The sequence below is a fragment of the Mytilus trossulus genome, chromosome 3 (assembly GCF_036588685.1).
Source record: "Mytilus trossulus isolate FHL-02 chromosome 3, PNRI_Mtr1.1.1.hap1, whole genome shotgun sequence".
NCBI lineage: Eukaryota > Metazoa > Mollusca > Bivalvia > Mytilida > Mytilidae > Mytilus > Mytilus trossulus.
This window is the reverse complement of record NC_086375.1, coordinates 7692628-7744037: the sequence shown is the minus strand read 5'-3', so window position 1 is coordinate 7744037 and position 51410 is coordinate 7692628. Positions and strand designations below refer to the sequence as shown.

At 31.0% G+C, this 51410-nt stretch overlaps 1 protein-coding gene across 2 annotated transcripts; it reads left to right on the top strand.

The window, feature by feature from the left end:
- The first annotated feature begins 16269 nt into the window (after window positions 1–16269).
- Window positions 16270–51109, top strand: LOC134710077 (alpha-mannosidase 2x-like). 2 transcript variants are annotated; one of them, XM_063570254.1, is made up of 2 exons: window positions 16270–16361; window positions 42790–51109. In XM_063570254.1, exon 2 carries the CDS (start codon window positions 42834–42836, stop codon window positions 46044–46046), a length of 3213 nt encoding a protein of 1070 aa, XP_063426324.1. In that variant the 5' UTR covers window positions 16270–16361; window positions 42790–42833; the 3' UTR covers window positions 46047–51109. The 2 variants fall into 2 exon arrangements, with proteins under 2 accessions (XP_063426324.1, XP_063426323.1); XM_063570253.1 differs by lacking the exon at window positions 16270–16361 and adding an exon at window positions 26884–26965.
- Window positions 51110–51410: the final 301 nt, after the last annotated feature.

Sequence of the window (51410 nt, the reverse complement as noted above, 5' to 3'; positions counted from 1 at the left end):
ACAGAAAGAGGGTGGATAACATATTCTTGTTGCATTGAACTCACATGTATTACAAAATCTTTTAAAAAACACTTGTACCAAAATAAAAGAAAATGCCTTCATCATTATCCTTGTGGTCATTAACATTGTAAGACTATAATACACTGGTGGATCTAGAAATTTTCTTAACTGGGGGCCCACTTTAACTGCCTAAGAGGGGGTCTGCTCCACTCATGCTTCAGTGACTTCCTGTATAAGCAACCAAATTTTTTTCCAAAAAGGGCCCTCCACCCTAAATTCGCCTCTGCTATACATAAATGGGTTTATTCATAAATGACTCTGTATTTACATTGTATCACAGATCAAATTTATTTGTTCATTGTGTGTTTATTTGCGTCACTTCGTTTTTTGATTGAGTTTTAAAAGTCATTCCAATTGATATTTTGTAGTGTGTCTTTCTATGGTGTGATGTTATAGTACTGTTTCAGAAAAGGGAGAAGTAAAATTTGTACCATTTGAATCCAACTGCAATTGTTTCCACCTGTCCTATGTCAGGAATCTGATGTTCAGCGGTTGTTGTCTGTTTATGTGTTTCATAAGTGTTTCTCGTTCCTCGTTTTTTTTTTTATAGGTTATGACCATTGGTTTTCCCTTTTGAATGGTTTTACATTAGTAATTTTTGGGGCCCTTTATTATAAGCTTACTGTTCGGTGTGAGCCAAGGCTCCGTTTTTAAGGCTGTACCTTGATCTATAATGGTTTACTTTTATAAATTGTGACTTGGATGGAGAGTAATTTTTCATTAGCATTCATGATACACATCTTCCTATATCTAGGTTATACATGTTGGTGCCTTTTACTGCTGACTATAGGTCTTATGGTTGCCTATTGCTAACATCCACTTTATTTAAACTTTGACGGATATTTATTGACAATCATACCACACTTTTATAAAAGAGCTTATTATGACTATCAGCTTCAAGAAGTTTAAGAACACTATTTATAAGAGACAAGGAAACTTGGAGAATGGCTGCTTCCTTATAAATATTTTTTGATCTGTTTAATTGATTACTTGCCAAACTATGTTAATAAGTTTATAAAAATCCTTACTTTTAATTATATTTATGATTGTTAGGGAATATTAGCTATGATTATAGAAATTAATTTCGTGTAATCAAGGAGGTTATGACCTCCTTGATGACCTCCTTGATGTATTGTATCTACAATTCATGAACTGGTCAGACGCAGTCTTAATTATTTGAAATCTCATTTTCTTTTCAAGGGTCTATTAAAAAGAAGATGTGGTGTATGAATGCCAATGAGACAACTCTCCACAAGAGAGTGTATTGTCTATTGAACTACTACTATAAGTTCATATATATTTTAAGAGGGCTTTACTTATGGCAAACAAAAACAAGTTTCAATAACAACTAGCTCCTAGATCCTCAATGAGACCACCCTCAATGTTGATCTTATAGTCTTCAGGGTACAAAGAAGTAGAGAGTAAAGAGTTTACATTGCAAACAGAATAAATCAAGATATATATATATTATTATATAATTTCTTTCAAGTGATTTTTATCATCCCACTAGGACATTTTTATGTTTTGATCAGTTATCTATCAATATCAATTAACATTAATTATGTTTTACCAAATTTTAATTGCACAAATGCATACAGCTGTTTTGTAATAGAAACTGGTACAGCCGGTTTGGATGAATATATTGAACAACATGAACTCATTGAAATTTATAAGAAACACATGTATACTTTAGAGAACAGCCCGGATTTTCTCTGATATTCTGCATTGAAACCGTGTAATTGATTGTTTATACAAGCAATTAAATGATTAGGTTAAGTGCTTCTCACACAGTTGGTGTCCACTGATTTTATCAAATAAACACAGATGGTCAGTTGGTCAAGATTATTTAATTTCCACATCATTTACACTAAATACATTAGATATTCTTATCTACAAAATATTCTCATCAAGTGTTTTCTTGGGATTTTCACAAATTTTGCAATGTTTTCATCCGAAATTCAATTAAAAATAAATAATTTATTTTTTTGCATATCAATAAAAATAAGATTTCTGAGATAATTTAAAAATGTTATAAATAAAAAATATATACTTGCTCATTTAGTTAATTTGATATGATTTAATAAAACATGTCAATGCAATTTGACCATAGACATAAAAAGCATCAATATTTATCACAAAAAATATAAAAGTTCAATTTCAATTTCTAAAGTTTCTACATTCATTCATTCATTCACTTGACTAGTTTGCTCCATCCTGTTTGTTCTTCATTTTGCTGCAATATAAAAAAAGTAATTCTAATCAGTAAATTTTGAGAAATGAAGAGAAAGCTAACATTATTTCACATATATTATGAAAAACATAATGCAATCATTTATTATTTTTCAAAGAAATAAATACTGCATTGTTTTTACATCCATATTCAGAAAACGTCCCTCAAACTTTTACTTATAATATTATTCAATTGTTTGTGACATTTTAGAACATATAAATACATGTTTTACCTTTGATTGTATTATTAAACTTGTAAGTTTTATTTAAAATACTGTATTCAACATGTTTGGTATATCAATTTGCCATTTTTTAAACAGATGCGAACCTTAAACTTTTGAGGAGATTACCAAAATACAAATATTAAACGTCCAGTGGCAAATATTTCATACTTAATACAGACAATATGTTATTGTTTTTTTTTAATATTTGAATATGCCTGTTTTGATATCGAAAAGCCTACCAAAATGCAAATATTGAATGTCCAGTGGCAAATATTTCATACTTAATACAGACAATACACTATTATTTTTAAATTTGAATAAGCTGTTGGTTTGTGTCCCATCTGAATTGTTACACAGTACCCATTGATATTAAATGTTAGAGTCAAGACTTCATGTTGAAGGCGGTAGTGTAACATATAATTGCTTTTTTTCTTCTGCTTTTATACTTGTATGGAGAATTGTCACAATGGCGATCATACTAAATAATTTTGTATTGAATATGAAAATATTGACAACTGAATAAAAAAAAGGTTTGTACTTACATTGGGGTAGACATCACAGCTTTTCTTTTTCCTTCCTTTTCTTTTGTTGGGGTGTTGTTAGCTGAGCGTTGTCGTTTTTTCTTCTTCCCTTTTTTTGAATACAATATCTTTATATCATCTTCGGGTAATGTTAGTGCGTCCTCTCTAGTTCCAATATGTATATCTGATCCAAAATTATACTGGATATTGCCTTCTGCATCTTTCATTAAGCATCCTGATCCGATAAAATCAGGCAAAGGGGCATCATGCTTCCATGCTGTCAGTAAATACTGTATTTGGCAGTTGATTAATTTAATAAATTGAAGAAGTGCACTTTTTGGCGGCATCCAAGACACAAGTGGTCGAAAAGGTTTGTCTGGGTATTTAATGGATAGTTGGCGGACTTGTTCTAGAGTGGCAGTGTTAGCATTCACTGAAGCTGGACAGTACATTCGTTTAACAGTATCAAGAAATGTCTTCTCATCCAAAATGCCAGTGATGGCATTATCACTTGAAACATCAAAAGTCACTAATTTGTTGATAGAATTTTCATCAAGTATTGCGGTAATCCACTTTTCGTGGGAAAATCCATGAAATTTGGGAATAAAATCATTTCCTCCAATGCAACATGCTATGGCAAGGTTCCTTCCAACTCCTTTCATAAAACGATTTTCTAGAACTTCTATAATTGAAGTTATGTTGAAAATCTCAGACTTTGGTTTCTGAAGCATCACATATACAGAATTTTTGAAATTTCCTGAAGTTGTACGTGGCCAGTGAATTGATAGAGCAAATAGATGAATAACGATACTATCAATATCTGCAGATGTGACAATACTTATAACAGATTCACCTTCCTTCAACTCATCTTTAATATTGCTCAGCCAGTCTACCTGCGACATTTCTGCTTCACCTTTCATTTGTTTGATGTTTTTCAAAAGTGTTGTATTTTGGTACCCCTCGTTTGTAAAAGTAGCTCTGACTGGTGTAGTGTACCTTATATGCGGACAAGAGCCTTCATCAGTAGACGTACAGTCACAATTATTTAAAACCAATTCACTATCCACATCCAGTGTCAGATTTCGTTTGATTTGTAGCTTGCTGATGTTACGTGCAAGATAGTTACTAATCATCCTTTTTCCAAGTTCCGTGTTTAAAACTGCAGACTTTGATAATTTTTCAGATGACATGATTTCATCTCCTATTTTCAAATGGGATATTGAAAATGGCATTGACTTCTGTCGCTTTTGTCTTGTGGCTGCCTTGAAATCATCTGGTGTGAAGCTGTACTTTTCCTCACAGATAACAATGTACTGCAAATTTGGGAACAGTTTGTTATTAAAAAGGCTATTAATAACAACGTTATTGATGTTTTGCATGTATTCATCTCCTGTTGAAGCTTTGGTTTTGAATTTTATTCCTGCAAATTCGACTGTTGCATACTTTATTTTGTGCCTTTCTTCAGTTGGAAAATCCTTGACGTCTCTGTAAATGTATCCATGTTTTTCAATCAGGTCTTCAATTTTAGAGCTGTCTGTAAAGGGAAAGCAGTATGATAGGGTTTTATACAATGCCCGCTTTATTCCTAAGGATTTTTGAATTGATGCCTTTGTTCCATCTGGTTTCACAAGAGCCTGGCACGTATTCATTTCTGAACTGAAGCAGTCTGTTATTTTGTGTTCCCTCTTCACTAGAGTCTTCCTTTTCATCTCTTTCTTTTCTTTGTCTGTTTTTGCCATAGTTGGTTTTACTGTGGATCTTTTCATTGTCACACCCTTTGATGCCTTCAAACGTTGTAGAAGGGGTTTTGAACCTTTTACTGACTCAATTGCAGGTATATCATCAGAATCCAGTTTAAAAAGTTTCTGCTTACAAGCATACTTGTATACTAGGAACCGTCCTATCTGGTATGATTCTTTGTCAAGAATAGACTCAGACAAGATTGATTTGTTGGACTCGTATACATTTCTAGGATATGGATCTTCTTCCAAACTCAATGCACCTACCCTTTGGACCAATTCTGCTACTGGTAATATGAACTTTAGTTCTTTTTCTGTAATGTCAAACTTGGAGTGATCTTCATTCAAATTAGTTGTGTCTTCACATGGTTTTTCCAGATGTGATGTCTCCAGATCTGTGTCCTTCATTAACCTTCTAATATTTTGCACCTCATTCTGTCTGTCCACAGTTGACATTCTAGGCAATACTGAGTCTATTGTTGCTCTTGGTCGGAATCCCTTTTTAGCATCTAAGTGGTCCATTTCCCTTTGAGTGTCTAGTGCGAAGTTTACACTGCTCTGTTTGTGGGGTGTCGAAAACAGAGATTCTTTCATACACTTATGAAATACACCTGCAGTATAATGGCAGTACAACAGATCAACACAAAATGAAGCATACGATGTAGCGCCATTTAGAAAAGCAAATGGTAATGATGTCTTAACACATGCCAACATAAGATTATATCCATCAGGTCCTCCAAGTCTCTCTGCAATAGATATACCAACGATTTCATCACAGTGCTGCATCATATCAAAATGTAATGCAAAGGTACCATTCTGCTTTAGACCTTTGTCAATAAATTCAGTGAATGCTGTATCCCACTTGTGCCTTAGCAGTTTATCATCTTTATGTTGCATATCATTTATATACTGGTGTTTTTCATCCTCAGACAAGGTTTTGAAGAACGCTGTGGTGAATGATAAGTGAAGTGCTATTGCTATTCTTTTCACATTTTTAGCAGCTGTTTCAATATTTGATATCGTTACAAGGTCCATCCAATCTTTGTCTTGTTCCGTGTCTTTCATGTACTTTAGAAGATGCATTAGGCCACATTCCTTGTATGCTGAGAATAAATTTGTTATCTTAGATTTTTTCAAGTGCAGGATAGGAAATTCTGGAAGAAATTGACTGCAAAGATTATCTTTTTGAACAAGAGCTATTAAATTTTTTGAAATCTTATGGTCTGGTGCAAATAAAATTCTGTCTTTATATTTGTTTGTGCCGTTTCGACCAAGTTTAATGAGAATGTCATGTAAAATATCCTTCAAGTTGTTAATGTCATCATCCCTTCCACAAGCTGGTTTTGGGTGTCTACACAAAAGATCTGGCACTTTAAATTTTTGGAGATGAGCTTTCGTGACGGGTGAGATAAGATTATATTCACTTTGACTTCTTTCTATGTCTCCATTTCCATCGTTATGCTGGTAAGTAGATGTATGTAATTTTAAGGGGGTATTTGTATTCTCATTCATATTATCTAATGGAGTGGTAGTTTTAACTGCATTGAATTGGGTAGTTCTATCTTCGGTCATATCATCTACTGATGGGGTAGTTGTTTCTTCGATCATATCATCTACTGATGGGGTAGTTGTTTCTTCGGTCATATCATCTACTGATGGGGTAGTTGTTTCTTCGATCATATCATCTACTGATGGGGTAGTTGTTTCTTCGATCATATCATCTACTGATGGGGTAGTTGTTTCTTCGATCATATCATCTACTGAAAGGTCCAGTCTTTCGATGCCATCCATGAAATCTTCCTCTAGTTCAATGATTTCTAAGTCAAGCGCATCTATATTTTCTTCCAGAGAATCTCCCCCATCACTTTCTATTTGTTCATACTCTGAATCTTCACCTAGGTCATACATAGATAATGACTGGAGAGTGTTGTTTAAATTGTCAATATCATCCAATGCTGACACACCATTGAAATCTAGATCTGTACTTCTAATTGCTTCTGAACTGCTTAGTGCACCTTGCTTTGATAAGATTTTCCAAAAGTGTTCATCACTATTTTTAATGTTATTTAAGTATCCCCAGTACATCTGGTGTTCAAATAAGTATTTAGCCTCTGATTCAGTTTTTGTTAGTTCAAAAAGCAGATTATGGTCTTCTTTTTCAAGACTGATCCTGTCGTAGCATGTACATGTTTCTTCTGAACAATCTATACTGTGCCAAAGGTTTGTGAGATACGAGTCTCTTGGTAAACCTTTGAGAGTCATAGGTAAAGTACATATTTGAGAGGTCCGATTAAGCCCTGGGTCTGGATCAGCATGGACCCTTAGGCGCACTAGATTGTCAAGGTAAAATATTACAATGCAGTCCCTCATGCTTACATGTCTCATAGCTGTATTTTCCTCATTGACAGTTTTGTATTCCAACGGATATTTCTTTAAATATGTCTCATAATACAATTTGTCTGTGTCTGTTTGATGCTGTAACCAATTTTCTGCCCATTTTTGACTTCTTGAAGCACCAGCCTGAGATGTAATTCCGAATACTGAAGAAAGTGAGTGGTAGTTAATAATAAGATCTTCTGTATTTAATAGTTGAATAATGCCACTATGGTTTCTGTTCAGCAAGTTGAGTGCAGAATCTGTCAAAGAATACAACCGTGTTAGTTTTGCTCTAGTCAATGCCTGTGGGTTGTCTGATCTTTTAATACTGTCAGTATTAATGAATAAATTTGCTAGTAATGTTTGCAGTTGAAGTGGCACTTCCAAATGCCATTCTTGTATTAAATTGAAGTTTCTCCAGTCTAATGGCTTAAATTGTAAATTTTCTTGAGATACTGTATGGGCACAGATCTTACAGAAACTTTCATGTCCATAAGTTACAGTCTCAAAAACTGTCTCTGGATCAATGTCATCAAATGTTGTCCTATAAACTAGCACTGTCTTGTCTACTAATTTCTGCAAATGAAAATCATCACGCATGTGGAACTTATGCAAGTTTTGAGGCTCACAATTTTTGCATTGATAGTCTTTAAATAACCCTGGTTTAAAGAATATAACATAAGGAACTCTGATTCCATGTATTCTGGTAACGGTATTACATATCACCAAAGACAAATCACGAAGTTCCTCATCTGTATTTTCAAGTTTTGAAAGTTCAATATAAATATGGACTCCTTTAAATACATGAGCACAGCTTTCAGGACTACATTCCACACACACTAATTCTTCAATATTATTAAAGAATCCTGACACTGCATTTACAATGCAGGATTTTAATGCAGCGTATATATGAAAAGTTTCATTGACGACAAAACTATCATCGTACAAGATGTCCGAAAATTCCCTTCTTTTCTGGCTACGTAAAGTATATTCTTTGGTATATTTTGATAAATGGCTTCCAATTTCATATGCCTTTTTGATTTCAGCAAAAAAGTTAAACTTTCGTGTAAGTGTTTCGGAGTAGTCTGCAAAATCTGGATATTGTTGGTGAAAATGGTATTCAAACTGACAAATAAATTTCCATTCAGTATCGGTAAAGAAGTGTTTGTAATTACTATTTAAAGTGACGATTTGACTTTCATTAAATTCCAAAATTTCAATTGCATTGATGTGCTTGTTGCATGATGAAAAAACAGCTATGTCATCATAAAGTTTCTTGGTGTATAAATCATCTGAGTAATTTTTTTCCGCAATGATCAATTTCAAAATATCTTTATATATATCTTTACATATTGCAATACTTGCTGTTTTTGATATGACATATGAAATAAGAATTTCTAAGGTGATGTACACTTTATCGCCTAGCTTCCGTATTCCTCTTTTTTTGTCAAAATCTCTCTGAATGTTGTCGGTCCTTGATGGAGTGTCATCTGGCTTTCTATTTTCTTTAAGGAATTTAACAAAATCCACTAATGGAAGAAGAATCTCATTATTTTCCTTTATAAAGACTAAATCTTTAAAATGTGGAATGGTCTTCAAAAACATCTACAATAAATTTATATAATTCAATAGATAATTGTTACTGTACAGTGACAAATATTTCAAAAATGAATAAATATAACATTGCATTTTTATCCAATGTTATGGCAGTGTATCGAGTTGTTTAGCACATGGTATGAAAAGTTTCATTATTATGAATTATGAATATGATGCGTTTCAATCGGTTGTTTGAGAAGAATCAGAAAATGAACAATATTTTTTTTAAATTTCCTTGGATTCAAAAAAATATATTTTATTAATGCATTGTGAAAACTATTTAGTTTTGTATTTCACATTTCACATTTCACATTTCGAGGAGTTTATAATTGTATTTAAATGCAGTCAGCATGTTTTAAAATAGTAATTCTGATATAAAAATAATCATATGACTACATACCTTTGCTTATTCATTTTCTTTTCCTCTGTCTGTCCATTACTTCAATTTTCAATACATTAAATCAAGATGTCCTAAAAAAAATGGAATATTTTTATAAGAATATATTTTAATGTATTGAGACCCATTTTGATTTTTTTTAGTATTTAAGGTTAAAATATAACCTACTTCTTTTTACATTCAAGTGAGGAGAGTGGACCCTCCCCCTTTTTCCACTGAATAAAGGCCCCGGCAATATGTTTATAAACAACTTTTATTGTTCAAAAGAGTGATACCAAACACTCAAATAAGAGAAATGAAGTTGAAATGTGAAAGAATGTTTTCAAATTAAAATTTAACACAAAAATAAAAAGGGGGCTCTTATCCCAAAGTGTATGTGCTTTATGAATATTTTATTAAGAATTAATGTCGTTCAAATGTTTAAGAAATTTTCTTTTATTCTTTTTATTATTAAATGATACTTTATCAAAATAAATGTGACAATTACAAAGAATATTCATTTCTAATTAAAATAAAACTTTAAAATTAAAACGAATTATATACTTTTACTTTTAATTAGACAAAAAGAAAATTAATAAAAATAATATACATACCTTTATTTATATTCCAATAACTGTAACTGCACATGATTAAGAAAAAAAACACTGACTAGATTGTAAAATATTCATACATAGATAATATTACATGTAGTTAATATATTTAGTTAAGACAGAAAATGCCAATATGTTGGCTTTCTTATCAGATAATCTATATGTAACATCTGTGGTCAGTTTATTGGGAAGAGTGATCTATACAAATTACATGAATTACAAGGACTTCAAACTGTGAAGCTAATCAGTTGTGAAATTTGAGATTCCCTCAAATCTGAGGGCATTCTTCGGGCTGTACTATAAAGTATGTATGTTTAATGCGCCCTTGCTTGAATGTAAAAAAAAATAGAAATGGTTTTATGATTCCTGATGAGACAAATATCACTTACTTTAACTCTGGTGGATATTTGTAACTGTTACAGCCTTTAACAATGTGAAAACTTGTACTATATATATATGAGAATGAGAAAGAGAGATATAAAAAAGATTTGATATGATTACCAATTAGACAACTCCCTCCCAGAGATCAAGTGACATAGAAGGTTACAATTTGAGACTCCTATAAATCCTGGATATGAAGAAATGTGTAACCGTTCAACAGAGAAAACTAACAGCCTAAATCTTATAACAAAACACTTTAGGAAAATAACAGACATGAATCAATGACAACCTCTGAACTACAGGCTTCTGACTTGAGACAGGCACATACAGAATGGCATGAATGGTGTGGGGTTAAAACGTCCGTTGGTCTTTTTCATTTTAAGCCATCATGCACTGTCAGTTTATTTTAAACTTGTGAGTTTGAATGTCCCTTTGGTATCTTTCTCCTCTCTTTCAGTTTCTTTAATATTTAGTCAAACAAAATGCATCACTTTTTTTCTATTTGCAGATTATACAGACCTGCAGATTTAACAGTACACTGGAAAAGTCGACAAACAGGATTTTGTCCCGAGATCTTCAACCAAAAACTGTCATCAAAAGTCGAGAAAGCTTCAGATATTGTCAGAAGACCCAATGTGACAGAAGTCATCCAATATAGTTGTTGTAGGCATATAATGGTATTCTAATTTTACACCAAAACAACCAAAAACTATTTATAATACCTTAAAAAAACGTCTACAAGTTCAAAAGGCAATAGGGAGCCCCTGTGGCCAAATGGTCTATATATGTTGTTCACATATTGGATCACTGTAAACATGACACTGAAATTTTTATTTTTACCCTGGTCTAAACAAACAAATGATAGAACTTGACTCATACTTTTGCATCCTGTATCAGAGTTATCTCCCCATATAAAGCAATGTTTGAATAGATTTTAATCAATAAAAATATTGACTGTATTTGTAATGAAAAAAATGTTACCATATAACAAAATTGGATTGACTCTGATCTGTTAATTCTATACTAAGTTTTTGTCTTGCCTTGACAAGTTCAGTTTAGGGGGAACCACTAGTGGTAGGTCAATCATATTTGGTATGCAGTTGTAAAAGCATTGGAATTGCTCATTACCATTGAGATTATTTGGCCCTGTCCTCTCAATCATGGTCTATGTTCGTTGCATATTTTTTAATGACTTAAAATATTGCACAGCTATTTGAATATCAACATTTGCATTTACTATCAAAATAACAAAATGATGAGAAATATCTCTGTGTTAACAATTTAGTAAGAATTGGGATTATTCAGGGCTTTACATATGGTATAGAAACATTAGTTTATTATTGAATGACTGTAATTTTTTTTCTGTCTATGAAGAAATAACATAAAACATTTGGTGCACGCTGAATAACACACGTAGCGGGTTATTTAACAGTGTGCACCAAATTTTTTATGTTATTTCAAATAGACAGAAAAAATATTAGTCATTTCTTATAATTTAATTCTAAATTCCATTTTAAACCGTAGAAAACCCTGAAAAAACGTTGATGACGTCACGTCACATGAATAAATTCTGTCTATGGGCTCATAACAAAATAACGTCAGCCAATCAGAAGACATGTTACATCCAAAATTAAATTATTATTGAATGCATAAGGTTGACCTTAGGGTGTCTGTTTTTTTTTTGTGTTGATGGATAACTGTCTCATCTGCTTTTATTCATATATATTAACCTGTTGTCCTTATGGAAGGGTTATCTTAATGTTATTGGCACATATTATAGTTAAGTTTCAGACACACATCTTTGTAACAGATACAAGTTCTTTCACATTATAAAAGAATATAAGAATACCCCAAAAAACAGTTAACAAAAAAACCTGTTCATTGTGATGTAACTCAATGTCGAAAATATACCCATTTATCTTTTAACAGATATTTGTTTAATTTGACAGACAATATTTGGAAGCTATTACATCTTAGGGGACCTGATATAATTTGTTTAACAGTGGGTACATCTGGCACCGCTATCATACACTATCTAAAACACCCGACCTTATCACAGCCAAAAATATGAATCAGCTAGGTGTTTTTTTTTCTTACATCTGTGTTTCTGAGGTGTATTATTGTCCAAGATAATGGAAGATAATGTCATAGAGACTTCTGTTTTTGCTCCTATGATGTGAAAACCATAAACAAATTATCTTTTTCTTGTAAGATAATACTTGTCAAATTACAACATTTCTGTCAGATCCATTTTTTCTGACATTTTTTTGTGTTAGATCTTTAATTTTTTATACCCTTGGCCAGTTTTTGATTTCAGCACTTTTAGTTTATATCATCGCAACTGCGGTTGCAGAAAGAAAAAGATTTCTAAAAGTCACAGATATAATTTGAATATCAGAACATCTGATTATTTTTTGCTTGCAACATATTTGCCTAACAGCCATTACTTTGGTTATGTTAAACTGTTATACCCATGTACATTAGTTGGGACTGCCAGCCATCATGTTTTCTGGTCCCAGTGGCCCATGCAAATACAATGTAATGTTATCAACATAAGGGCTTTATTTTCGTTTTAACCTCAAACTTTTGCAAATAATGCAACATGAAAATGTAGATTTTTTTATAGGATTGCTGTACTTTTAGTATAGATTTGAGATTATATCAATTTGAGATAACAGATTATAGTTTCTTTTGGTTCCTAATCTCAGTTGTGCAGGGCTGTCAAGTTTAGAGAATGCAGGTGTGGTAATCCAACTTTTTTGCAGTTTTAATGAATATGTGGGGAAAAAATGCATAAGAGAAAAATACACAAGAAAAATGAAGATTTCATAGATAATTAAGCCAGGGTCAGATCCAGCCATTTCAAAAAGAGGGGGTTCCCAATCCAGGATAAAGGGGGGTTCCAACTATATGTTCCCATTAAAATGCATTGATCGGCTACAAAAAGGGGGGTTCCAACCCCCGGAACCCTCCTTCTGAATCCGCCAATGATTAAGTGACTTAACAGAGCTGAGCTTTAACAGTTTTAATGAAAATGTGGAGAAAGAAAATACAAGAAAAGGAAAAGTTTCTTAGATAATTATAAGAGACTTAACAGAGCTTTCTGTCATTTTTATGAAATATTAAATGTGAAAAAAATTCATTCAGACTACAATATTAATGTTTGTCAATTTTTCAATTTTAATTGACAGCTGAAAATTTTATATGATCACTTCTATGATAGCAATGGCAGCCCTTTAAGAATAATGATTAGTGTATTGGATAGGAAAGCCTGTAATACACAGAATGGTGTCATGCTCAATAACACTCACTGTCGGTGATAAATCTTCCTCTGGTGCAGGCCAAAAACAAATTATTCATCAGAGTCACCAGGCTTTCTATATAATTGAAACTTGTTTAATTTTGATGTCACATGGTCCTCTGATGTCTAAATGTGATAAGTTTGTGTTTATTGTTATTGTATTAGTTTATTTATACATTTGGGAACATGTGTGTATGTCTGTCACAGTGCAGTTGATGATAGGTATCTGTCTTTGTAATGAATTGGACTCCCTATCTGGTAATTACAAATTATTTTGACAAAATTGATTAATTAGCATGGCAAATGAAATAAAGTTACTTCTGATGAAATAATATCATTATGAACAGATGTAACAACAATTGCTACAGTAGATCCAAAATTGTGGGACATCTTATGCCCCTCAGGCCCTGTCTCAGCAGAGATAAGTATTTCCCCTCTCAGCCTGTTCCTCCCAAAATTGGTTTAAGTTTTCTTTAGTCTAACTTTAGTTTTTCTCAACCAAACACTTAGAAGCTTTTACTCAATGTTCAATCACCAAAATTCAGATCACTTTCTAAATTAAGTTGGCATCACTTTTACTGTTATATAGTTATGTCCCTTTTACCTTTCTAGTGTTATGTCCCTTTGTGAGGTTATATGCGGGGGTGGCATCATCTGTGTCCCATGTACACATTCACCATTTATTTTATATAAAATTTAGTGTTGTCAAATCGTACACTTTTGCCTAACCGGTTACTCGGATAATCGTTCGACCGATTAACCGGTTAACCGGTAGTTTGAGTTGGTGCTGGAAAGCCATATCAATAGTACCCTACACATGTGGTATGAGTGTCAATTTGACAATCTTTCATCCAAGTCATAAATTTACGCTTTTAGTTGAAGTAAATTGAAGTTTTTTCGTCTTTGTTATAAAGCTTGTGTGTGAGGATTCCTGACGAAGTTTGACTTTTTATAATCAACTACACCGTATCAACTATAGCGTTTGTACCAACTTCAGATTGAAAATAGAAAAACCTTCTTGGTCTCGTAGAATTGAATATGTCTGAAACTGATTATTCTTTTCTTTTCACTTGTTGACTCCGAAAATAATGTGGAGTGTTTCAATTAAAATGATTAATTTTAAAAAAGAAGATGATTGCCAATGAGACAATTCACCACAAAGAGATTGAAATGACACAGATTGATTGATTGATTGTTGGTTACTTAACGTCCAGTGGCAAATATTTCATGCATATTCAGGACGAGGACACATAAATTCACAACTATAGGTCACTGTTTCTTTACTTTATTTGTATGTTACTCGTACTATCACGTATACATTGAGTACATTCACATTGGTTTGCATTATACAATTTTTTAGTTAGCATTTCGTTTAAAGTAAGACTAAACCTTGCGAGACGGAGGTTGTACATTTAGGTGTAGGTTTACACACTATTAGATCAGAAACGTAGTAATGAAGTAAATCGTAAAATTTAATCGCATTACTGATTTAGAGTTACTGTTAAAAAAACCAAATATACTAATTATGTTTCTTTAAGATCCCGCCTCGAGCTGAGAGACAAGTTCTAATTAATTAATTAATTTTATGTGTATAGGATTAACAGTAGCAATCAATTTACTGGACAATTGATCCTAACTATTTAATGATTTCAATACAATTCTATATAAATATGTAAAAATTGAAAAAAGTCCGGTTAACCGGTTAACGATTTTGGTATTCGGTACTCGGTCGTTCGACCGATTAACCGGTTAACCGGTTAACCGTTGACAACACTAATAAAATTATATAAAATATTTTACCTGGTTCCCATTTTTTCCTCAGATTGCTAAGGTGGCATGTTTATGTTTTAATACACTGATAAGTTTAAACCTATACAATATAAATGTGATTGATTGATATTTTACTACCTTTGAATCTCTTTGACCTACATAACATACATGAGTGGATTTTTTTGGAAATAGAACTCTCGACACAGTATTAAGCTTTATTCCGGACTTTGATACAGCTTTTGTTGTATTTATGACAGGAATTGTCTGGACCTTTATGACCTTCAAATTCAAATGTATTACAGTTGCAAAACCTTGTTGTCATTTGTGGAAAACTCTTGCAAGGTCTGTCAGAATCTATTATGAATGACATAGAATTGGTCTGAAATTGAACGTAATGGATTAGACCCAAAAAAAAGAAAAGAGAAATAATGTAGATTAGATCATATATGCAGCTTCTTCCTCCAAAGACATTTTGGATTGCAGACAGTCACTTGATATATAAATGTTTGCCTCTATGAAGTTGTAGCACAAGGTTCCTTTAAAAAAAAAACAGTCTAATTTTACTGCCCCAGATGAGCAGTTCATGTCTCCTCTATGCATGCTCAAGCCAAAAATGTTTGAAATTTGAAAATCAAATACAAAGTTTGAACAGCTGATCACATAATGGATATATAACTTTTGTGATTGATTTTACATCAATATAAACAGCTTGAATTTTCTATTTTCCTCATGTGAGAGAATGGTTTTTGTCTCAATTGTGAATTTTTGTATCGTGTATCCTGTTTATTTCCTTGAAAACCATTCTTTGTTCAGACATAAAAAAAAACACCATTGATTTCATCTTATAAAAGAATAAATCCATGGTGAATGCATCATAAAATTATAACACAGTCCTTATTTCTATATTATTTGTCAAATCAACTGAAAATGAGCAGAACATTAAATTTTGTATCTAAAAAATCAATGTATATGTCTATTTGTCTGTTATAATGTTTATTATAGTACTGTTTATATTTGTCAGTTTATCAATTGATTCACTATGGACACTTTTATTTTAATTTTATTTTTTTCAGAATGATATTAGTAAAATCTAAACCAGAAATATCAGCTTTATTACCTACAGTTGTGTTACTGATGAAGACCCATTTGTTACCAGAATCAAGAAGATAAAGAAAAAGTAAATACAATAAGATTTATTTAAAAATTAGAGAAAAAAAGAATTAACCATATGAGGTATCTGAGATTTTGATAGAAATTAATACCAACAAAAAAAATACCCAATCAGAATAAAATAAAGTAAATTGAATTTATTTGAAAAAATCGGAGAAAAAATGAATTTACCACATGAGACATCAGAGAATTGGAAAGAATACGAAAAAAAAAGAAGCAGCAATCTACTTGGAGCTAAAAAAAAATGAATACACTTAAGGTGGTACCTAACACTTTCACTAAAATTAATTTGGCTCGTTTAATTTTCAGAAAATTTGGACAATGTATTTACTTTGACCCATTAACAAAAATGTAAAAATTTCAAAAATTTTGAACCAACCGTTTTGTCAGAAAAATTACACTGGTTATATAGCAGTTTGACAAAAACCAATTTTGATCATTGAGAAGCTTAATATTTCCTTTACAACAAAACGTAATTAAAACGTTTAGCTGACATTACAGAGTTATCTCCCTGTAGTGTTAGGTACCACCTTAAATTACAAAGATACTTCCTGCTTACCAAAAAATTGAAAGTTTGTTCTAATACAAGGACTATGTTGCACCATGGAGGCTATTTTTATATAACCTCCTTTATTACACACTTAATTTCTTTTTATTGTACATATTGGACAGTAGGTTAAGTCTATAAGGGTATAACATTTGCTTTATAAAATAAATTAGGGCAGTGTTAATTTCCTAGTAAAAAGCCCAAAGATTGAAGAAGTCATGCGTGCTTTAATATAAAACAAATTTAATAATTGGAGGCAGGACTTGTGTAGTGTTCCCTTCTAGAAAAGATCTGAAACCCACAATAAATATAACCCCTATGAACATGTCTAAAAATTATTCTAAAAATCATTAAAATATTTCGTAGCAATTTTCAGATCATCATCAGTGTTAGTAATTTTAGTAAAAATCTTGTTGATCAATGTTCATTTCAATTAATTAGGGATGAAATTGACTGTAATTGTTCCTTTCCAATATAACTGATCAGAAACAGCGTGAAATCACAACATATTGATCTAGATAGATAAAGGATATGGTTTTAGACTAATTAGATAATTATTTGTTTGGTGTGCAACTAATTAACAGACATAATAGTGGCATATGGCAGATTAACAGTTTCTCTCAATAATCTGACAATACTGTGGTTTAATGGCTATTAACAGGACTTTCTTCTGGTCATTTAACAATCCAGTGCTCTGGTCAGGCAGTTATGTCCGTGATCTTTAGCTAAAAATATCCCAAGATACAAGTTCAGAAAGACCATAAGTGAACAGTTTATTAGTATTGTGGTCAGTTGGTCTTAGTCCAGTGCTCTGGTTAGGCTATGCTATATAAATGACCGCTGGTCAGTAGATTAGGTAATTTTCAAGCTCAAAATATTTCCAAGATACAAGTTCAAGAGACCATAACTGAAAAGCCTAGTATTGCGGTCAGTTGGTCTTAGACCAGTACTCTGGTTAGGTTGTGCTATATAGATGACCAGTGTAGAGGTCAGATTGTTTATAACTAAAGATATCCAACATGATAGATCAAAGTGACCATACAACATTTTATCTACTATCTCAACATTGCACTGTGGAGGCTGATATGTAAATGAGAATTTAATTTCATGGTCAGTCTGGAAAAACTAAAATCAATATAGGAGATTTAACCATGCAGTAAATCAGCCAACCACTAATGACTAAGGGAGGGGTGTTGTATTGTGCAGTTAGTTTAACAAAGGAATGTCCAGATTCCTTGTTAAATAGTCAATCAGCTAACTAAGGATTGATTGACTGCATAAGTGGAATCCAGGATTTTTAAAAATATGTAGGTCTGAAGTCTCTGGGCCACTCATTTATGAAATATTGAAATTTTTTAGACTTGACAATGTATAAATTGTGTTTGATCAAAGAGCATAAGGCCTCTTTGGTATGCTCTACTGTAACATATGGTTGTCTTTAGTGGTCACAATATACTGAAAAAATAAATAAGATTGCAGTTAATTAGTTCTTTGAAACCACAACAAGTTGATTTGATTGGAATTTGATTCAACAGTGTTTTGAGTTCTCAGGTCAATAAGATAACTGATAAGCATACCAAGTACTTTGTTGATTAGCTGAATAAAATATTGGTCAGTTTGGGTTATACACAGTGCAGGAGTCTATATTTTTTAGTAGATTTAACTTTTTGACTTTTTTCCAATTACTTCTTTCTTTTTCACAACCGTGCATGCCTGAGGTAGTTAAAACTATTTTTTGTATCATATGAAACAAGTTTTACATGTTAATACTGTAGATGGTTACTTTTTGTTGTTCAATCCTTCTTGTCCAAACTCCAAAACAGTGATTCTGGTTTTCAGGTACAAAAAGATGTGTTAATATTTTTGCTATTTGATCTAAATTATCAAAATGGTGTAAATAATAGATATTTTATCTTAATTATCAAATACGTGTAAATAGACCATCAGAAATGTGGCCCACATTCAAGTACCATACCTGCCAACTTTCCTAAATGCCCATGGGGATTTTGCGTGCAAGATGGCTGTCATAGTCCTAAAAAAACATCAAGGGGGCCTTCAAATACATTTTAATGGTTTTTTTTTTGGCTTCTTCATACTTTTATAAGACTATTATGTCATTGTAAAATTAAGTGTTGAGTTTAAATTGTGGACAAAATTGCTCTTTCAATATTTTGAAATTCTATAAAAAAATTTTTTTTAGGTAAGTACCTGGTAAATATTTTGTTTCTCAACACATTTCTAATTTGGCAGGTGTTAAGAATATCCATCATTTTAAAATTCATTTATTTTGCTTTTTGAATTTTACCTGAACTTTTAAAAGTTTTATCAAAGTGGGTGAGTTAAAATGTTTTAAATAATTATTTAACTGATATAGATGTTAATGCATCTTCATTACTGCTCAGTGGGTATTAATGTTACTCTTACTGAAATGTGATGTTTACAAAAATTAAAATTCCTCTATTCCTGCTTTCTGCAAGGTGATTCTATCATATGTGTCAGAAATCTGCAGTTTGTATGCTTTGATAATATTTATTGATTATGGCTTCAATTATCTTTTTTTCTTTTCTTTTTAAGAGATAGTATATTCAGGAATCTCAGAATTAAAAGTATGCATTAAGTTTTGACACCATTAGGCCATTGGTTTTTGTCAAGCCTGCAACTTTTGTTGCAGAAAGGCTGGTAGCTCGACAAAGGGATAGTGATCCGGCGGCTATGGTGGCGGCGGCGGCGGCGTTAGCCCACTTCTTAAAAGCTTGATATTTTAGAAGGTGGAAGACCTGGATGCTTCATACTTTGTATATAGATGCCCCATGTTACAAAGTTTCCGTCAGTCACATGTCCAATGTCCTTGACCTCATTTTCATGGTTCAGTGACCACTTGAAAAAAAAGTTCAGATCTTTTGTAATGTTGAATTCTCTCTTATTAGAAGTAATAGGATAATTATATTTGGTATGTGCGTACCTTGCAAGGTCCTCATGCCCGTCAGACAGTTTTCACTTGACCTTGACCTCATTTCATGGATCAGTGAACAAGGTTAAGTTTTGGTGGTCAAGTCCATATCTCAGATACTATAAGCAATAGGGCTAGCATATTTGGTGTATGGAAGGACTGTAAGGTGCACATGTCTAACTGGCAGGTGTCATCTGACCTTGACCTCATTTTCATGGTTCAGTGGACAAAGTTAAGTTTTTGAGATTTGGTCTGTTTTTCTCATACTTTATGCAATAGGTCTACTATATTAGTTGTATGGAATGATTGTAAGGTGTACATGTCTAGTGGGCAGATGTCATCTGAGCTTGACCTCATTTTCATGGTTCAGTGGTCAAAGTTAAGTTTTTGAGTTTTGGTCTCTTTATCTAATACTATAAGTCATAGGTCAACTATATTTGGTGTATAGAAATATTTAATGATCTATATGTCAGTGGCACAGGTTTTATTTGACATTGATCTCATTCCCATGGTTCATTGATCAGTGTTAAGTTTTTGTGATATGGTCTATTTTTCTCAAACTATAAGTAATAGGTCAACTATAATTGATGTATGGAAGCATTGTTAGCTGTATATGTCTGCCTGGTATGGTTCATCTGACCTTGACCTCATTCTCATGGTTCATTGGTCTTTATCTAGTTATCTTGGTTAATGTTAAGTTTATGTGACAGTTGTAATAAAGCTTTATACTTAGGACTATCAACATAATATCAATGATTAGTAAAGAAGGCGAGACATTTCAGCGTGTGCACTCTTGTCTCTTTTTAATTCAGTTCGTATTTTGTCAATCCAGAGCCTTTTAAAGGTTACTTATTATTATAAGTTTTGCTCATTGTTGAAGATTATTTGCTGTTACCTGTATTTCTTTACAGTTTTGTCTTTAGACCTTGGTGGATAGTTTGTCATTTGGCTACAGTCATATATGCCACATCTCCTTATTATGCCCCACCTACAAAGGTAGTTATTAAAGAAGTTGAAGTCCAATCAACTTGAAACTCAGTACACATGTTCCCCATGATATGATCTTTCTAATTTTAATGCCAAATTATAGTTTTGACCCCAATTTTATGGTCCACTGAACATAGAAAATGATAGTGTGAAGTTCAGGTTAAAGTTTTTGGTCAAGGTAGTTTTTAAAGAAGTTGAAGTCCAATCAACTTGAAACTTAGTACACATGTTTCCTATGATATGATCTTTCTAATTTTAATTCAAAATTAAAGATTTGACCCAAATTTCACGGTCTACTGAACATAGTAAATGATAGTGCGAGTGGGGCATCCGTGTACTATGGACACATTCTTGTTTTTATCTTATTTCCATTTGAAAGACTTTCATGGAGTAAAACGGCCATGAGAGTACTGTTCATTTGATAGATTACTGCCAATTTGTATATGTTCATGGGTACAACATTTTGTGGATTGAGAAAAATTAGCATTTGCCTGGAATTTTGATTTCCTGGTTTCCTAAAGCACTTTGAAAAAATTTGTTATTTTTTAAACAGTTGAATTTGTGGTTCACTTAAACCAATGAAATCCATGAAGAATTGGTATATCGCTACCCTTTAATAGTAATATAATGAATTTACAGTTATTGGTAAATTTCAAACTGGATTTTTTTTTTAATTTGATAGTTCCCTAGGGACATTTAATCATTGTCAATAAACTTATGATTTGATGATAAAAAATTTTTATAGAACAAAGGTATTGGATATATATTCATACCTGTAGCCAGGGGGGGGGGGGTTCGTCCCTTGAAAACAAATAAGCACTGTTAAAGTCGATGCTCTGTTCGAATTGTGACTGTTGAAGTCGAGTTTGCGAGTCCAACAAACCCCCTTTGGAAATTCCTGGCTACGGGCCTGATATTCTGTAAGGCAATTACCTGATAATAAATTTTACAAAATTAAACTTAGCATGGAGCCGTCTGAGTCTCTCATTAAATATTTCATTTGGGTAGTAAGAACCTTTTTTCTTAATAAGCCATGGGTGGTATAGTTTTAAACAAAATTTGTCGGAATTTTTTCCATGCCGTTTGTTGACATTACATGATGACATACTTTATAACGGACAAAGAAATATTTGGCAAGCCTCATGTTTCATAAGCTATATTGACAGTTTTTCAGATTTTTAAATGGAATTAAGCGATTATGTTTATTGTTTCAAGTTCCATGTGCTAATTATTTATTTTTGAATGCGGAATGTTTCTTTACGTCTTCTTCGTAGGAAAGTCTGGAATATCAGCATTGTGGCGACATATGGATTAAAACTGATGCAAATTTTACACCATGATATAAACACTGTGATTCTGTTACTAATTTAGCTCTTATTAAAATAAAAAGAAAAGTTCGCACTTGTAAAACATAACATACATATTACATGATCCTTTTAACAGGGAATGTCTGGGATTAATTAATAATAAATCGTAGTTGATTCCCACAGAGCGCTGGTGCAGGAGATTTTGTAGAATTAAAACAGGATCTAAATGTGATTTTATGAAGTGGAACCTTCTGGAATATTTGGCTGTGAGCCTTTTATTCCCTAGAAATCACTTACAATATGAAAGCCATCAAGCCTTGTTTATCAAAATTTATCTTATTGTTTTCACTTTCTACATAAGATATATATCATTTTTTAACAATTCCCATGACCTTTGATCATGATTTTAGTAAAAATGGATGTTTTTGAAAAAAATAAGATGTTGTGCAGTGATTTTTCTTATCTTTTTTTTTTTTTAAACTTTTCACTATTAGTCAGATTTTAGTGTGTGCATTCCCTGCATTTCAAAGTTTGCCTAAAACCAAATAACAATATGTAATTCAAGATGTGTATTTCAAATTATTTTTCATTCGAGGAGCATTTCATTGTTGCTTTCATTCAGTGAGGACAGACATGGAGTAAATGAACCCCCTCCCCAACCCCTCAAAAAATAAAACTATAGAAATTAATAAGAAATTAAGCTTTTGTTGAAGACACCAAAACCCATCAATAAAATAGGCTGGAGGGACAGAAAGACTGATGGTCAAGGGTAACACTTAATCGCCCTAAGTGCCTACTGCTTGGGCATTCAAAATAAAATCTTGTAATATGTAAAACTGGCCTTTACTATAAATAAACAAACAAAAAATCATGATAAACTTAATATTTATTACAAAGGCGGACATTTAATTTTCAGATGGGCATGGTTTTAGCTTAATAGCAGGGTGTGTTCTGCTCATGCTGAAAGTTGACTTTATACATTATTTGTAGATATAGAAAGCATATGGGTCTTGTCTGTATATAACACATTTACTGTGTTTTTACTTGGCTTGGTTGTCATGATAACCTATAGGTTGTATATTTGTCTATTAAATGAAAGTGTTCTATTAATAATTGTATTAATTAGATTTTTGATAACATAAAGGAAAAAAGATTAATGCTTGTAGAACAAAATCCTCTTTTTCTGCATCATCTATAAGTGTTGCAGCTGTTTAATTACACAAGACTGGAATTATTTTACAATTTGTATTAATCTACCATTTGTAATAACAATCAAAATTTGAACAATCTTCACAAACTTTTGATTATAAACAAATTATACTGTAATTTTGTTGGTAGTGATCTTCCTCATTACAAGTACTTCGAGGAAGTAATTATTTGTAGAGAGGAGGGTGTTGTTACATGTTCTGGAAAAGCCATTATTGTCGCTCATCTTAAACTAACATCATCAGCTACCATAAAGTTTTGACAAACAACATCATTTACCATGTAATGATAGATGTGCCTTACAAGCTAGTGATAATTAATGCTGAACCTTGACTGGTACCCTTCACTCTACGTTTGATGTTCTCTGGTAAAAAGACAGGTAGTGACTATGTCAGAAATGTGACAAATGTTGTAAAGCATGAGAATGGCATATTTTTATGAGAAGGTGCTTGAGATGGAGATTGATTAGTTCTTGTCTGGAATGCATTGTCTTTGGGATTTCTGCTTAGTAACTTCATTGTATTATACAGTAATACATTTCCAATTGCTGTCTGTTCCTATGACAAGAAAAGCCACATAAATCTTTGTTGTGCATCGTTGTCAGCAATGAATCATTCTTTACATTTATATTATAGTCACTGCAGACTGCCATAGAGCCTGGTGATAAATATTTTTTCTGGCTACAATTCCACTGATTTATACGATTTTATTAGGGTTGGCAGAAGCATCTTCTCATGGATTCCACATAGATGCTGAATTTTTATACTTTCTTAAAAAAAACAATCTTGAAAGCCTTGAAATTGTTAACTTCCACCAATTTGATCAGTCAGTTTTGTTTGAGTTCCACTCCTTCAGTAAAGTTTTGTTATATCTACATAAAGAAAAGGTTTTCCTAAGCTCAGAAATTTTGAATGGTTTGCTATGATTATCAAAAATTGATTAAATTAGATATTGTCACTTAGCAGTTGAATTCTGATTTTAGTTAGAACAGTTGGTTGTTTTTTATTCTCTTGTCATCTCAAATGATTGTCAGAAGTGTCATGTGATCTCAAATGATTGTCAGTAATGGCATATGATCTCAAATGATTGTCAGTAATGGCATATGATCTCAAATGATTGTCAGTAATGGCATATGATCTCAAATGATTATCAGTTTTGTCAAGTGATCTCAAATGATTGCCAGTAATGGCATGTGATCTCAAATGATTGTCAGAAATGGTATCTGATCTCAAATGATTGTCATTAATGGCATGTGATCTCAAATAATTGTCAGAAATGGTATCTGATCTCAAATGATAGTCAGTAATGGCATGTGATCTCAAATAATTGTCAGAAATGGTATCTGATCTCAAATGATTGTCAGTTATGGCATGTGATCTCAAATAATTGTCATGCAGTAATGTCATGTGATCTCAAATAATTTTCAGTTCTATAATAAAATCTCAAACGAAAGGCAGGTGATCTCAAAAGATTGTCATTAATGTCATTAATGGCATGTGATCTCAAAAGATTGTCATTAATGTCAGTAATGTCATGTGATCTCAAAAGATTGTCATTAATGTCATGTGATCTCAAAAGATTGTCAGTAATGGCATGTGATCTCAAAAGATTGTCATTAATGGCATGTGATCTCAAAAGATTGTCATTAATGTCGTGGTCTCAATTGATTATCACTAATATGAATAACCAAATGAAATACTACTTATCACACCCAAGTAAAGAAACAAGAAAAATGTTAACCAAATTTAGAATAAGCGATCATTGTCTCTTAATAGAAACTGGACGATATACCAAAATACCACGAAATGAAAGAAAATGTAAAATATGTAATATCTTAGATGATGAATTTCATTTTTTCTTCAGCTGTAAAATAAATAAAAATAAAGTAAAATAAATAAAAATAAAAGAGAAATCTTTCTAAAATATTATATACAAAAATATGTAAATTTTAATAGACTTAATTTTACTGATAAACTTGTGATAATACTAAATCCATCAACACCCAATGATGTAAATGCAGTTGTTTCTTTTATTAAAGAGTCATTAGAACTGAGGAAAGAAGAACAGTAACTGTTTTTATCATATTTCTTATAATATTGTGAGTTTTCATTGTGTTTGATTATGTTTGTTTTGTCAATGTATTTGCCATAACCAAAATTGTTTTTTGTATGTTTTGCAAATAAAGAATTATATAATTAATGCCATATGATCTTAAATTATTGTCAAAAATAGCATATGATCGCAAATTATTTTCATTAATGTTATATTATATCTAAAGGATAGTTGCTTTTACTTTTTACTTTTGACAGATTCTTAGTTATGTTGTAGAACATCAATCTATTGTCAGTAGTATCATCTCCTTAAATGGATTTGTATGAGTTGTCAGTACTGTCAGTTTTAACAGTTCAGTGGAATACATTATGGTAAACCCCATATCTTTTTGATGATCAGAAGAAATTTTAATACATGTTTATTATAAGTATGAAAAGATGTGGTCACAATAATCTCTGCTTGTCTATTTAAAACTTTTATAAATCTCAATTGTTGAATTGATATGAAGTTTGTCAAGATATGTTTATTCTTTGTCATCTTGATAAATCTCATTATGTCATGGATACAGCTGGTGGTCCAAATTCACATTGTTATAATTGAAGTTGATTGGAGTTGACTCTTAGTAGATTTAATCATTTAATGATTAAATTTATTTGTCAGTAATAGTCATTAAATGCATAAATTTCCATTAGAAAGGATATTAAAGGTGTCATATTTTTAAAACTTCATCTTACATTTTAAAAGCTATTAAGTAAAATGCATGATAAATTTTTCGTCTCAAATTTGCCTTGATATTTTACATGGGAAATAAAATACATTCTTACTTTTTAGAAATAGACAGACAGTTTCTAAATCTTATCAAAAATCATATTGATAACAATACAGATTTATTTTCAGGAAAGTATAAAATCGACAGACCATCATGCATTAAAAGGCGTTTCTTGACATAAAACTAATTCTTTTTCACAAGAATTGAAGACTTAATTATTTCAACAAGAGAAATACCTAACAATTAGACCATTTCTTCAACACATGTATTATTTTCTCATAATGCATAAGGTTGGAATCCATATCTGTCAAAACTGTAAATTTGTAAAAATAAACAGACAGTTGACTCCAATCCTTCAAAGAGTCGTAAAACTCGCATTATATTTATAAAGTTAAACTTACTAATGTGTTTAGAGATGATAGATTTGAAGATGGAGCATTTTTCTTTTGAGAAATGTTTATCTTTATCTGGCAGTCACTAATTTGTCAGATAAATGACCATCTTCCACATGAAAAGGGGGGCCTTAGCAAGGGGCTTATCTCTACCAAAAAATATCACGTTTATAAGATTTTGGTATATTTAATGCATTTTCTTCATTGGTAGCTTATCAGCTAGCATGATAGGTAAATAAGATTTGTCAGAATATGATATGTAAAGCAGAAACTATATTTTTGAGTGTATGGACAATTATCTCCCCAGTATGATAGTAGATCTCTATGGAATAAGACATGGTATAGATCAGTAGTATGTTATAGTGTTAGGATATTACACACACTCATGATGAAGTTTGATGGTAAGACAATTTTATTTGTTTACAAAGTTTTTAAAGAAAGAAAGAAAAACAATTACATTTTTGAAGGTGTCAAGGATCCTGATTGTTTTTTGCTCTGAATTTTGATAATGAGGATTTTTACTTGTTAATGAAATTAAAAAAAACATTTCAACTCTTGGATGATTAAATATAAAGTTGTAATTCACATATGGATTTTCTTTTGATTGTGAAGCTTAAAATGACAGATAAAAAAAAATGAAAAAAAGTTAAGCATTGGATAAAATTTATTTATTTAGCATACTAATTTAACCATCAAATATTTTTTGGACATTTTGGAAATCTCTGATATCCAGAATATTTTATTGCCAAATAACCAAGATTGATGGTCAAGATATTAATTTTGCAAACAATGCAAAATACAGCAACAATTGTACTTTTACATAGCTGTCATTGTGTTTCTCTGAGTCTTTGGTTTGCTGTCATACTAATGATCATTGATGTATTTAATCCCACAAATCATTGAATTCAAAGAAAAACATTTTATTGAGCAATTAATCGATGATTATAGATCTTTTTGCATTTTATTTTTTGATATTTTGCTCAAAAATGCTTGCTTAATTGATACGAATCATAATTCATCTGGAAGAATGTTCAAGACTTGTATAAAGAAAATTAAGGTTAACAATTTGCATTTTAAATCATATATATTTTATTGAATGAAGTCTTTATCATTGGGAAGAGCAAAAATGTTCAAATAATTAAAAATATAAATATTAAATGTCATATTTGTGGGTTATTGTGCATATACACAAGACATAAAAGCATTTTAAAAAAAGTTTCTTGGAAAATAAGATTTAAATGTCTCATTTTTTTGTTTAAAATGTATGGGAGAAATATGATAAAGCAAACTTCTTTTTATGCTGCTATTGCCTTGGAAAAATGCAGACGTGTTCATGCCAATACTGAATAAATTAAGGATTTTGTGGCACTTTACATTTTTGTCAGCCTTTGACTTTAGTCGAAAAAGCGAGACTTAAATCATCCTACATTATTCAACAGAAATCCTAGATTATATTTATTTGGATAAAGTTTTAAATTAAAACACTGAATATGCAATAGCTTACTAAAACATGGGACTATTATACTTATATATATAACTATAGTATAATAAGTCCCAGCTAAAACATGAAGACCAGAATATCAGAACATTTACATAAATTAAACATCATGCAGGCATGAATTTTAGTATTTGAAATTTCTTTTCTAAATCAGAATTAAGTATTTTATATCATTTGTTCTCGAAGACATTGAATTTAATTGTCTCCTTATATCTTCTATCTTGCTTACTTCTTATTCTATAATTTAAAAACAAAACTTTTACTGAATTCAAAGTTTTGAAACAAAACACTTAATCAACAGACATAAAGAATTTGTGTTTTGGCATTTTAAGAGTTGTTATCCTTTTATCTTTCAACAAGTCAAAGTTCAAGAAGGAGATAATTTGTTGTTATTTTGTGATATCCTCACTTAAAATAATAACTTTTTTCTCAATTTGAAGTGGTATATAGGTAATTTATAAAGCAAGTGTATGTAATCTCTTATAATATTGTCGAGTTTTCATTATGTTTGATCATGTTTGTTTTGTCAATGTATTTGCTATAACCAAAATTGTTTTTTGTCTGTTTTTTTGCAAATAAAGAATATATAATATGCAATGAATTATATTAGGTTAAAATCTATTTTGAACTTTGGACTGCAACAGAGGACTTTCTAATTTGTTTACTGTGAATTCATTTATTTTCGTGGATTGAGGAAAACTTGCATTTTTGTTGGTATTTGATTTCGTGGTTTTAGTAATCGCTGCATACATATCCTATAGAAAATGTGTAATTCGTTGAACATTTTAATTCGTGCTTCAACTGTACCCATGAAAACCATGAAAATTGGTATCCAACAAATAATAATGAATCGACAGTATATTAATCTAACAGTGAAATATGCAATTGTATGTCACATTTTCTTTACTGAAAATGCAGCAAATCCCTTCTTTTCAATTAAAAAAAAGATATGATAAAAAACTTATTTCATAGATATAGGAAGATGTGGTGTGAGTGCCAATGAGACAACTCTCCATCCAAATAACAATTTAAAAATTAAACCATTATAGGTTAAAGTACGGCCTTCAACACGGAGCCTTGGCTCACACCGAACAACAAGCTATAAAGGGCCCCAAAATTACTAGTGTAAAACCATTCAAACGGGAAAACCAACGGTCTAATCTATATAAACAAAACGAGAAACGAGAAACACGTATATATTACATAAACAAACGACAACTACTGTACATCAGATTCCTGACTTAGGACAGGTGCAAACATTTGCAGCGGGATTAAACGTTTTAATGGGCCCAAACCTTCTCCCTTTTTCTGAAACAATAGCATAACATCACAACATATAAAAACATACGATAAAATATCAATTAGCAGACTTAACTCAATCAAAAAACGTATGATTACACAAAGAACGAATAAATTTGATCTGCGATATCTGAATACAAATGCACAGTTAATTAAATATTAGAGACAAACAGTCATGACCAAAAGGCTATCAAATAAATTCAAACACACTGAGAAATATTTAACCAATCAATGTTCACTTTAGAAAAAAACCGTTTTTTTATAATCTTGAAGTTTATACAAATGTTGTAAGAATAAGTGAAAAATTGAAGATATTACAAATAATCAAAGCTGGTATACAGCCAAGATCCATATTAATAAAAAATGACAAAAAAGCATTATAAACAGTATCAACAGGTCGAATTAACAAGAAAATACGATTTGAGAGTACTCGCAGTTACTGACAGCTAGTTAAAAGCCAAAACCAATTAATAGTAAAAAATCATGCATCAGAGACTAAAATCGACTAAAACACATCACAGGGATTTAGTATTTTAACGTCATTAATAGTCAAAGAAGACATGACTTGTGCAATGCCAAAAATAAATGTATCGACAGGTAGTAGTATAGTGAAGAGCGACTTCTATAGAAATAAAAGTTAACGTGGCTGTGTCCCCTATACATCTCGCCTCAAAAGATAATGAAATTTAGTTATGCCTGTAAGGTTTATTAACATGTTTTGTAATCACAATACTTTGGTACCTAGATATATTTTGTAATGCATTATCGCTATATAACTAACTTCAGGGGTCTTTTGGCAATGTCCCTTCTCAGATACCGTAGTAGGTGCATCTTTGCCCACACACTGTATAAACTTTGCAAAGATATATAAGACAATAAACATTCTTTATTTATCAATTCATTTGTAAAAAAAGATAATACAGGTCCTAATTGTGGGTTTTCAACACTTTTACCTCAGGTTATGACACATATAACATACATGTATATGCATAATATTGCGTAAAAACAGTTTAAAAAGGGACATTACTCATGCCCAGGTTTCATTAATGAAACTAATCCTATGAATCATAGAATCTGATTTAAATTGTATAATAGTGCAGTATCAAAAATTGTATAATAGTGCAGTATCATAAATTGATCATATCTCTTATACACAATTATTTTGTTACCATCATCATACAAAATATACAAATACATTTTACTGGGTAAGAACTTTGTTGAAACAGTTTTTGTTACTATAATTATCGATATTTTACCCCATATGAGTAATACATTGATAGCTTAATAGAAGAACCATTATCTGTCAAAGAAAGACATTGTCTAGTTTTGTGTTTGTGTAATTATATTTAGTCATGTGTTCCGTGTTTTCATATTTTTATCAGATACATAAAATTATGTGCAATATCGGCAACAATCCTTGGTTTGTAATACTTCACCACAGTGCTCTATAAAATAGTTATTTCTGTTTCTCGTATAGGCTATAAAATATTAATATATGTCCCTGCAGCAAATTGTCTTTGAAATGGTAATCCCTGTTCATATTTCTTAAAAATATAAATAAATTGTGGTCGTTACCAGATGTTTTATAAAAGTTAATTTCTTTGTATTTTTTTTTAATATTGGCATATGCCTACTCAAGATATCTGTGTCCTGAGATGACTGATTTTTTTTAACTAGTTTAAAAGTGTAGATTTGGAATGTAGATAGGATCCTTTATAGAAAGTGTTTAAGTGATTTATTTTCTAGTTTTTAATCTTGAATGATAGACATTCTACAAAATCTAGAATCCTTTATCTGTTGCCCTGATAAATTAACATTGAACCCTACAAAAAAAATTGAAAGAATTTGATTGTTATTGAGTAACAGTAACATATTTTTAAATCAGAGTGTATCTAGTGTTTTTGAAACAAGTGCAATATGATAGTTCAATATACAGACTTGTGGTATGGGTTTTACTCATTGTTGAAGGCCTTACAGATCCCTTTAGTTGTTAATTTCTGTGTCATTTGGTTTCTCGTGGAGATTTGGTTGATTGGAACACATGTATGATGGAATTGAGAGGAAAATACAAGTAAACATTTAACTAAAGTGACCACTTATGTCCTTAAGACTTCAAAGCATTATGGGAAATGTAATTATTTCTCAGATAAGGAGGCAAAGAATGACAATCTAACTTAAAACATGAAGGGGGAAACATACAAATCTGCTGCAAGTTGAAAAAAACCTACAATGTTTTGGTTGGCTCATATTAGTCATTCAGCATCCTCAGTAACCTTAGACTAAGAGCTGAATTTATAAATAATGAAATCAAATCCACAATGAGTTCTTATTAGTATGTCTTACTTAATTTTTATTCAAGATGGTTCAAAACTTTCTGTATGTTCCGATGTTGGTTTTGGTTTTCTGGAAATAAAACTTGCATGGAGGCATTAAGATTGTTGTTCCTCTATGACTTTCAAACAGGAAGGGAAGGACTCATTGCTAAATTAAGATGGAGATAAGAATAAAAAGGAAAAATAAACCAAAATTTTTATTGCATTTGTACTTTCTTTCAAATAAATATATGCTCTGACAGAAGTGACAGATGTATTTGAGTGACATTCACTGGTTTTAAATGCAATTGTTTTACTATTAAATACATTTAGTATGTGGTATTTTTTTTAACTCCCATATGCTCTGATATGCAAAAACCTTGCCTGATAATTTTGGCTGGTCTGATTAAGTAATTAATCAAGGAATAACACACTTCCATGGCCAGTTATCAGTGAATTTGTACTGATGTCTGATTAGAATTAATCAGATAATGTTAAATGATTTGTACTGTAGTTAATTCTATTACTGGGATCATACTAAGGGTGTTACTATAAAACATTTGCGGGGGATGACTTTCTCAAGATTTCTATTGTTATACAAAGGATCCCGGAAGCAGGGGTTATGGACATCTAATCATTACCCTAAATTTATTTATTTTCGTGGCTACCTGTGAATTTTGATTTTAAGAAAATTTAAATTTTTAGGATGTATAACTTTCTTTATGTGATTTCGCACACAATCCTTTAAGAATTTTGTACTTAATTTATGGTTCATCTTTACGGAATAAAAACCATTGAACCAATCGTGCTATGCACTACAACAAATCCACACTTTTAACTGTAATCTTTTACCAACTGCTCATCTTTGAAGAAAGATAAAATGTATAATCCTGAATCACTGATACAAATTACTAGATGTGGTTTGATTACCAATCAGACAATTTTCTACCAGAATTTAAACAACCATAGGTCACAATACATCTTCAACAATTAACAAAACTAGATATTAAAGGACAATTATTCAAACAATTATATCTTTTTAACTCATAATAAAATATAAGGATTTCTAAGCTAAGCAGTCCTTTATCAACTCTTGAAAAAATCCACCATTTCTTTAAATGGATGTTAAAATATATATATATATCATCAAGAAACATAAAATGACTCTAATTTGCATGATACCTATTTGCCAGTATAGAATTCCTTTAATATCAGAATCTAGGTAGGAATATTCAAATAAACCTCATAGTGCTTATATAAGCCAGAGGAGTATATCAAAGAATTTCATTGTCATTTGGTCTCTTTGTGGAGAGTTGTCTCTTTGGCAATCATACTACATCTTCTTATTTTTAAAACACCATGGTATCAGTGTTGATAAGTTTGGTTCTAATCAATCTATTATTTGGTTACTTAAGGTGGTACCCAACACTTTCACTTAAATTAATTTGGCTTGTTTAATTTTCATAAAATTTTGTCAAAATATTTACTTTGACCATTTAACAAAACTATAAAAATTTCAAAATTTTTTAACCAACCGAAAGTCAGAAAAATTACACTGGTTATATAGCAGTTTGACAAACACCAATTTTGATCATTGAGATGCTTTATATTACTTTTACAACACAACGTCATTAAAACGTTGAGCTTACTTTACAGAGTTATCTCCCTGTAGTGTTAGGTACCACCTTAATAAGATATTGATAAATATATTCTCAATGCAATCTTGGCATTTTTGGCCAAGTTCGCAAAAAAAACACGATATCATTCGTGACCATCTGTAACATTGGAGGATAATGATCTCTAGATCAGCCAGACATCTAACACCATTAAGCCTGTAGTAAAACTGATCATCCAGTTTCATAGATCAGTGTTTTCTACTGTGTTATCTCCCCTTATCTTGATACATCAAATACTTTTTAACACTTTCATAAAATTTATTACCACATCTTTAAATAGTTGATTGTTTCATACCTATCAAATTGTTTTATGAATGAATATTTTTAGGCTACTGCAAGATATGTAAAGTTTATCTATCAAAAATAAGGTTTAGACAAATAAAAAAATTAGAATAAAAACACATTTAAGATAATGTTAGTTCTCAAGAACTTGCATGGCTATTATCATTATCAACAAAGTTTGAATAAAGAAATAAGAATATTGGGTTTATAGCTAGTTCTAAGTGAAGTCTCTCTCTTTATATATATGTAACTTGTCTTAACAAATATGTTCCCCCATGTAGCTTTTTGGTTAAATCCATGTCCGCCCAAAAGAGGTTTCCAACATACATCAAATTTTCACCAAATCATTGATTCCCTATGCATGCTTATAGGGTGACTTGTTTTCTTTAGAAAGGTCATATTTGTAGGTCACATGATAATAATTTTTGATGAAGAGGGGATTTTCTCAGACAGACAATAAAAAGATATAATTTGGGTCGACTTAACAAATTAACTCCTCATTTCTTTGTGATGTACATGTTGCATTACTTGTACTAATATCTTTTCATATCCATTTTCATTAGAAAATAATCAAGAGAAAACTTGATTTCTTCAGATACTGTGGATTCATTTATTTTCGTGGGTACCAATTTTCGTGGTTTGAGAAAAACTTACATATTCGTGGATATCTAATTTCGTGGTTCTGCCAAAGTTTACACTCATTCCTTTACAAAATTTGTATTTCGTTGAACATTGGAATTCGTGGTTCTCCTGTACCCACGAAATCCAAGATAATTATAGTATTCAACGAATGTATTAATGAATCCACAGTATCATCCTCTCAAACACAGCAAATTATTTTTTGAGGGTACTAATTTCTCCTTGTCCATCTTTATACCCTGCTTTTCAAAAAGCTGGGAGTTAAAAGTACATTTAATGAATGGCTTTTATTTATTTTGATTTTATTGAACCATAAAACTAATTTTTGACTCTTCACATTGAATAATCCGCGAAGCGGATTATGTAAAATGTGAAGAGTCAAAAATTAGTTTTATGGTTCAATAAAATCAAAATAAATTATTGCCATTTATTATAAATAAATTTCTATCAAACATAAGGCTCAAAGATTTTTTTAATATTATTTTATTGACAAAAACAACCGTACACACATGTTGGCGTATGGATACACAACGTCAGAGTGGGCGTGTCGCCATCAAAATTGACAACATTGAAAATAAAACTAAAAAATTTAACCAATCAGAAGACAGTTAAAAAACACCAAATTTATTTATATACTTATACAATACTAAATCATTTTTTGTGAAGGGAAATTGAAATATGTTTGCAATTTTCGAATTAAATGTTAATTTGCAGGCACCTGTCTAACATCATCATTTGACTAAGAGAATTAAGTGTTGTTGACATTACAACTTATGTTTTAATTTATAGAATAAAGAGTTTATGAATTTTACAATAACCTCTGAAATTGGATTAGGATTATATTTCATCATAAATTCACATGGTATCTTTAATATATGTGTAATATAATACACAACACTTATGTTTTCACAGTAGGTCATGTAACCTACAATAACTACTCCTAGTCATAAACATAAGTTTTTTGCAAAATAAAAAATGTAAAAAAAAAGTTCAACCCAAAATAGATTCACTAATTTAATAGCACATTTCGCATAAAAAATGTTCTGGCTTAAGCAACCTGTCTTATGTATCAGGAAATGAAGATATGAAAACTGTCAAAAAAATGATGAATTTTATTTGGGAAATTGTACAAACACCTGATTGTAGAAAATTCAGCTTTAAATTTTGTTTAAAAGAAAAACCGATCACCAATTTAAAGTAAGGAGATGCAGTATTATTGCCAATAAAATTCAACTATCAAACAGAGTCCAAATGCAGTTGATTTAAGGATTCATAGGTCAACTTAAAGCCTTCAACAATAAGCAAAACTATACTCTATAGTGAGTTCTAAAATGCCCTGATTTAAGGATTCATAGGTCAACTTAAAGCCTTCAACAATAAGCAAAACTATACTCTATAGTGAGTTCTAAAATGCCCTGATTTAAGGATTCATAGGTCAACTTAAAGCCTTCAACAATAAGCAAAACTATACTCTATAGTGAGTTCTAAAATGCCCTGATTTAAGGATTCATAGGTCAACTTAAAGCCTTCAACAATAAGCAAAACTATACTCTATAGTGAGTTCTAAAATGCCCTGACAATTGACAAATGTAAAACAGTAAAAGCAAAAACATTAAAATTGTAAAACATTTAAAAATTAAAAAAAAACAAATTGCTTATGCTTGAAATACTTTTTATATGTGACAGGTTTTCTCTTTGCATATTTTCAATTTCTATGCAAAGAGGTCAGCTATATATGGGCTAATGGACACATTATTTTACACGTATTTAAAATTTTCTTTGATATATGTTTTTCGTATTTATAGCCTCTGATCAATTTGTTCACAATTTATTCACAACTTTGTTTTGCTTGGTTGCTGTAGAAATAAGATGTCTCTGTTTATATTCAGAAAAGTTAGCCGTGGTATATCATATTTGTCTTGTAAGGCTACAGGTATGTCGGATAGTTTTCTTTTCTAAATATATAAACTGGTACATGTGTGGCAATTTTGTAGGAATTCTCAAAAAGATCCCATGCATACTAACCAAATTAAAGAGAGCCACACATCCATAATAAAATTTCAAAACATAAATTTAAAATTTCACTACATTACAAGTTTTCATATTTTAAAATTGTGAAGTGATTACTTTCGAGTTTTACTAATTTCGATAACAATCTATTTTAGTCACTGTTGAAGCTTGCTTGATTAAAAAATACTTTCGAAAATTATATTACACAGATGTATTTGACTGTTTTGGTGTATTCTTTCCGGTAAGATTGATTAAAGTGATCTATCTTACACAGAATTGTGATTTGTAGCGACTTGTTAATTTTATTTTAGGCAGAGGAAATGAAAGGGATATGGTCTGATTCAATATTGTCTGGTTTTCAATGAAGATTTTAGTATTAACATGTGTTTCAGTGAAATTTAAATCTATTTTGTAATCTAGGATAATGTAAATAAAATTGACTTCTGTTTTAGAGATTTAAATCAAACTGACACTGGTGTGGGAATAAAAACTGCTATTTTCAGTAACTTTAACCCAAGGGGTAATGGAACCAGGTTACTATGAAAAAAGTTTGCATGGTTGGATGTTTACATCTTAGTGGCACGTTAAGAACCCTTGCAATAACTCTTTGAGGGGTCCTGTTGCATGGCAAAATTTCTGTCCCTATCTAATATAACCTTATTTTCCAGTGGCAGTCCAAATTTTCCCAAACATCATCCCAGATGGCCTCTATTGTATCAGCCTACCTATTGTATTTATTGTGAACTTGTTCTCGTCCTGAATATGCATGAGACATTTGCAACAGGACGTTAAGCAAGCAACCAACAACAACATCTTAGTCGCATATAAGACAAGACATCATCATAAAACCCTTCCATCTATATCAATGCTTTTTCCAAAGTGAAGAGAGGTTCAAAAGGAAGACATTCCACGCAACATCATGCTAATTTTAAATAAATCTGAACCCTGTTTTGTCCTGAATGTCCCACAGAGAGCCAGATATTGAGGATGCTATTTTATATGGCAATAGCCTATATGAAGACATGTCAATCCAATTAGACACATTCCTCTAACTCCATGAATGACCAGTCTTAAGGCTCTGAACTTTTCATACTTACTCGGGAAGCAGCAAATACCAAATTTGAAGTCTGACTATTAAAACTTGCTAGGGATAGCATCAGTTTGGTTATCACATAACAAGAAGGCCACTAAGCAGTTTAAATCATATAAAGAATACAGATATTATTTTTGTTTATGAAGAAATTGTAAGATGAACATAGGTGAAATTAAGAGGTTGACCATATTTTAAGATGGCGCATAAAACAGGTAGCAATTTCAATAAGTTTTATGATTGTTAAGATAACAGTTAAATGAATTGAATTACACCAAACTAAAATAGATAAAAATCAACTTTAACATTAATACATGTATTAAGAACTGTAAAAATAACTTAAAATTATATTCCATGCTAAAGACATGATAGATAATGCATATACTTAAACATAGGCAAGATTTAGGGGTTGGCAAAATGGAGAAGATTGCAAATGAAACAGGCACTGTAGCAATTTAATAAGTTTTATGATTATAAAGATAACACTTAAATGAATTGAATTAAACCAAAATAAAATAAATAAAAATGAAATGATGTAAACATTAATATTGAAAACTGTAAATATAACTAAAAATAATTCTATATGCTATAGACAAGATAGATACTGCATATACTTGAGCAGTAGAGTTAAATGATTATCAGTATAAAGAAGATGTTAGGCCTGTTATCAGTGGATATCTCTCCCCCAAAGGATAGCCTCCTGCCAAGTTTCCATTATATCTCACTAGGAGTATTGTCTTAAACCATCCCCTCTTATACTGATAAATATTACTTTATTACAGGTTATTCATGTATTTCTGTGGTTAATCCAGGCAGAAAATTATACACTGCATGTTATTCAAGGTTACTGTATACTGATTTAGATTTTGGCAATTGTTTTTAGGGGGAAATTGGCGGTTTGATGCAAAATTACTTGACATTTTACTATCTGCACATATTAGATATTAACATTACATGATAATCAAATGACATGCAATTTTGATAACACTTTTAAAATATATATCCAACAGTTTTAATAAAATAAACGGTACCAATTTTCTTGCACCAGATGCGCATTCGACAATACCTGTTACATAGGCTCCTTTTTACTCAGTGTTTAGAACTGAGGACAAGCAGTTTAAGCAATTTAATCTTATTTAATGGATAAGCAAGATGCACCTCATTTAATGAAATTTTAATGTAAATAATTTATAGTTCTATTTTAGAGGACTGATGTTGAAAAAACTTAGAGTACCACATGTATATCATTGGGACAGCAACCCTACAACAATTTAATATAGATAAATCAAAAATAAATAAAGTACATTAAGATGTTTCATTTATTTTTCAACAATAGAGAGGTGTCTATAAATGTACTACATTTTGCTGTGATTCCAATCCTTGTGTTAATTTTGAGGAAAATGTTTGATGAAGTGAAGATTTTTTCCTTGTGACATCCAATTTTTTTGGGGGGAAAATGTACCTACTGGAAGATCATATATGGATCAAGAGTACATCACACAACATTCTAATTTTAATTTTATGAATTAACTAACCCCTGGTTGATGTTGGTTTCATTTTGATGTAAAGATATTTGCTTTCTGACACCATTTTTTTGGAAAAAGCACCAATTTGAAAATCAGGTTTGGATCCAGAGTCTAGACAAAAATAACTGAAGATAAACAAACTTGTTAAATAAGATTAGACAGAGTTTATCTAATATATATACTATCAAATCCAGAATCTTCAAACCACAAAAAACTCTTTGATTTAAACAAAGACAGCCTGTGACAATTTCATACCAGGACATTGCATATGGTGGGATTAGAGTTATATTTAATTAATATTTGATGCATTATTTTTACTTGTAAATAACTTCATGGATGATATTTGTATATAACATTAGAATTCAGAATTTTTCTGATAGTTTCCCTATATAATTTATGTTGCGAAAAACAAGATAGCAAACTGAGAATTTGAATATTTTAGATTAACCAACAGTTATGTTTATCTGTCAAAATGGAAAGCATTTTTTTTTTCTCACTTTCCAATTGTTATAACAGTTTTCTTCTGTTTCAAATTGAGTTATCTCCCATTGTTCATTGAATTATTGTTTTAAAGAAGAAACTTAAGCTTGGTAAAAGTAACTAGGTTAAATCAGGCTGTAAATTTGCTTTTAGAGATTGTTTCTCATTTTGCCCCCCCTCCCCCTTTTTATATTTGTATAACAGGATATGGGCCTAAGGATTTAGTTCATTATTTAAGGTTGTACAGTAATTGGTCATTGTCTATATCTTTGTGGTGAATAGCTGTCTCATTGGCAATCATTACAGAACATCTCTTTTTTTTTCTACATAATTCTTTGCAAAAAGCTATGTTTTTATTTTCTGGGTGTTTTTATAAGAAAACTGTTGGTTTGTTTAACTTCTATACTTATTAATAGATTTATTTGATTACAATTGCTTTACCAGTATTTAACTTCACATACTTTTTTTTATCAATAAAACTATTATTTAGAAAAGTTTTTTCAAATTAAATCTTCTGTTTTGTTAGAAGATTGCTATACGATATAACATGTATTTAAGTGATAAGAATTTCCAAGGTTTTAACTTGTCTATCTCTTCATCAGAAAGAGAATATTTCATCATGATGAGTGCTATTTTAAAAGTGCATATCTTAAAATGGACAGTTTGTTTAGGTTAGGGGATGTTATGCCAGTGGGAAACTTTGATAATTGTGTTTTGATACGGAGGTATTTTTCAACATTCCTCCCCATTTTGTTGATATTTAGTAAGTTGATAACTGTTGAAAAACATATGTTTGACTGTGATGTTTAACGGTTAAGTAAACATGGCTGTCTGATGGAGGATTACTCAGATGAGAGATAGGCAGGAGGGGTTCTGATAAAACAAGGGTAATCTAATACCCTTTTAGTTTGGAGGAGAAACACCTGTAAATAAAGGGGAGGGTAATGAAACTGAAAAGGGGAGAATTAGACTGCAGGAAGATGTTCCTGTAAAAAGAGGATGTTTTTATTTCTGTTCAATCTGGAGATACAACTGTAGATGCTTAGAGAGTAAATTGAAGAATATGGTAGAGGTTGTTCTGAAGAGTTTAGATACAAGATGATTAGAGAGTGGCAGCATAACTTCGCTTATTATTATCTCTTTCAAAAGGCGGATGGGTAAATAAATTGTTTAACTCAATTCGTTTAAAAAAAAAGAATGTTTGATTCGAATGAAGGGAAAGGGTGGTAAAATCATAGTTGTTTCCATTGAAATTTAGGAAATTTCTGCTTATCAAATCAAACAGATATTTTGTTTCTTAAGTAAAAAACATGCATGTGTCTTGATAAAAAAAGCTATGTTTGGAGGTTTTTGTTTCAAAGTTACTTTTGGACTGCTGCCCTACAGCCCTTTTCTTATTTTTGCTGACTTTAAAATGTCACTGGAAAACACCACATGCAATTGTTATTAAGTTTTAAAAAAGGTTTAGTCTTGTTATCTGAAAAACTAAATACTTGTGAACACTTTGTTCCTTTTTGCTCCTAGACCTGTCCCTAAAATAAATAGCCTTATTAATTCAGAATTTAAGATTGTTTAAAAATCAAAGAATCCAGACACTAATAAAAATAATAGGGCAGTTCTAAGCGGATTTTCGGGTTGGGTGTGCCTGGGCCCCTTGTGTAGTTACTTTTATGTTATGGATATCTAGCTTTTTTATATATACCTATACCACCCCAAATTATGTTGAGTTTGGGGCCCTTGTCCCCCCTTTTCAGAATCCTTGATCCACATCTGATTTGCATATATATATATTTTGATTATGGCATAACAGAGAAATGATATTGAACAGAATATCTTTTAACAAGTAGAGTGCATACACCTGTTTCAGAGGGCAAATAAATCTTACATGAAAATATAACAACAGGTAAAAATAAACCATGGGAAAATATTTAAAGCTGAAAAAACATGATAAGAAAAGTTGTTATGTTTTGTTTTTTGTTTCAAAGTTTAGATTTAGATAATGTAATATAATTGATAGGAGCCAATTTTTATGTCATTATTTGAGAGAAGTTCTCGACATGACATTAGTAAGATTTAAATTGATTGTGTAACAGAAATGGAAGGAAACATGTTGGTTCATTTACACAAATAGATAACATTTGTTCTGTTACTGATCAAGATACTGGATCGCAGATTGAATATCAGTGCTCTATCACTACATTAGCCTTAATCCTGCATGCTTTTTGAAAATAGCTTATAATGCTTGACAAAGTTGTCTTAACTTGGATCTTTATAACATTTAAAACAAAAGTAAAATAACAAATATACCACACTCCAACTAAAATTCAAATGGAAGTGCCTTATAATAATCATGACAATGGCAAAATCAAAAATCAAAAGCTCAAACACATCAAACAAATGGAAAAAAACTGCCATATTACTGACACGGTAAAGGTATTTCCTTTTGTAGAAAATTGTGTTATAGGTGTGTGTCATTCATAAACTAATGTCACTCGCAATACCATTATAAGGAAGGGATTTATTTTTGGTTCACCAATTTTGGGGAAAAATTGTAGTAAAATAAAATAGTCAGAAACCATAAAAAAAAATATATAACTGGTTTTAGATAATCCAAAGGATATTATTTTTCGTAAAAAAAATTTGGTTCTGTAGAAAGGGGTGTGTTAATCTAGGTTATTTTATTTTATGGCCTTATATTATGTTGATAACTTGTCTCTTAAAAACCCTTTCCTCCATTGAATTTTTTTTTTTGCATACTTGATTCGCATAGGATTTTTTTATAAAATGCTGAACATAAGCTTTAAAGTATTAAGCCATTGCGAAAAACAACTATTTCATCAAATAAATTTAAGTCGGATATTCCTATGATATTCCTTTTCATATTGGATACAAATTTTATTAAGTCAACTGCAGACACTTTGTAGTCAAAGTGTTTCAACTGAGGTACTACACAGGCGTCAAAAGGCGTCATTATGGAGTAAGGGGGGTGGCGTCAAAAGGCGTAATTATGGAGGAAAGGGTTAAGGTGGTACCCAACAGCGTCCTTAAAATTAATTTGGCTCGTTTAATTTTCATAAAATTTTGACAAAGTATTTTGACCCTTTGACAAAAAATATATATAAAAATTTCAAAAATTTGAACCAACCATTTTATCAGAAAAACTACACTGGTTTATAAAGTAGTTTGACAAACACTAAAAGTGATCATTGAGAAGCTTAATATTCCCTTAACAACGCAACGTAATTAAAACGTTTAGCTGATTTTACAGAGTCATCTCCCTGTAGTGTCAGGTACCACCTTAAGATTTTGTGTTGACATCTTGACTTTTGGTTTTTACATTTTGTACACGAACTTGGATCTTGTTTTATTGATATGATATTTTTAAACTAACATATTGTTGGGTTTTTTTCCAGGTTGGTTTGAGAAGCTGTTGTTTCTATGGCAACAAGATGGCAGCATGAAATTTCATCAACGTCTTGTATGTATTGCAGCTACAAGTTTAATTGTTGTCGTTTACCTGATATTCCTTGCAAACGTTCACCTTGTAAATCTCACAGATTCAGAACAAGTAAAAGTCAGTCTCCGTGAATCACCTCTTCATCTAACTAATTATGATTGGCAAGAACCAGACCAACAGCAGTGTCGTGTGCTGGACAACCTCAAGTCATTTTCCAACTTGACATCTTTGTATCTCCGTGATAAAGCTAAATATGATACACTTAGCAATGGACAGTATGAACTGCCAACAAAATCTTATGATCCCGACGACATTCCAGAAAAATTAAATGTTATTTTGATTCCACATTCTCACAATGATGCTGGTTGGCTGCGGACTTTAGAAGAATACTATGTTTACACGACAAAGAAGATTCTAAATAATATGGTGATTAAATTAAAACAATATCCAAATATGACTTTTGTATGGGCGGAGACCGTGTTTCTAAGTATGTGGTGGAATGAACTAGAAGATGATACCAAAGTTCATGTTCGGAACTTAGTGAAGCGTGGACAGTTAGAGATCGTGTTAGGGGGCTGGGTAATGCCAGACGAGGCCTCTACTCATTATGTTTCAGTGATCGATCAACTGATGGAAGGACATTTATGGTTATATGAAAACTTACATGTAAAACCAAAGAACAGCTGGTCAATAGATCCATTTGGACATTCTGGGACGGTACCATATATTCTTAAGAAATCAGGCATAGATAATATGGTCATACAAAGAATTCATCAAGCAACCAAAAGTGCCCTTGCATCAGTTAAAAGTTTGGAGTATAAGTGGCATCAGCCATGGGATACGTCAGGAAAATATGATATTTTATGTCATGTAATGCCGTACATGTTATATAGTATACAATATACTTGTGGACCTGATCCGTATGTTTGTTTTCAATTTGATTTCCGTCATTCTGATAATCCTGAGAAAAAGGCCTTCGCCAAAAGGAAAATAACAGGTGCCAATATTGATAAAATGGCCAATTTCTTATACCAGCAATTCCGTAAGAAATCCAGCTTGTATGAGTATAATACAATTCTTGTGCCAATTGGGGATGATTTTAGATATGATTCTTTACACGAATGGGATGAACAATATAATAACTACCAACAGTTAATGAGGTATTTAAATTCTAGAAAAGATTGGAACATCAATGTACAGTTTGGAACCGTTGCCGATTATTTTTCACTTCTGAAAAGAGAAAGTAGGAAAAAGAGTTTTCCAACATTAGCAGGAGATTTTTTTCCGTACTCTGATCAAAATTATCTTTATTGGACTGGATTTTACACTACAAGGCCATTTGATAAACGCTTCTCACGTGAAGTTGAATCAAATTTGAGAACAGCTGATATTCTCAATACCCTTGCATTTGGTTATTGTAACAAATGGAATGTAAAGTTTGCACACTCTCATGAAACAGCTTCACTATTACAACAGGCCAGACGACACTTAGGTCTATTTTTACATCATGATGCAATAACAGGGACATCAAAAGATTATGTTATGGAAAATTATGAAAGCAAACTTTTAGAAGCTTATAACGACACCCAAAAAGTTATGAGTATGGCTCTGCAGACTTTATTGACCAAAGGAAAATTCACATCTCCCTTAATTTTATCACCAGTTCTTGTTCGACAAAAGTTTAACGTCAGAACAAGTCAACGAACCATATCAATTTCTGATTCAGGAACCACCATAGTTGTGTTCAATCCTTTACCTAAAAATAGAAATATGTTAATTTCTGTAATAGTTAACAATGATGATTTACAAGTTTTGGATAAAAATATGAAAATAATGTCATATCAACTAAATCCAGTATGGATTTCGAAAGTTTCTGTTTCTAGATCAAAGTTTGAAATAACATTTTTGGTAGAGTTACCTCCACTTGGAATACACACATTCTTATTGAGGAAAGGTGATTGTAAGGAAATGTATCCTTCTTTACTGAGTGTTCACAATTCAATGGAGTTAGACGTAGCACCAAATTTAAAGTTTGCTCAGAATCGTCCAGTATTCCAACCAAAACAAAGTCAGATATTACAAATTGAAAATGACTTTATTTTGGGAGAGTTTGACCCTGTTACAGGGCTCTTACAGAAAGTACTAGACAAAAGAACAGGAAATGTCACAAATATCCAAATACAATTTATGTATTACACTTCAAGAGGTAGCGGTGCATATATATTTTTTCCAAAAGGGGAGGCAGATCCGTTACCTAATGTCTGGGGTCAACCTGTTGTACGAGTAACAGAAGGGCCCCTTATGTCAAAGATTGAAGTTTTACATCCAATAATTCATCATACAGTTATTCTCTACAAAGTGCCAACAGAACAAGGCCAAAACTTTCACATACAGAATGTAGTAGATATGCATGCATCCAAAACAAAAGATTGGGAAATTATAATGAGATTGCATACTGACGTTATGAATGAAAATCTCCAGTATTATAGTGATCAAAATGGGTACCAGTTGATAAAACGCAGAACTAAACCAGAAATTGGGATAGCAGCTAACTATTTCCCTCTGACCACTATGAGTATTATTGAAGATTCTACCAAACGTGTAACTGTCCATGCAGGACAAGCTCATGGTGTGGCAAGTTTAAAACAAGGAGAATTAGAAATCATGTTAGATAGACAGTTAATGTATGACGATAATAAAGGACTCGGACAGGGGATCACAGACAACAAACCAACACTCAGTGAATTCATTTTACAGATAGAATATAGAGACAACACAGAGCCTGAACCAATGACAACATCTTCATCATTGTCAGCCATGATCATTAATGAAGCACTTCAGCAACCACCTGTAGTGTTCTACACAACAATTAACTCTGAGGTCATCAGACCAAGCTTTGATGTGGTGAGTCAATCCTTACCCTGTGATATCTCATTGGTCAGTTTGAAAAACTTGGTGAACTCTGACCTTGATTATGATGGGACAAGTTTAATTTTACATCGTAGAGGATATAAATGTGGATTTAATGCCAATTATCTTCAGTGTCCTTTAAGTAAGGATGTAACTTTGTCTTCCATTTTACCAGACTTGACAATTAGTGATGCAAGAGAGACAACTCTAACACATCTGTACAACAGAAGTAAAGCTCTGGTAGTAAAAGATCCTTTGAACATTCCTGTAATGGAACTAGCAACCTATAAAATCAATCTGTGATTCTTTGTTAGATTTAATTTATGTTCTATTTCAAGTCTTAATATTTTCTAATATTTCAAACATCTGGGAAAAAGGAGGCTATAAAAGTTAAACCTTTTGTTTCATGTCCAAATATTTTCTAATATCTCACACACCTGAGAAAATATATGATTGAAAAGTTAAACCTCTACGGTATTTTGAAGTTTATCAGAAATCTTTGAATCTGTATTCTCTTAGGGATTTATAGCTTCCGTCTGGTCTACAATGATATGTTTGATCACGTATTCTGATATAATTGAATTACACAACTTTATTATTTTCTCATGTGGAACTTTAGTACATGCACTTGTTGCTAAAGTGTGTTGTTAATTAGGGAAATTATGATTGATATCTTTTTGAAGGTGATAAAAAACGGACATTTCAAATGTGAAATCTCAGACATTACATACTTTTTTGGAAAACTCATGTAAAAAAAAATCATATTAGGACGGTTTATATAAGGACAAATTCAGTACACTATTTGAGTATGTTGTGAAAATTGTGTGATTTTTGTACACATTTGTGTTTAAACAGGAAACACTTGGTTTGTGATGTATATTTAATATTGGTAATGACAAATTATGGTGCTTCCATTTGTTAATTCCTATGTCATTTCACAGCCTGTGTATAGAACTGATAAATTTTGAGGAAAAAATATTAAAAAAGGGTCTAAAGTTTCTTAATTACAATTTTTGAAGTGAAGGCACAGCAGTCTACTTTATAGGTCTAATATTCTAAGTTTTGATACAGGGTGGATAAAGGTATTGAATCCATATAAAGATTTATTTAAGATTATGATCAAAGGTACTATACAATGATAAACTTCAGCAAAGATTGAGAATTTTTCAGTTTTTTGGACCGTATATAACATGTAGGTCACAGCTGTTATATTATTTTGTTAGGAATTTTTTTTATTGACTTTAAGACTTAAGTTGAAGATCAAACTTTGACCTATAATAGTTAACTTTAACAAAGTGTGACTTGGAAAGAGAGTTGTTTCATGACCACTCATACCACATCTTTTTATATCTATGATATGATCAATTCCAAGGATCATTGTAGTTATATGTGAAATAAACACTTAATAAATACCTTTGTGATGGAAGAAATCTGTCAGAAAGCCATGTTGAATCATATAATAATAGGATTCTCTAGGTAATTGTTAAATTTTAAGAGTTACAGCACCCTATCTGAATTATATCTAACTATAAAAAGAAATATCTATAAATTTAATCAACATCAAGTGGCGATGATTCAGTTAAAATCAGAATTTATCAAGTATGGTTAAAGGTAGATAACTCAGTTTTATATCAGATTTTACAAAGTATGGGAAAAGGGAGATAAGTCAGATTTATTCTTGGATTAAAGTTTTGTAGAATAAATTTTTCCTACATTTATTTAATTTTTAATGCAGAACTGATCTTTCTTTCAATGAAGTTTATTATTTTTATGTTGATGTTTTTATTAATGAGAGAATAGAAATAGGTTTTATTTACTATTTTTAGCTTCTGTATGTGCAATAAAAGGTGCTATAAACAGAAGCTGTGAAATGAACGAGAACATTCCATGTATGTTATTAACAGATGTATTATATTATATTGTTTCTTTCATTTTTATGTGAGTTATTTCCCTTCGTTGTCATTGCAATTATTTGCATCATGATTATTTTTTTTGTTGTCATTTTTTTGTATGATTATTTTATGTCGATATATTTGTTAATATAATTCAAAATAGATTATTGGTTACCGGTAAAGAGTCAAAATGACTTGATGGAGAAAATAAAACTGTTTATTAGATAAATATAAGAATCCCATAAGATACTTTGAAACTCCAAATATTTTCTTCGCAATTATTTTTAGAAATCTGTAACAGTATTAGCAAAAATGTGTGCTTGTTTGATGGTAAGGGGACATTTTTTCATGTACCCCCTTTTTCTGATACAATATACCTTTTGATTTTTGAGGACACCCTTGCAATGTTCTATTTTCATACAATGACATATACATTATGTATAGATTATGGCATAATATGTTTAATGTAACATGGATTTTTTTTATACATTGAATAGCTTTACAATTGTATCTACGCAACATTTTTTTATAGGTTTTTAAGCCATAACTAACAATACATAAACTCATGTCTCATTGGTTTCTTTGATCAGCTGGTTGTAATGTACATTTCCTTTGCGTTTTATCATTTACAATTACACATTTTATAGGAAAAAAATCAAACAGAAGACTTAACACAGGTTATTTATAGATTAAAAACGACTAATAGTTAAAGTTTTGATCACACTACATGAACTTATTGTTCTGAAATCATAATTGATATTTTTTATGAAAGAAATAATATTTGTCAAGGGTATGTTGGGACTACATCATGCAATTAATAATTTCACAGCATTATATATATGATAATATATAAATATTTACATATGGGAATATAATTGTATAGTTTACGTAAGAACTCATGAAGTAAGACTATATATATCTAAAACTTTATTATCTGGGTTATCTGGGTTTAAAGTAATCATAATTTTTTTAGTAGGAATAAATGGTTTTATATTTTTACACCTTTCAATGGCCAAATCAATATGATATATGCAAAAACAGTTAATAAGTTGATGTGCAATGTCATATTATTACTCATTTTTTTACCACAAAAAAGGAATTTATACGTTTAGAATCACAGTTGTAATTTTCAGATCATATAAATATCTCGAATTTTTAATTAAATGAATAATCCTGTATTTTGAAGTGAACAATCTAGTTTTATAATGAATAATCTCTTATTTTCAAATTAGTCTCTAATTCTCAAAATACATAATCTCTAATTCTTAAAGTACATAATCTCTAATTCTCAAAATACATAATCTCTAATTCTCAAAATACATAATCTAATTCTCAAAATACATAATCTCTAATTCTCAAAATACATAATCTCTAATTCTCAAAATAAATAATCTCTTATTCTCAAATAAATAATCTCTTATTTTCATGACACAATGTAGGAGTACCTGTAATTACAGTACCATTCTCATGCAAACACACATTTTACCCTTGGGAATACATTAATCTTTTATGTAAACAAACCATCAAGTAAGACTATCTATATCTATATCTATATATCTGGGCTTTAAATAAATAATATATTTTTTAAGTAGACTTAAAATGGTTTCATGCTTTTTTATCCTTCATGGTCAACAAATATCTCTATGGACACAGTGAAAACCAATATTCAGCAAGTAATTTTATAGTGAGTCCTTTTCAGGGATCAGATTTAAGCAACTTTTATAAAGTTTTATCATGAAATTGCAACACACAGTACATGTATATGCTCAATACAGATCTTCAAATTGTCTTTTTGGAATACCAGTCCGATAAACACCTCTTTATTGTTTATTGTTGAATATCAACAAATGGAAGTGTTTAATGACCTTGACTGGCTATACAGCCCTCGCACAGTCAGTGTTGAATATCTTTTGTTGACCAATCGATTTATAGAGAATTTTTTGTATTCTGGGGTTATACCTGTGGTTTTCAAAGTACATGCTTAACTATTCACTGTCATAGTGTTTGGTCTCTAGAAGATATTAGATGTCCCTTTTGCCATTCAAACCATATCTTATTTATCATAATTATAGTGAACATTACATCTCAGGTCTGCATGAGGTCATAATCATAACTTCTAGATGTTATCCTGTACCCATCCTATATTAAAGTAGACAATTACATTAAGTTCCTTTCAACATAAAACTTGCACATAGAAATCATTAAGATCAATGAGTTAGTGTAAAGTTAGAAACAATTGTATAGGAACAGGTTTCACAAATCACAAGAATGAAATCTTGCATTTTAGATGTTGCAAGTATTATTTCTATATAAACAGCATTTTCTGAAATCGCAGAAACTAATCTTACGAATTTGTCTATGTTCCACAATTTCGATAATAAGTGCATACACAAACTTCTGACTTTCAATAAGCTATCTTTTCTCCTATTTGTCTGAGATTTAATGTCTTTTTTCAATAGGAAATGAAAAATATTGATGATGAATTATTTATTAAATGTATTTTTCTTCATTGTATATAGAAAAAATAATAAGTTTATTATAGACATAATATTACAGTTACAGATAATTATGACAATGTTACTTGTATTGACCCTGATTGCACCTCAACTATTTCATTGCAAAACAAAATAATCTGTTTTTGATTCATGAGTTCACAATCATCAAAAAACTAACAGATTTTGTTGTTAACATTGTCGTTTTGCCTAGACATCAAATGTGATTCTTGTATTGTCATCGATTTGAAAGTAGAAGACTAGAGTCTAAATGTATTTTTAATTATCTCATGTTCCCACATTTTCCTGTGTCCACACTTTATCTAAAGCTCCCAAAACTTCAAAATTACTGATGTTTATATAAAAAAAATGACCTGATATTTTCATCTACTAATTATTGCTGTAAAATCGCTGAAAGGATAGTCTGCTTTTAATCAACAGACATGAAAACCATAATTAGGTATTTAATCAACAATAATGGAGGGGTCCAAATGCAGGTTGTTTTTTTTTTTTTTTTTTTATACTGTAGACCACTTTCTCTATTTTTAATTTATTTTATCTAATATTCTTTTTTTATATATATATATATTAGCCCCCCATTATTCTCGATTCTTGATTTTCTTGTGGTTATTCATAAATCACATTTTGCCAGTCATTATTCTGTATTCTGTAATCCCCATCCATACCCTCGTAACTTATATATGACTCTTGTCAACTGAGAATGTTTACTTCCAATACTAAGGCCATAAATGAGTTCATCATATATTGATGACTATAATTGATATACCTTCAAAGGTTATTATTTTGTAACACTTTGTAGGTGACACTTAAATTTGTTGTCTGGTTGCTATGGCAACCAAATCATTAGTATTATTACTTTGGGATTTTGTGTAAATATTCATCATGGTTTTCATTGTGCAGTGTTTATAGCTTCAGGGGTGAAAATGGTTCTATATTTATAATAAACTTAAGTATCATTATATAGCTGTGTTTGTTTTTTCTGCTTGAATTTTCATTAAGAAGTTGTGGCCTATAAGGCATTACATTCAGAGTTTATCCTGTAAGTCAGCCATTTCTGTATACCGATAATCTGTCTAGGGGTGTCTAAAGTCACGTGTTGGACTTAAAATTAAAGACAAATTATATATCTACAAGTACTTGGAACTACACAGCAAAAGAGACAAAAGATACTAAAGGGATATTTAGACTCACAAGTTGAAAAGAAACTGACAATGTCTTGGCAAAATCCAAAAACGACCAGTCTACAAAACACAGTATAAAGA